The 54834-nt window shown below is 32.7% G+C and overlaps 2 protein-coding genes and 1 long non-coding RNA gene across 5 annotated transcripts; all 3 read left to right on the forward strand.

Moving 5' to 3' along the window:
- The first annotated feature begins 6503 nt into the window (after positions 1–6503).
- LOC127728674 (peptidylprolyl isomerase domain and WD repeat-containing protein 1-like) lies at positions 6504–50366 on the forward strand. Of its 3 annotated transcripts, none has more exons than XM_052236285.1 (17): positions 6504–6630; positions 10412–10514; positions 11564–11667; positions 12933–13028; positions 30108–30195; positions 30778–30883; positions 32369–32512; positions 33525–33599; positions 34716–34796; positions 35906–35999; positions 36887–36940; positions 42103–42346; positions 43124–43190; positions 44848–44930; positions 45291–45403; positions 45680–45831; positions 50193–50366. In XM_052236285.1, exons 1-17 carry the CDS (start codon positions 6513–6515, stop codon positions 50334–50336), a joined length of 1866 nt encoding a protein of 621 aa, XP_052092245.1. In that variant the 5' UTR covers positions 6504–6512; the 3' UTR covers positions 50337–50366. The 3 variants fall into 3 exon arrangements, with proteins under 3 accessions (XP_052092245.1, XP_052092252.1, XP_052092260.1); XM_052236292.1 differs by lacking the exon at positions 6504–6630 and adding an exon at positions 6746–6770; XM_052236300.1 differs by lacking the exons at positions 6504–6630; positions 10412–10514 and having other exon boundaries at positions 11564–11679.
- On the forward strand, positions 14078–21651 carry LOC127728818 (uncharacterized). The gene is made up of 2 exons (XM_052236427.1): positions 14078–14429; positions 20471–21651. Exons 1-2 carry the CDS (start codon positions 14345–14347, stop codon positions 20983–20985), a joined length of 600 nt encoding a protein of 199 aa, XP_052092387.1. The 5' UTR covers positions 14078–14344; the 3' UTR covers positions 20986–21651.
- Positions 23436–28128, forward strand: LOC127728883 (uncharacterized). The gene is made up of 2 exons (XR_007994402.1): positions 23436–27134; positions 27637–28128. It is a non-coding gene; the product is annotated as an uncharacterized LOC127728883 (long non-coding RNA).
- Positions 50367–54834: the final 4468 nt, after the last annotated feature.

Raw genomic sequence — 54834 nt, forward strand, 5'->3', positions numbered from 1 at the left:
TCAGACCAAAACTAAATTATCTTTAAACACCTTGTGACCAAAACACATCAGAAGTTTCAGATATATTAGAGCAAGTATAAAGAAGAGCTGTACAATATGCTTTCATCAGATATCACGATACCGGCAGTTTGCTACATGACAGGGACTTTACAAGAACGAAGATTAAACTTCAAATGTTTCTTAAAATTGCTAACCAAGAAATTGCCATAATATCGCAACATGCCCATACTAACTAAAAGCCAATCGAAAACAAGACCAAATCATCAACAAACCTACAGACAACAATAATGTAACAAAAGTTTCAAATTTTCATTATTTTGCCTAACCATCAAAGATTATTTGTTTTTATCTGACTATAGAAAATGGACATACAAATTTGTAAAGCAGTTTTAAAGTTTATTAATAATAAGAAAAAATATTAACGTAGAAATTGCAAATTTTAAGAAACCTCACACAAGCATGTGCCAGAAAGTAGTTGTCAAAAAGTTGAGGGAAAATACTGTACAAGACCAATTTGAACTATACGTCGCATGAATACATAAGTGGAAGGTCTTTTATGGATATTTCTTTTTTTCCTTTCTAATTTGACGTTACCTTACTTCTTGTCAATCAGGTGGCGTCATTGTGAACGTTGTGGTTAAGGTTCCTCTGAATACTATAAGAAACGTTTTATCTGCCCTGACGGTATACACACTTCAGTTGATTTGATTTTTTGATTATTGGTGTTTTAAAGCCACTTTTAAGCACCGCTTTTGGGCTATTTCGTGGCGGCCAGTTTTTATTGGTGGAGGAAGCCGGAGTGCCCGGAGAAAACCACCGACCTTCGATAGAAAAACTGACAATCCTAGTCAATTAAGATTGGAGTCGAGTGCACCCGCACGAGCGGGGTTCGAACTCACAACCTCAGTGTTGACTGGCTAGTGATTACAGTAGTAACTACTTAGACCACTCGGCCACCGAGGCCCCTCACTTCATTTGAAGCAAATTGTCAGGAATATTAATATTAATGGAAATGTCCAAATATTAACTCGCCTGAGAAAAAAAGTTGCAGAATGCGAAACATAAATATGCTAATCCGTAAGTGATGACGCAGTTAAATTATTGTTTATAGCTTGATACTCCACATTTTGCATACATATGGCTTATAATCGGAAGTTTCCATTTGGCTAAATAAATGTCACCTCTTTTCATGGATCAATGATACACGCCGCGTTTGTTGCTTATGTTAATTTATGGTGTACAATGAATAAGAGGTGAGGTCAAGCATATTTGGTCTATATGGTCTCAATGGTTTGTCCATGCTTCTAAGGGTTTTACGGATAATCTACTAAAACTTCGCGGTCTTTAGCTGTCTTGATGGATCTGTAAACATCCATCTGCAAGCACTCATACGGAAGATTTGAATGCACCAGGGAGGTAATAGTTTTGTTCCTTGAAGAACTCCAGAGTCAACAGTTACTTCTTTCCTCAGATCGTTCTATCCCTACTACATCCCATTAAACCCTTCATTATTCTCTTTATCGAGAACAATTTTAGCCATTTGTTAATTGGTCCTCCGATTCCATATTATGAAATTTTGTTGTGCAGTTTCTTGTGTGGTACTGTGTCGAAAGCCATTGAAAAAATCAAGTATTGTAATGATAGTTTATATAAAACGGCATCAAATGATATTTTTCATGATGTGTCTGCTTATAGTGTGTTTGAAAAAATTGTATTATACAGATGTCAATGGAACTGATCTATAGATTTCTGCAGCATGTTTATCTCCTTTTTTTTTGAGCTCACCTGGCCGAAAGGCCAAGTGAGCTTTTATCATCACTTGTCGTCCGTCATTAACTTTTACAAAAATCTTCTCCTCTGTAACCACTGGGCCAAATTTAACCAGACTTGGCCACAATTATCATTTGGGTATTTAGTTTTAAAAATGTGTCTGATGACCCCGCCTGCCAAACAAGATGGCCGATATGCCGTTGATTAAAATAGAACATAGGGGTAAAATACAAGTCATGTGTGTCTATTATTTTGAAAACCGCTATAAGAAGAGAAATTCTGAGAGCAGGAAAAATGTTCAGCATGTTGTGCTCTTACTGTTGTCCATATAAGTCAAAACTGTCAGACGACTTCTTATAGGAGTTATTGCCTTTAAATGACGATTTTTACGATTTTTAAAATGTTTCCATATTATCTTGAAAATTAGAATAAATAGATAGAAACTTTTAAAAGCAAATCGAGATCTACAAACAAGTCAAACATGACCAAAATTGTAAGTCGACTCCTTATTGAAGTTATTGCCCTTTAATGTCGATTTTTGCATTTTTTGCCTGTCATCTTGAAAACTATAATAGATAAACAGAAACTTTATTAAGGAAAAATAATAGCAGGATAAGATCTACAAATATGTCAACATGACTGAAATTGTCAGTTAAATGTTAATAGAGTTATACCCCTTTAATGATGATTTTTACCAAAAGGTTGCCTTTAAGAGCCTCTAGTTTTAACCCCCCATGAGATGTTTGCCTTCGGTCATAGTAAAAGTATAGCCAAAGCCGGATAAGGGTGATATTCCCATTGTGATTTGCATTGGTGTTCACTTTAATTCCAGTTTACATCTATACTGCAATGAAGACCCATTGGTGGCCTTCGGCTGTTGTCTGCTCTATGGTCGGGTCGTTGTCTCTTTGACACATTCCCCATTTCCATTCTCAATTTTATAGTCAAAGTCAGTAAAACAAATGCTCTAATTGTGTATTATCGCACTATGGCCCTGCAGGGTGTGACAACAAATGTGTGACAACAAATGTGCAAGAAAATAAAATCAGTCTAAATGTGCGATTATGGGAAACTGCAGCTCAGTACCCTCGCATGAAAGCATCTAGTGAGGTACTATCCACCAAAAATAGTGAAAGGCTGTTTTATATACGTATACTGTCTGGGATGAAGGAATTTTTTAATTCTATATGTTGATGTTCTGGTATATGGGACAAGGAATCGTGTGGTATGTCCTGTAGCTACTGGTAATGTTGTATGCAGCTCTAGTATTGGTATTGATACGAAGCCATGTACAATTTTGTACATTATCATGTCTTCCTCTCAGCTATTGGTTGTCACCGTAGAGTGTTTAGCATTGATCCTACACTACTGGTATGTTGGTAGTCGTTCATTACAAACCGGGCTGATCATCTATGCATACTTTCTAATTTCTGCACGTGTATGTTGGTCTCAAATTGTACATGCATACTGAAGTAGTGGTCTTACTTGAGTTCTGTAGCATACAGCTTTTGTTTGTTGTGGACAGTGGTGCAGGTTTCTTTGGATAAAGCCCCCTCCCCCGTTGAATTACCCTTTTTAGTTATGTTCTCTATATGTGCGTGTTCCAATTTATAGTTTTATAGATTGGTACAAATAGGTATTTAGCCGAGTCAACCATTTCTAATGTATGCCCAACGGTATGTCATAACTTGCGGGATATGGTTAACGCGTGTTGGTCATGGCGTAAAAGTTGTCAGTTGCTGTGATGGAATTCCATTTGCCAGTCAGATTCCATCCGAGCAAGTTGTTCAGGTCTTCCTGGAGTAATTTTTAGTTTGCATCATTCTTGTATCCTTCTGCACAGTACGCAAATAAACTGTTGATGAATGTGCGTAGTATGGCAAGTCGTTGATGAATGTGCGTAGTATGGCAAGTCGTTGATGAATGTGCGTAGTATGGCAAGTCGTTGATAAAAGGAGAAACGTGAGTGGCACAAGTGCACTGGTGCAGTTTGTGATGTTTTGCCTTGTTTCTGAGGCTCAGAAAATACCTTATACACTGAAGTGTCGATCCGATGATACCTTTGCAGAATTATATCTCATGAGGGAATTTATCGGATGCCTTCGAAAAATCGAGCAAGATAAGGGGGTATCAATCGTATTCAATCGATACTATCGTACCATAGTTGATCAACTTAATCGTTTCTATTACTTTCTTAATTGAAAGGAAATAGAATGAAATAGTTGAGTCGTTTTTTTCTTTCTGTTTCTGTACTGATTTGAAGAGTTGGATGCTAAGAATAGCCTTTCATATCAAACTGAAGAGTTAATTGAATCGACAGCTGATGATCACTTTTTAGCTCACCTGGCCAGAAGGGCCAAGTGAGCTTTTCTCATCACTTGGCGTCCGTCGTCCGTCGTCGTCGTCAACTTTTTACATTTTGAACTTCTTCTAGAGAACCACTGAATGGAATGAAACCAAACATGGCATGAGTGTTCCTTATGAGGTGTTGACCAAGTGTTGTTACTTTGTAGCTGATCCATCATCCAAGATGGCCGCCAGCGGGGGACTTCGTTTAACATAGGACCCTAAGGACAATACATACAAATGTCTTCTTTTAGAGAACCACTGAATGGAATGACACCAAACATAGTATGAATGTTCCTTATGAGGTGCTGACCAAGTGCTGTAACTTTGCAGGTGATCCATCCTCCAAGATGGCCGCCAGCGGGGGACTTAGTTTAACATAGGAACCTACGGACAATACATACAAATGTCTTCTTTTAGAGAACCATTGAATGGAATCAAACCAAACATGGCATGAATGTTCCTTATGAGGTGCTGACCAAGTGTTGTTACAATGAAGCCGATCCGTCATCCAAGATGGCCACCAGAGAGGGACATAGTTTAACATAAGACCCTATGGACAATACGTACAAATGTATTCCTTTAGAGAACCACTGAATGGAATGAAACCAAACATGGTATGAATGTTCCTTATGAGGTGCTGACCAAGTGTAGTTACTCTGAAGCCGATCCATCATCCAAGATGGCCGCCAGCAGGGAACTTCGTTTAACATAGGACCCTATTGACAATACATACAAATGTCTTCTTTTAGAGAACCACTGAATGGAATGAAACCAAACATGGCATGAATGTTCCTAATGTGGTGCTGACTAAGTGTTGTTACTTTGTAGCCAATCAATCATCCAAGATGGCTGCCAGAGGGGAACTTAGTTTAACAAAGGACCAGATGTGAAATACATACAAAAGTCTTCTTCTGAAAAACACTGAATGGAATGAAACCAAACATGGCATGAATGTTTCTTATGAGGTGCTGACCAAGTGTTGTTACTTTGTAGCAAATCCATCAACCAAGATGGCTGCCAACGGGGGACTTAGTTTAACAAAGGACCCTATGGGAAATATATACAAATATCTTCTTCTAGAAAACCGCTTAATGGATTGAAACCAAACATGGCATGAATGTTTCTTTTGACGTGCTGACCAAGTTTTGTTACTTTGTAGCAGATTTGTCATTGTCCTTATAAAGTCATTTTCTACAGTTTCAATGAATTTATTGGTAATTTCGGTAAACTTTACAAAAGTCTTCTGCTTTTGATTAAATTACGGGGCCAATATTAAACCAAATTTGGCCTCAATCATTATTAGGGTATCTGTTATGATTTTAATCTATTTTTACATGATTTCCAAAACCAAAGTAGAATCAGGTGAGCGACACAGGCTCTTGTGAGCCTCTAGTTTTCGATTCTGTCGATTGTAATTATCGTGCTTTTCGTATTAATTTGAGTTGATTGAATCGACAGCCGATGTTCAATTGTGACAGGCACTTGTCTCTGAAAACAAATTCCTATAGTATATAGGATTTTTTTTAAAGGGACAAGTACCTGTGTCAATTGTGATAAATCTTATTGATTGTTACGATCGTGCCTTCCATGTTATTTTGAATAGTTGATTGAATCGACAGCTAATGCTCAATTATAATCAAATGTGTCTCCATTTCAACTTAGATGAGTTGATTGAATAGACAGCTAATATTCAATCGTTACAATCGATTCCCCCTTAATCATTTTGATGGATTGATTGATTCAGTAGCAGATGTTCGTTGTCATCGACCGTGTCCGCATTCGTGATGATTATGATTTCCAAGTTCAAATTTTGATGAATTGACGATTTGATCGAATAGACAACAGGACTTCAACTATTGTCGAATCAATCGATTTTCGACTACTGTACCATCATGATGTGGACTCCATCCTCTTTATTGGGAATGATATAAGTATCCTCGCTGCTGTTAAATACTGAGGAAAATTGGTCGTTTAAAATATTAACCTTGCTCGCTCTCTATTCAATATTAATAAAGTATGTAAGTCGGGTAAACTGTCCATCTAAACTTGTATAGCGAAAACTACAACAGATTCACATTTTTTTTTCATGTTAATACATCCCCATAATCCTTAAGGATTTGCAGATAACTTTGGATTAATAATGTCGACGTTAACCATCTTACCATTTTTTTCTGTGTTTCGAGCTTTTCAGTCAAAGAAGGCAGTGCAATTGTCCATATAATGGGAAAGAGTGCCAACATTGTATGCCCAAAAAAAATCATTGGTTTTCTTATCAAAAATGGGAAGCGTAACGTGACTTTAATTGCTCCCAAATTGGCAACCGAGTAGACCGTAAACACACTCAGAATATACCGTATACGATTTGTATTTATAATCGCCTCAATTTGTAAACAATGGCGGAAACTTTGGAAAGTGGAAAACGTGATTCCACAACTGCAGATCTTAACGATGAGGACGACGAATGGATAGGACCACTGCCGGCAGAAGCAGTAAAGACAAAAAAGAGAAAAGGTGTATACAGCTTTACAGTCATGATATGTTATAAGCTCAGGTTGTAAGATCCATAAATCTATTCAGTGATCGGTTGCCGCTCTTTACCTGCTGTACGATACAGATAGTATGTAAATACCTGTTGTATGTTATGCTGTTAGGTTGGTACCAAATGTGTAAGCTTAATATGATTAGAGTCGACATGGCTTACAAAACCAAGACAAAACATAACTCCGGTCTAATTGCCTTCTCAGTCACCGCTTTAATATTAGGCAGTGTCTGCGCGTACCCGCATGCGGGTACGAATAGTCAAATTGCCATTCATAGGCTACGCGTACCCACATCCGGTTTTATAATAAAATGCTATCGGATCGGGAATGAAACGTAAAATATATACGGAAATTATCGATAATATGGGGATTTCGTGTAGAACGAGTGAAGAGTATGAAAAATAATATTTTCAAAGTGTATTTATTAGATAATGATACATAATAAACATTGCAAATTAAATGCACACTGACGGAAAATGAAACTGTACAGTCCCTGTAAAAGGAGAACATGATAAAAATTAATACTATTATAAAATGTAAAATAAAATGCAAATTTAAAGAATAAAATTTTACTGATTTTGAAAAATACCCATATGAGATTTAAAAATAATCTTTTAGTAAAATGTAAAACAGAAACTGAAATTTTAAAATATCTTAAACGACTAAAATTAAAGCTTGGATGTCTATATAAAAATTAGAGAAGCAAGTAATAATGTCAAATTAAACCAATTAACATAAAAGATTCATGTAGCTAATTAAGATTTGGAACAAATTTTACGTATCCAATATGATTGTTTTGGCACATATTTCAACCCTGCACATTTCAAATGTTGCCAGTCCAAACAACAATCACAGGCCAAAGAGTCCTGATCGTGTAGGTTTTTTTTTGACATTTGATACATATTTATTCGCATGATTCTCTTCTTTCGTTGATCCGAATTTTAAGTTGCTTCCACGATTCAAAGGTAAAATATTTTTTGATGCGCTGAAGGTTTACATTTTCGTCAAATATTTTGTTATTTATTAACGAAGCATCTAGAAGATTATTGGCATCGGCCTTTGTTTTATCAGAATAGTTTTTGTGTTTCCAGTTCTTCTTTTCTCTGCAGCTGCAATTGACTCCGAGTTTCTTTTATACAATTGTATAAAATTAATCGACTGATAGTTCTGAACAAATTGTTCTAATTCGTGATAACTTTGAAATGTCTTCCCCACATGTATATCACTCTCTTACATTTTAACAAGGATTTGTATAGTGAGACTATACAAATCCTTGATTTTAAGAATATTTATTAACTGATAAAAACTGTTCACTTACCTATATATAAATATTCATAAAAATTCTGAGTAGTTTTAATCAATTTATTCACTAATTGCGACAAATTCCGTATATATTTCACGTTTCATTCCCTATCCGATGGCATTTTATTATAAAACTGGATGTGGGTACGCGTAGCCTATGAATGGCAATTTGACTATTCGTACCCGCATGCGGGTACGCACAGACACTGCCTTAATATTATAAAGACCATAGGGATTCTATATTGAGATTTGAGGGTTTTCTGGCTTCAGGAACAAACACTGGTGAGCCCACAACTAGTAAAGAGAGGAAAAAGATACTTAATGGATATTAAAACTCATAAATAGAAGACAAACCTACAATACAATGGCTATAAAACATTGAAAGCACAACATAGAAAACTAAAGACTGAGTTACAAATCCCACAAAAAAAACAGGGGTGATCTTGAAGGGTAAAAAGATCCTGCTCCAAATGCTGCACCCACCCTGTTGCAGGTATAAGAACAAATTCGGTGATGTGACCTACGAGGGAAAGATGATAATAAAGACAATTGGAACATATATCTGTTGTCATAACATGACGGTCAACCAACTTGTGATGGCGTCATTTAAATTATCAAAATGAATTATTTCAACTTCGCCACTTGGAACCTTTGGTACCTTTGATTTAAAAGCCTCAATGTAAGAAGCAACCCTCTATCTAGGAAATCATGATAGAACATGTAGGAAATGCAAGCTCTAAAATATTGTAATGGGGGTCTCATTGGGGGGTTCTGATCCCGGATCCCGCTTACTGTTTTGTCAGATTCCTGTATCCTGCTTACACTATGTACGTAAGCAATTCTCATTTTTTGTAATTTCCCGTGTCCCGCTGGACTTCATTTCCCGTTTTCGCGGCACAATAATTTGACTTTCACGGGTCACGCTTAGACCCCAATGAGACCCACTGTAATAGGAGATATATACCCAATATGCAGTCGCTGCTGAAATGTTGCTACATGAAAATGGGAACTTCGCAATCATCTCTCTTGTTGTCAGGTTTTTTTTAAACCCACCTCAGTGTCAATTTCTAGATTTTAGTCAATATATTAGGCAGTCTTAACTGTATCTGTTGTTATTTCAACTTTTCGAGTTTGATAGTATATACACATTCAACATAGTCACTAAACATTGAATTATTCAGTGAGAGGACATCATCTATATAGCGGATGGTGAAGTTAAAGGATGATGCTAGTTTCTTTTCATTCTTCTCAAGAATTTCCTGTATGAAGTCAGTCTGACTCTCATATGAATAAAGGAACATGTCAGCAAGAAGAGGAGCACAGTTGGTTTCCATGGGAAAAAATTGGGAATGCCTATTGTTTGTTGAAAAACATGTCCTCCAAAAAAAACTAATATGTTGCCAAACAAGAAATCAAGCATTTTGATAAGATCAGTTTCAGAGAATTTTGTCTATGAATCAGAGTGGATTTTTACAAAGTATGATTTATCCCTCCTCAAAACAAGATATTTGTATCTATGTTGGCCATTGACTAGAATATATATGCATCTTCTGTTTTGAATAACTCAATGTAAGTGTTCTGCGAAGATTCATCATTATAAACTAGGGATGGCAACGAGTATTTTAGTACTCGCTCTGAAGGACGAGTACTTAAGTACAGTTTTAGTACACAGATACTTGTTTGCCTTTTAAAAATCTTGAGACATTTCCCCTCACTTTATTTCCATTTGACATATCGCTTTCGTAATGCTAATTAATATCTATTAACAACGTTCACCTGAAATCTTACGTCTGACATTTAAATTCAGTACGTTAAAAATGCCTCCTCTGAAATCAGCCGTATGGACTTATCTCAAAAGATCATTCAATCGAAATACCGTAAAATGCACTCTTTGTGACACATAGTTAACATATTGTGGTGGTTCATCAAATATGATTAATCATATTAGACTTAAACATCTGGCTGAGAGCCCTGCAGAATCTCCAGTGAAACCATCTTCACTCCACAGTTTTTAATTTCTCAAAGAATAATCAATTTTGCAAATAAAAGAAATAATCACAACAGCGATTGTCAAAATGGACGTAAAGGATTACTTTCCGTTAAGTTTTATTGAAGTTGATTTTATGAACATTGTCACACTTGAGTACAAGGTTCCAACTCGTAATACGATCAAATCCTGTATCACAAAATTATATGTGGAACAGAAAATGTGTCTCATTTTATTTTGAGTACTTGCGAGTATCGTGACCAAGTACATGTACTTAAGTATTAAATTTCATTAACTATTAATTATAAGGAGGGTGAGGGCTCGATAATAACTTTTTATTATACACATGTACATGAATATACCACTGTCACACTTAGTAGGGTGGCATTGCCTATCCTGATTCACTATCACTGACAATTTCAAGATATTTAATGAAATAATCATTGAAAATATTCTATTTCAGTTTTGGAGTTTGAAAAAGTCTACCTCGATAACTTACCAAGTGCTCAGTATTATGAAAAAAGTTTCATGCATAGAGATGTTATAACACATTTAGCAGTATCAAAGTAAGTAAAAAGGTTGTCAGAAGTAAGTTCATGTGTCAATATGGATTCAGAGGGAACATTTCTTAAATGAAAAAATTCCCAAATTAAGACTTTAATGAAAAAAAGGTGTGGATGCACTTACCATACAAGTAGCTTGATAAGGGAAAATAGCTTTGAAAAACACATTGTTAGATTTTCATGTAAAGTGAAAAAGAGGCAACTTTAATTTGGCAGATACCCTCTCCATATGGAATATCAAAACTTCTCTTATCATGTCAAGTTTGGATCCTGAAGAGATGAAATACATTTTTGATGTTCTCAACTCCCTTATTAAAGATCAATGAATTTCTATTTCAATCACTTTGTTTTTTATTACTACTGTTTTTGTCCTGTCCATGACTGTGTTTGTAACTATATATATATAGCTAGCAGTTTGAAAATGATATGAAATGATTGTATTTGCAAATGTAACATATTAGATATGCACAAAATGTCCAACTGTTCTTCCTGAAACTGTAATTTACATCAAATTTGAAAGTCAGTGAGTTTAGTTGTCATTGCCTTTTTTTTAAAGTATTTTATGGAGCTGGGATCATCTAATTTTGTTTTATTCTCCAATAAAGAGTTGGAAGACACCAAAGGCAGAATCAAAACTCATAAAGTTGAAGAGACCAATTCAACAAAATCATGGAAAAACATAAAAATGACAAAAAGACAAAAAAAAGTCTACAAAACAATACATAAAAAGTTAAAGACTAAGCAAGATGTTTTAAGAAAACTACCCATGGTATCATCCCGAATAAAGAAAAATTCTTTATATTTATGAATAGGATACATATATGGATTGTGAATGCAGCTTTTCCTACAGGATGTTCAACAAAGCCTATTTCAGATTGAAATGTTGTTTTTCACTATTTGTTGGAGTGCATTTCATAGTATTTCAATTATTGAGAGTTTGATGATACATTTTGTATTTATAATATATTAATTGAAATTTATATACTGTGTCCAAATTTTCAGTGATTGAATAAAATTTTATCTTTAAAAAAACATCCATCTTTAATTTTCAGGAGTGATTTTATAGTGACTGCTAGTTGTGATGGCCATGTTAAGTTCTGGAAGAAAAAAGAAGAAGAAGGAATTGAATTTGTCAAACACTTCAGAAGCCATTTAGGTAAATGATGAGGTATACATGTATATCATTTGATTGGTAGTTCTTAGATTGATATGAAATTTAGCTTGTTTTTAATAGCTACACACAAGTGCAAATAGTTGTTGCTTATCATTGTTGCAATGAATAATACCTGTCTATAATTATAGAAGAATTTCAGAAAAAAAACATTAATGGTGTCACACGACATGCATGCACCGCCATACACGAGGCTTTCATAGTTTACGAAGTATATGCCATCATTACTGTTTTTGAGGTTACTATATCAAAGGCCAAGTTCAAGTTACTAAAAATAGACCAAAATTTGTACAGAAGAGCAGTCTCAGGATTCTAAATCAAATATTATATAAAATTGCAACCATACTTGGATATATTGTCACATTAAATGAGAGGAAGATCCTTATTGATTTTTAGGTCAATACCTTAAAGATCAAGGTCAAAGTTACTAAAAAAAAAGGATCACTGTTTGTGCAGAAAAGTGGTTTCCTTATGTTTAATCAAATACTACATATGGAATGGAAACCTTACATGGATATATAGTCACATATAATGAGAAGAAAATTCAGATTGATTTTGAGGTCACAATATCTAAGGTCAAGTTCATTGTTTCTAAAGATAGATTTATGTAAGACAATTTTACTGTCTAAAATCATAACAGAAAAGAATCATACCTTAAAGTAAACAGAAAAAAAACTATGGTTCTTTAAAGACTGTGTCCTCTACAAAAGCTAGGTTAAGAGCCATAAAATTTACTCACAGTAGTTTTTTTTTAATGTTCTAACATTATCTTAGTAAACAAAAGTACACTTTATAGTGTTGTTTAATGGTGATATCAAGGAGCTCAAAGTTGAAAAATTGACCAAAAGAAGTACATTATCCTGCAGTGTCTATAAACAAAATAACTATTGAGAACTCTACTCTTGCAGGATAAAAAGAAATGACAAGATGATTTAAAACAATCTAATTGGGGCTTCACCAGAATGAAGATATAATTTATTTTGGAGGATCAAGACATATTAGATAAAATTTGATAAATTGTTGATGTTTCTGAAGGTCAGACATAGAGAACAGGTCAATGCAAATACTAAATATGTTTGCATGAAATTTAAAGGGTCTTTCAATTCCCAATCTGCCATCACTACTCTTCTTCCCAATCTAGACATTTATTTCTAGAACATCCTTCATAGTTTAAAAGTTTTCATCCTTGGTAGTTGAATTTAGATGTATTCTTTTGTTAAAAAAATCCTACTTTATTTTCTGTATTTTAGGAAATATCCAAGATCTTGGCATGAGTCCTAATGGTGAATTTTGTTGTACCATCTCTGATGACAAGTCTGCTAAAGTATTTGATGTTGTTAACTTTGGTAAGTTCAGTTCTTGAATATATAAATTGGTTCACCTCCAGGTAAGAAGAAGAAAACAAAAACAAAATATTTAATGTTTGTTGCTACTATTTCTGCTGGTAATTCTGAAATACTTGAATCAAACAATTGTAATTGATGTATATACATTTGAATTAAAATGCCAAAGAGGAAAGGCTTCTGCCAACCTCAGGTTTTTGCATAAATGTAAAAGTCATAGATTTAAACAAACAGTTTGTCAACAATTTATTAATACGAATGATCAGGAGTAATTAAAACAAACTTAAGAATGGTACGATTACAATGAAAATCATTTAAAGATAAGAAAACAAAAGAAATGATAAAAAAAGACAACCCAGCTACCACAATTAAAATAAGAAGATATTTGATGTTTAGAACAAGTAATTGAAATAATTAATTTTATTTTATATGACTATAAATTTTATATTTTCTCATTGGCTAAAAGCAGAGGAATTCCTCTTTGATAAAACATATTCACCGCGGCAAAAATCACGAGAGGTTAATATAAGATTCGGAACAGCGTCCGTGTACCTAAATATAGATATTTCAAGGCAACGTCAATGACATATGTTTATGACGTCATGTAATTTTTCAGTTTTTAAAGGCAGTGCTTTAATGCCTTTCTAGTTGCCGGGTTAATCCTTCCTTCCGCAATATCCATCTTATCTACGTGGGGGGTCGTTAAGCTCCAAGTAGATCCGGAAATGTTGAATTCTCTCCTCTTCTTATTGCGATATCAAATGTTTTTTGTTTCATTTCATTTACATTGGGAAATAGAGAAACGATCATTGTGTTTTGTTAGTTTTAAAAACTTTAAATATATTTGTATTTTGCATTATAAGCAGTCAACCGATTGACAAACTAGAATTATTTGAATTCCGTGTGGAAAGAGCTCGGGTTAATTTCGAGTGTTATCTGCAATCTATATGTTTATAAATCATTTCAGTCGTTGATATAATAATTAAAGGTCGACTGAACATGAATTATATTATACAATTTAAAGCGCATTTCTGTTTATGCACGTGAAACCGTCTAACGTTATTGTTATTTCGCAGTTATATAAAGTAGCAAATTATCGTTCCTGAATAGGTGGCGCCGTGGTAGCCGATCCTGTTCCTCAATTTCCGGTTTCTGCACTGTGCAACTATTTCAGTTACATTTTTAATTAACGATGCCAAGTACTTGTTGTTGTGTACCTGGGTGTCATTTAAGAGGAGGACATGCATTTCCAAATGACTTAAAAAGAAGGAAAAGTTGGATCAACGCCATGGCCCATACGCAGATTGGACGAGAACACGATGAAATCGTGGAGTCCATCTCAATCAGCTGTTGTTTGCAAGGCACATTTTACTGAAAAAGACTACGTGCAGGAAACTATTCATGGTAAAACTCTATTTTCTTTTTGAAATATATAGTTATATATGTAATCGCCATGCGAATAAACCAAAGTCTGTTTACAACCGCAATTATCGTTTTAGAATAAAAGGGGGTGGTTAATTCAAGACGTCATAATTTTTTGGATTACGATTCAATATGATCTGTTTGAGATTTTTTGGTGATTGCTACAATTATAATGATTTCTTACAAGAGGTATACATGTATCATACTGAGAATTATTTTAGCAGTAAGGCTTAAATTAAAATATTGTTTGTTTGCAGTTTACCGACCGACCTTCGAAAATCCGCCCAACTGTGAACATTTTATTGCTTTTAATTTGAAGAAATTATTTTTAATACTTCAACTGACTCGATCCGGAATTTCTGGTCGTTTCCGGAATTGATTTCGAGTCTAGGTCAATTACATGTTTGAAGTTCGGTTTTTCTTCCCTTCCTGTCAAGCGTTCATCAGACCCTTTAATGGTAAAGCACATGGAGATTGTTTACAGGTATCCACGAAGTCATGGAGGAGTACTTTATTCTGTCGTCTTCTGTCAATTTCAAGACAAATAATACACAGAAAAGTTTCAGAGTAAACTGTTTATACTGATTCAGGCAGAATTGCACACGGAATGATGTCTTCGATGATATCATTGACGATGATGCAGCGGATATTCATAAAACCGACACGATAACCATTTCTGTCTTAAACAAATCGGATACAGAATCTTTTGAGACTGACTTTATGGAACCAATATCAGTGGTTCAACAATTCGACACCAGCCTGAAGTATGCCATATTTTCTTTAAATCGTCGTGAAGACGACAAAGAGGAAACAGACTCCTCCGTGACTTCATGGATAACTGTAAATACGCCTGTACGGTGGAAGGACGCATTTGAAATGTTAAATCAATAAGAAGCCACACAAAATACACAAAGATATAGAGAAAATGAATGGTTGGCTTGAGAAATAAATATATTCTTTCTGTATCAAATCTATCTTCGATTGCAATGAGTATGCTCCTTTAGGATAAGGGGGGGCTGTCCCACTCATTGCAATTATTCTCTCTCTTACAATATTAAATATACCCAAACTGTGAATTGAATTGAAATATGTCCTTAGCTAGGAGCTATGCTGCTATTTTTAAGTAGTTAAGCTGCTTTATGCGAGCACCCTAGATTTGTGTTCTACCCAATAAATGCTGAAATATGTGCCATTGTTATTATCTGGCTGGCTATTATGTTATTTATAACTAATTGAACACTTTTTTCATACTTTTAATTCTGGAATTCAAAAAATATGACCAGAAAAACCTTAAATGATCGTCGAACCACCCAAAAGTTTTGAAGTTGCACATAGGAAGTAGTGCTCAATAGAAATCCTTATGTAGTTTATTATCCCCTGTGCTTTTGGCCAAGATGTCAAAGAACAATTGCATGAATTATTTCATCGCCGAAAATCTCTAATTACAAGTCGTTTACAGTTGCCAAATGGCACAAAGCGCAGGAATATTGTATAACGGCTGTGACTAATATGACACGGAGTTGAAGTCTCAGTTGGCGGTAATTTTAACTTCGTCGACAAAACGTAAATCAAGGACGTTTTAAATTTGGTGATTTCTGATAATAATCATTTTGTTCAACCGCTAGCTTTATAACGAAAATCGCCAACATGTTATGTGTAAATCCGAGTAAATCGTATCTGACTGACAAAAACAACATTGAAAAACAATGGATGCCATAAACCGGAAATGAAGACAATTATAATACCGGATCTAATTCTGGGGGCGGATAAGGGTAATTCCGGGTTTGCCGATCAAATACAATAAAAATATAATAATTCCAGGCATGAGACAAAATACATCTATCATGATGAAATATAAACTCTAGAATTGAAAACCAAAGATATATTGAAAAGAAAGAAAAAGCAGGAAATATTTTATACAGAAACTCAAAATGACTTTTAGTTCACAAATTTTCATGTCAAAAACCAATAAAATGTGACAGTATTTTCCTTATCATTAATAATATTGATATTACATGTAGATGTTTTTATTGTTTAAACATATTACTACAATTCCATGAGGTAATTTCTTCTCAATTTTGAAGGGCCTATAAAAATCTGGAAGTTTCTTACTTTATTTTCACAGAGGAACTAGCTAATATAATATATAGTGCAACTAGATATGATACACTTAAACAGTTTTGAATTTGAACTGTTTAATATAATGGTATAATTAGTAATAAATAATCAATTGTTGAGACAACACACCCACCCACAGTGATACCCTCAGCCTCCCTCAGCCTTCCTAATACAAAAAAAAAAGATTATTTGAATTCATAAATTAATATACAAGACAATTACATTTATTATTAAACATGTTAAACGACAGTGACACTGACAATGAAACAAGCTAACTTAACACCAAAAGCACATTAAAGTATCTTACTGAGTTATGAACTATTTCAAGTAAAAGCAGGACCTGGAATTTAGGTTGTGGACCTTTCAGTTTGGAGTGTCAAAGGTCCTGGACTGTCCAGTACCAAATGTTAATTTTAACCCCTGCATTCACAGTAAAGCGATTTTGACGTGACATTGCAATTCCAAGTAGAATTTACTTTTGGACATTAAACGTTTCGAATGCGTATTAAACTAATTCAGATCAGTTAATAATGTGAATCGAATTCGAATTATGTGTGAACGCAGCATTGATATATCTAAGAAATGAAGAATATTAAAAAAAGATGGACAAAATATTTGTATTAAATTTGTTGCAATTTTTGTCTTGCCTTGACAGAGTCAAAAAGTGAGACATATATATATATATATATATATAGGCATGCTGTTTTGGCGGAATCAACAATGTATTAGTTTGTGATTTTGTGATAAGGTCTGGTTTCTGGTAGGTAAATGACATTTTGTAAGTAGTTGTGTTAGCATAGGCGCATCTCATTACCATAGAGAACATTTGGCCCCACCCCCTTAGTCATGGTCTATTGACTTTGAAACTTTGCATAGTTTACATGTATATGTTTGTGATTAGGTCAGTTTGGGGGGAACCACTAGTGGTAGGTCAATGATATTTGGTGTGCAGTTGTATAAACTTTTTCATTTCTAATTTCCATTGAGATTATTTGGCCCCGCCCCCTCAATCATGCTCTTTTTACTTGGAAACTTATGTTACTTTGAAATTTCATTTATTAGTTTTCGATTAGGTTAGTATTAGGGAAACCAATAGTGGTAGGTCAATGATAATTGGCATGTAGGTGTAGAAGCATTAGTACGTCTCATTTCCATAGAGGATATTTGGTCCTCACCCCTCAGTCATATGCATGATCTATTGACTTTGAAACTTTTACTTAGTTTACATGAATGAGTTTGTGATTATTATGATTATGTCAGTTTAAAATTACCAGCAATCTTAAGTCAAAGCTATTTGGTATGCGAACGTATTGGTATTCAAAAGTTTCATTTCCATGGATATTATATAACCCCACCCCCTCATTATGGTTCATTGACTTAGAAATTGAATTTGTGTTAAGGTTTGTTTAAAGGGAACGACTTATGAAAAGTCAATGGTATTTGGTTTGCAGTTGAACAAGCATTGGCACCTTTCATTTCCATAGAGATTGTTTAGCCTTGTACCTTCAGTCATGGTTCATTGACTTTGAATATCACTTACATGTTAAAGTATTACTATTTTAAGTGTAACATTTGCATTATCAAAATAACAAATAGGCAAAACATTACCTTGTGTTAATAGCTTATTATAGATTAGACATGTGTAATTATTTTAAAAATAAGGAGATGTGGTATGATTGCCAATGAGACAACTATCCACCAAAATTCAAATGAAGTGGATGTAAGCAATTACAGGCAACCGTACAGCCTTCAAAAATATATGTTGCATCATTGCTAGACCATTATAACAACATCAGCATTTCTTGTAATACTAGTATACAAGAAAATTACACCATTTCAGATAGTTTCAGGTATGATTTGATAATTGTGCATAGTGGCACCAGCTGATCCAACTAAAAGCGCTAATATGGCATATTCAAACTCTAGTACATAGTGGAATTAAACCATACACCACTGTTGGACACCATAATTGAAATTATTATTCTGAAAAGAATATTCCTCCATGCAGCCTGCAACAATTAGCAAAACCTATACTGCATAGTAAGATATAAACGACCACGAAATGACAAATGTAAAACAATAAAACTAAAGCAGCCTGATTTATGTACAAAACAATTATGAACAATAAATATGATATACAGCAACAATCAACAATCACCAAATTACTGGGTCCTCACTATGGACAGGTACATACAGAATGTGGCGGGTTAAACATGTTAGCTGGCACAAAACTCTCCCCTAACATGGGACAGTGAATGTGCATAATCTCAGACATTAAATCTTTAAAAAATAAATTGGAAATAACTTTTGAAAGTGGTAGGATTGGATAGCAGAAACATTACGGTACAAACATTATTTGATACTTGAGAAATAGCTGAGATATATAGATTCTACCACTGCATCGAGTGTGATACGATATTTATCCACTCGAGACAGTTAAATTTTCAAATTTAAAACGCGAGGCTCGCCGAGCGTTTTAAATATTTAAAATTTAACTGTCGAGAGTGGATAAATATCGTATTACACGAGATTTGGTGGTGGAATCTGTTTCTCTAATGATTTTCAAACAATATGCAGGCAAACTTATTCCGTCTTTTCGAATGATCTGTAAAAAGATGTGTTCTTTCTATGTGACGTCATCAGGCATGGTCGCCTTTTTTCAGGCCGTCACAATAGGAAATTCAGAGGAAAGCAAGTAAATTCGACGTCATAATCGGATTTTAACCAATGAAGAACTGAGATCAAACGAACCACACGTTGATTAAATTTTTTTTATACAATGGGTGCAGAAAGGGATAAATTGACGAAGAATTAGAGAAAAATATTTTCATCCATTCTTCCACTATATTCATCTTAACTTCTGCCAAGTTTACCTTTGATTTTTTTAATTAACTGCCTATAGCGCCTTTGGTGCTTTGATTTTTTATGCAGTCAAAACATTTCAGTACAGACCATTAACTTTTAATGGGGTGCTATGGATTTCACCCCAAAGCTAGACTTTAGATTTTTGTTTGTTTTAATTAAAGCCTGGCATCAACATATCTTTCCAAATATAACCTTTATGTCAGATGTCTAATATCTTTTTTTTAAGTTGTCTTTTTTTTCAATTGAGGAAGATTCAATGGTTGATTTTTTTTAACACACTCCTAAATTGTCTTTTGAATCTTTAATATCTACATTTTTCTGATGCAAATACCCTACTCATGAAAACATTCTAGTAAAGATGCATATATGTCAGTGAATATGTTTCTTTACAACAATTCTAGTCATTCCTTGTTTATAAGTGTTCCAGTATTTCATAATACCATAAATTTATGTCATAAATTGTATAATGACACTATGTTAAAGTTCAGTTTTGGCTAAAAAGGTGTTTACCTGGAAATGCCTGTTCATTTCATGTTGGTTTTCAGTGTTTGTTGTTTTAAAATGTTTTTTCTTCACGAGAAACTTGGTTTGTGTTAAAATACTTGTTTAAACTTTATTCTGGTTGATAAAATAAAATATTTTTCCTACCTACCGACCCTGCAGTCTGAAGGTACAGTTGGAAAACTGCAAACAAACATATTTTTAAGGTTGGCCTAATTATGCTAATGTAGTAATGACAGGAATGCTTAAGCTATGCCTCATAGACTTTCTTGAAAAATATCAATGACAATGTTAACAGGAACAAAACAATATTATCTATACTATAATTATTTAGGTATAAACAATGTACGTTTGTTGCATAAGTCTCTCATTGTTTGTCCTTTGGATTTACATAACATACATTGAATCAGGCAAACATAGTTTTATCCAGATTGTAATGAATAAATCTAGTTAATATTTCGCCAGGTAATACAAAGTATACATTGCTAATGGAAGTTCATTTAATTATCAAAAAACTAATGTTTTATAACCTTTTTCAGGGCGCAAACCCACCATTCAGAGACTTAAGTCTACTGCCATTCCCAGCCTATTTTCCTGGACCAAGCAAGAGACTGAATCATCCGCAAAAAGAAAAATCAGGGCAGTTTCCTGTGAAAACAAAAGAACCAAACTTGATGAATATTGTAGTAGAAATCTAGAGGAAAGTTTTGATTGTAAAGTTGGTTTTCCTGAAGAAGTCATTCATACTGCAGAAAGGATTTATGACTGTCCACCACCAACTGCCGAGCTAATGTTGAGCTTCACAGATGGAATTATGCAAACACCATCAATGCCTATGTTTTCAGCAGAGAATTTTGAAATGAAGACATGTGACACAGCCATGCATTTTTATACCGGTTTAGAGTTGTATACTAAATTTTTATTTGTTTTGACCACACTTGGTCCAGCAGCACATTGTTTGAGATACATATATTTTCAAATTGATAGGGTGTCAGTTGAAAATCATTTTTTTTATGACTTTGATGAAATTGAGGCATTATACAACCAACTTTGAACTTTCTAGATTCTAGATTGAATCTAGTGTTAAGAATATTGTGTATACATGGATTGTTTTTATGTCTAAACAGTGGTGTGAGGCTAACACTTGGCCATCTAGTGGTTTAGTCAGGTATTTTCACCATCCAACTTCAAATTAAAGTTTCCTACGACTTGGATTATTATTGACAGAACAGAATATCCCGTGATAAAACCTAAAGCTCCTAGAGCTCAGGCAACCTTTTCATCATATAAAAACAGAAACACTGAAAATACTTGTATGTTCGACACCTGGTGGTTTAGTCAACGATGTCTCTAATGCATATGTTGGTTCTACCAGTGACTATGAAATAGTTGAAAGATGTAGAATAGTTCAATTATGTGATCCAGGTGACAGTGTGATGGCAGACAAAGGTTTAAATGTGCAAGATTTGTTTGCTACATTTTTTCAAAAAAAGAAACAGAATTAGTTCCAAAACTCTTATACGGGATAGAAAAGTCTCCAATTAACATGTGCACATAGAGCGAATTATTGGACTTGGCAAAACATACAAAATTCTAATAAATCCTATGAATGGAACTGAAACAAAACTTTCATCTGAAATAACATTTAGTTGTACTATGTTGTGTAATTTTAGAACTTGTATTGTGCCAAAGGATGCATAAATAAAAGTGACGCAATGAATTTTGTTCTGATATATATATATTTATAATTACATGCACATGTAAATTGTAATGCATTTAAAAGTAAGGAGATGTGGTATGATATTCAGTGAGTTTATCGAACTAAAGTGCATAAGAAATGGGTTTAAGTAGTTACAGGTGTTACTGTCACCGTACAATCTCCCAACAATGAGAAAAACTTGTACCATGTAAAACATTTCAGAGATCTTACCACTAAGTTTTGTTGTCTCACCTTGACTTTGGTAAATTGTTTATATCTGTTGATGTAAATATAAAAATGAAGATGTGGTATGATTGCCAATGAGACAACTCTCCACAAGAGACCAAATGACACAGAAATTAACAGCTATAGATCACAGTACGGCCTTCAACAATGAACAAAGCCCATACCGCACAGTCAGCTATAAAAGGCCCCGAAATGACAATGTAAAACAATTTAAACAAGAAAACTAACGGCCTAATTTATGTACAAAAAATGAACGAATATAACAAATATGCAACACATAAACAAACAACAACCACTAAATTACAGGCTCCTGACTTGGGACAGGCACGCCACATACATGTACATACAGAATGTGTCGGGGTTAAACATGTTAGCGGGATCCCAACCCTCCCCCTAACCTGGGACAGTGGTGTAACAGTACAATATAAGAACGAACTATAAAAATCAGTTGAAAGAGGCTTAACTCATCAGATGGATAAATACAAATACAAGTGGACGTGGTCGGGTAGTTGTAAATCCAAACAACAAAAAGACACTAAGTACAGATCTGAGAGTACTCAAAGTTACTGACAGCTAGTTCAAAGCCACTAACAACTGATAAAAAAATCTTGCATCTAAGACTAAATTATCAATCTGTAAGCTCCCTTTAGAATTTTATAAATTTTAGATTTTACATTTCTGAGTTATGGGGTTTTATTCATTAAAAAAGGGGGGATTTTCCAGTTTTTGTCGAGCCTGCAACTTTTGTCTCAGAAAGCTCGACATAGGGATAGTGATGTGGCGGCGGCGTTAGCTAACTTCTTAAAAGCTTTATATTTTAGAAGGTGGAAGACCTAGATGCTTCATACTTTGTATATGGATGCCTCATGTTACGAAGTTTCCGTCAGCCACATGTCCAATGTCCTTGACCTCATTTTCATGGTTCAGTGACTACTTGAAAAAAAAGTTAACATTTTTTGTAATGTTAAATTCTCTCTTATTATAAGTAGTAGGATAACTATATTTGGTATGTGCGTACCTTGCAAGGTCCTCATGCCCGTCAGACAGTTTTCACTTGACCTCGACCTCATTTCATGGATCAGTGAACAAGGTTAAGTTTTGGTGGTCAAGTCCATATCTCAGATACTATAAGCAATAGGTCAAGTATATATTTGGTGTATGGAAGGACTGTAAGGCGTACATGTCCAACTGGCAGGTGTCATCTGACCTTGACCTCATTTTCATGGTTCAGTGGTTATAGTTAAGTTTTTGTGTTTTGGTCTGTTTTCTTATACTGTATGCAATAGGTCTACTATATTTGGTGTATGGAATGATTGTAAGGTGTACATGTCTAGCTGGCAGGTCTCATTTGACCTTGACCTCATTTTCATGGTTCAGTGGTCAAAGTTAAGATTTTGAGTTTTGGTCTTTTTTTCTAATACTATATGCAATAGGTCAACTATATTTGGTGTATGGAAATATTTTATGATCTATATGTCAGTCGCGCAGGTTTTATTTGACCTTGACCTCATTTTCACAGTTCATTGCTCAGTGTTAAGTTTTTGTGTTTTGGTCTGTTTTTTAGCTCACCTGACCTGAAAGGTCAAGTGAGCTTTTCTCATCACTTTGCGTCCGTCGTCCGTAAACTTTTACAAAAATCTTCTCCTCTGAAACTACTGGGTCAAATTTAACCAAACTTGGTCACAATCATCATTGGGGTATCTAGTTTAAAAAATGTGTCTGGTGATCCGGTCAACCAACCAAGATGGCCGCCATGGCTAAAAATAGAACGTAGGGGTAAAATGTAGATTTTGGCTTATATCTCTGAAACCAAAGCATTTAGAGCAAATCTGACATGGGGTAAAATTGTTTATCAGGTCAAGATCTATCTGCCCTGAAATTTTTGGATGAATCTGACAACCCGTTGTTGGGTTGCTGCCCCTGAATTGGTAATTTTAAGGAAATTTTGCCGTTTTTATACGACCGCAAAAAAATTTTGTGGTCGTATATTGGTATGACGTTGGCGTCGTCGGCGTCGTCGTCGTCGGCGTCGTCGTCCGGCGTCGTCGTCCGAATACATATTGGTTTTTCGCACTCTAACTTTCGTTTAAGTGAATGGATCTTTTTGAAATTTGACCATAAGGTTAAATACCACAAAAGGAAGGTTGGGATTGATTTTGGGGGTTATGGTACCAACAGTTAAGGAATTAGGGGCCAAAAAGGGGCCAAAAATGAGCATTTTCTAGTTTCCAGACAATAACTGTGGAACGGTGTATGGATCTCTCTGAAATTATACTACAAGTTTCCATACCACAAAGGGATGGTTAGGATTTGCTTTGGGGGGTTATGGCTCAAACCGTTTAGGAATTAGGGGCAAAAAAGGGGGAAAAACAAGGTTGTCCTGGTTAATGGACAAATACTTTAGTACAAAACATAATTTAAAGCAGTGTAAGGGAGATAAATCAAATACATCATTGAAATTATCTCCCTTACACTGCTTTTAAATTATGTATAAAGTAATGGTTAATGAACAATAAAGATAATCTAAAACAGTGTAAGGGAGGTAATCCAAATACAACGTTTTGGTTACTTCCCTTACACTGCTTTTAAATTATGTTTAAAGAAATGCATATTTATAAAGGAAGACCAGTAAAAATATCTGCAAATGTTTTCATCTTTTTTTTTTACAAAAAAATCCATATGAAAGATTTGACACTATATTTTTATTAATTCTATTATAAAATAGATTAAGTTAGCACTATGGTAAATTTAAATGGGTAATTATGGTTGCCAACTCCATTGGAAATTTGAATTGAGATTATGACCATATCTTGAGGGAAAGAATTTTTTTGGGGGAAAAAGGGGGGGGGGATAAAAAGAAATTGTGGGGGCCAATTTTTTCTCATTTCAGATTTCAGAAATTAAAAAGAATTATTCTTCAAATATTATTTTTTTTTCAAATTTCAAATATTGAAAAATTTCAAGAAGTAATCTTTAATTGCACAGTATGGCGCATTAGATTTGTAAAATCTTTGATCACATTTATTTATTTGTTATGCCGAATCTAACAGTGTATTTAGATTTTTAATTTTGGGTCCAGTTTTCAAATTGGTCTACATTAATGTCCAAAGGGTCCAAAATTAAACTTTGTTTGATTTTAGCAAAAATTGAATATATGAGGTTCTTTGATATGCTGAATCTAAACATGTATTTAGATTTTTGATTTTTGGCCCAGTTTTCAAGTTGGTCCAAATTGGGGTCCAAAATTAAACTTTGTTTGATTTCAACAAAAATTGAATATATGGGGTTCTTTGATATGCTGAATCTAACCATGTATTTAGATTTTTTATTTGTGGACCCCGTTATCTAATTGGTTCATATTGAGGTCAAAAGGGTCCAAAATTAAACTTTGTTTGATTTCATCTAAAATTGAATTATTGGGGTTCTTTGATATTCCAAATCTAACAGTGTATTTAGGTTTTTAATTTTGGGTCCTGTTTTTTTAAATTGGTCTACATTGAGGTCCAAAGGGTCCAAAATTAAACTTAGTTTGATTTTGACAAAAATTGAATTCTTGGGGTTCTTTGATTTGCTGAATCTAAACATGTGTTTAGATTTTTGATTATGGGCCCAGTTTTCAAGTTGGTCCAAGTTAGGGTCCAGTATTTAAACTTTGTTTGATTTCAACAAAAATTGAATATATGGGGTTCTTTGATATGCTGAATCTAAACATGTATTTAGATTTTTGATTATGGGCCCAGTTTTCAAGTTGGTTCAAATTGGGGTCCAAAATTAAACTTTGTTTGATTTCAACAAAAATTGAATATATGAGGTTCTTTGATATGCTGAATCTAACCATGTATTTAGATTTTTTATTTGTAGGCCCCGCTATCAAATTGGTTCATATTGAGGTCAAAAGGGTCCAAAATTAAACTTTGTTTGATTTCATCAAAAATTGAATTATTGGGGTTCTTTGATATGCCAAATCTAACCGTGTTTTTAGATTTTTAATTTGGGTCCCGTTTTTTAAATTGGTCTTCATTGAGGTCCAAAGGGTCCAAAATTAAACTTAGTTTGATTTTAACAAAAATTGAATTCTTGGGGTTCTTTGATATGCTGAATCTAAACATGTGTTTAGATTTTTGATTATGGGCCCAGTTTTCAAGTTGGTCCAAGTTGGGGTCCAAAATTAAACTTTTTTTGATTTCAACAAAAATTGAATATATGGGGTTCTTTGATATGCTGAATCTAACCATGAATTTAGATTTTTTATTTGTGGGCCCCGCTATCAAATTGGTTCATATTGAGGTCAAAAGGGTCCAAAATTAAACTTTGTTTGATTTCATCAAAAATTGAATTATTGGGGTTCTTTGATATTCCAAATCTAACCGTGTATTTAGATTTTTAATTTTAAGTACCGTTTTTTAAATTGGTCTACATTAAGGTCCAAAGGGTCCAAAATTAAACTTAGTTTGATTTTAGCAAAAATTGAATTCTTGGGGTTCTTTGATATGCTGAATCTAAACATGTGTTTAGATTTTTGATTATGGGCCCAGTTTTCAAGTTTGTCCAAGTTGGGGTCCAAAATTAAACTTTGTTTGATTTTAACAAAAATTGAATATATGGGGTTCTTTGATATGCTGAATCTAACCATGTATTTTGATTTTGGACATTGGACCATAATAGGTAAATTAAAAAAATTCAAGTTCTTAGACCACATTCTTTCTGTGTCAGAAACCTATGCTGTGTCAAATATTTAATAACAATCCAAATTCAGAGCTGTATCAAGCTTGAATGTTGTGTCCATACTTGCCCCAACTGTTCAGGGTTCGACCTCTGCGGTCGTATCAAGCTGCGCCCCAGCGAAGCATTTTATTGGTTATTATCTTGAATATTATTATAGATAGAGATAAACTGTAAACAGCAATAATGTTCAGCAGAGTAAGATCTACAATTAAGTCAACTTGACCAAAATGGTCAGTTGACCCCTTAAGGAGTTATTGCCCTTTATAATCAATTTTTAACCATTTTTCGTAAATTTTTGTAATCTTTTACAAAAATCTTCTCCTCTGAAACTTCTAAGACAAATTTAACCAACCTTTTACACAATCATCATTAGGGTATATAGTTTAAAAAATGTGTCCGATGACCCCGCCCACGAACTAAGATGGCCAACATGGCTTAAAAATAGTACATAGGGTAAAATGCAGTTTTTGGCTCATATCTCTGAAACCAAAGCATTTAGAGCAAATCTGACATGGGGTAAAATTGTTTATCAGGTCAAGATCTATCTGCCCTGTAATTTTCAGACCAATCAGGCAAATCGTTGTTTGGGTGCTGCCCCTGAATTGGTAATTTTAATGAAATTTTGTCGTTTTTGGTTATTATCTTGAATATTATTATAGATAGAGATAAACTGTAAACAGCAATAATGTTCAGCAAAGTAAGATCTACAATTAAGTCAACTTGACCAAAATGGTCAGTTTACCCTTTAAGGAGTTATTGCCCTTTATAATCAATTTTTAACCATTTTTCCTAAATTTTTGTAATCTTTTACAAAAATCTTCTCCTCTGAAACTACGAAGACAAATTTAACCAAACTTTTACACAATCATCATTAGGGTATATAGTTTAAAAAATGTGTCCGATGATCCCGCCCGCGAACCAAGATGGCAGACATGGCTAAAAATAGAACATAGGGGTAAAATGTAGATTTTGGCTTATATCTCTGAAACCAAAGCATTTAGAGTAAATCTGACATTGGGTAAAACTGATTATCAGGTCAAGATCTATCTGCCCTGAAATTTTCAGACCAATCAGGCAACACGTTGTTGGGTTGCTGCCCCTGAATTGGTAATTTTAAGAAAATTTTGCAGCTTTTGGTTATTATCTTGAATATTATTATAGATAGAGATAAACTGTAAACAGCAATAATGTACAGCAAAGTAAGATCTACAAATAAGTCAACATGACCAAAATTGTCAATTGACCCCTTAAGGAGTTATTGCCCTTTATAGTCAATTTTTTACAATTTTTTCATAAATTTTGTAAATTTTTGTAAATTTTTACAAAATATTTTCCACTATAACTACTGGGCCAAGTTCATTATAGATAGAGATAATTGTAAGCAGCAAGAATGTTCAGTAAAGTAAGATCTACAAACACATCACCATCACCAAAACACAATTTTGTCATGAATCCATCTTTGTCCTTTGTTTAATATGCACATATACCAAGGTGAGCGACACAGGCTCTTTAGAGCCTCTAGTCTTAAACTATAAGCAATAGGTCAACTATATTTGTTGTATGGAAGAATTGTTAGCTGTACATGTCTGCCTGGCATGGTTCATCTGACCTTGACCTCATTTTCATGGTTCATTGGTCAATGTTTAGTTTTCTTGGTTAATGTTAAGTTTATGTGACAGTTGTAATAAAGCTTTATATTAAGGACTATCAACATGATATCAGTGATTAGTAAAGAAGGCGAGACATTTCAGCGTGTGCACTCTTGTTGGACAACAACTCAAAAATGCTTTAAGCAGTTCGCATGAAACTTTGGTAAATTATTTATAGCTATTGATGTAATCTCCCTATAGATTTTCATAAATTTCAAATATGACATTGAGAAGAAATTGAACTTTATTTGTTTATAGTCTGGCAACAGATTTATTAAGTATTGCGCAACAGCACAGTGTATTGCACAACAGCAAGAAATCTTTAATTGAATATAAATTCAATTCATATAACCGATTTCAAGTTCTTTGACTACATTTATTCAGAAACTATAATATGTCAAATATTTAATTACAATCCAAATTCAGACCTGTATCAAGCTTGAATATTGTGTCCATTTTTGCCCCAACTGTTCAGGGTTGGACCTCTGCGGGTGTATCCAGCTGCGCTCAGCGAATCAGTTTATTTCTTAATTAAGAACTCTTTTTTTCATTCATAAATTACTTTAAACTTGGAAATATAATTTTGCTTGGAGTTATAGTTTCTTAAAAAAGTATTGTCATTGAAAGAGTTGACATGTTGCAATGTACATTTATTCTACATAGTTCTATGGTACCAAATCAAAAGTTTATATAAAAGAAAGAAGTCAAAGGTTTCCCATCATAGTTAAGTTACATACATTTTTTTTGTACCTGAGGTCGTTGAATATAGATCATTATATAAATAAGGAGATGTGTTATGATTGCCAATGAAGCAACTATCATCCATACTTAACAGTAACAAACCACATTTGCAGAGTTGAATAAAATACAGTTGATAACATTTTCTTATTACTAAAAAGAAAATGCCTAACTATTTTAAACAGTATTTGAATATCAATTATATGGTCATTTTTATAAACTTCCTGTTACAAAACTTTGAATTTTTCGAAAAACTAAGGATTTTCTTATCCAAGAATAGATTACCTTAGCCGTATTTGGCACAACTTTTTGGAATTTTGGGTCCTCAATGCTCTTCAACTTTGTACTTGTTTGGTTTTATAACCATTTTGATCTGAGCGTCACTGATGAGTCTTATGTAGACGAAACGCGCGTCTGGCGTATTAAATTATAATCCTGGTACCTTTGATAACTAATTTGACTATAAACATAGATAAAAAAAGGTACAAACTGGACATAATGCACTAGTTCATAAACAAGTGAGAACAATCACCTTCATATAGTGCTCAGAATATGACATTCATATAACTTGTTCAATATCATTAGAGAACTCTAAATCTTAAATACTGAAAGCCACCTCTGATAAGTACACTGTACTATGCAAGATAATGATATAACTGGACTAAAAATACACACAACCTGTAATTAACTGCCTTTACAGCGCTTTCGCGCTTTGATTTCTTTTTCTTCTTGTTTTTGGTGTATTTTTCCTCTTCTTCTTTTCTGTGGTTTTTTTTAGTAAACTTTATTGAATATTTCAACTTATGAAAATTAGCAACTGCAAAAGCAGATGATATATTTAGTATAAAAACAAGGAGCAATTTTAAAAGTATCTTGAGCAAATACTAGAAAATTGGAGAAGGATAAAAAGTTATATAAAAAAACAATTGTTGACTTTTGATTTCAGTTGATACAATGATTTATAAACCCCAGAGATATGACATTCACCCTCGGTCATTGTCCTCGGTGAATATCATATCTCTGGGGTTGATAAATCATTGTATCAACCTCATCATAAGTCAATAATTGTATACTATTTACCAGTGCACATGATGCTATGCTGTCTGTTTTTTTTTTTAGATATGATCAATATGATGAAATTAACATATAATCCTTTGTGTTGTGGCTGGCTGTTTAAGGCAGGTGATCCACTCGCAGCTTTAGCAATGTAAGTAGACATTTTTTGGCTAGTAAATATGTTGGTACATATAGAAACAGATATGCACAGTGGTGGAATAATGGGGGATGGGAGGGGTACCTCCCCCCTTTGATCAGAAAAAATAATCATTCTTGACATAGAATTGTGTTTCAGGTTGAGATGATTGAAGCTTTCAATTTCAGAAAAAGAAACTAAAATTAGGCATACATTTAAGTAAAAAAAGATATAAGAATTTATGTTAATTCCTGATATTGAAAAAGTAGGTTAAGTAGTGATTTGGTCCAGTTCAAAAAGGTCATAAACAGTTTATTAATATTCCAAGTGTATTAGATTGAATTATATGAGTTCTGCTTTACATGACAATGTGTAAATTACCTAGAACCTGTCAAAACTGTCCTGTCTTGGAATCTTCAAAATGATTGTATTTCTTTATTGTGGTATATTGATGACTATCAACAACAACAAAAAAAGTTAACAGAAAATAATGATTTACTAATACAGAATGTCATGTTATTTATCATGTTAGTTTTCCCTTAGTCTGTGTATGAAATCATGATCTGCTTTCTAATTCATTACACGTAAATATTACAGATCAGATAAAGACAGTGGCTGTATTTACATTTATGATGGACGAGGGGGAAATGATCCAATACATAAAATAGAGAAATTACATTATAAACCTGTGATTATTATTAAGGTAAGAGGACAGTATTTCATTTGATTGGATTGTGTAATAAAGAATCTTGTTGATAAACATACATTAGAATGTCTCATCTAGGGAAATATTAAATTAACCAATTTATGATTCAGTTTATACTTTCATCAGTCATAATTTTAAGTACAGTTTACACCAGGTATTATCAGATTACATGACTATGATTTGAGAATCTTGGTCCACAATTAAAACTATAAAATCTTCAATTTATGAATATTTGTATCAAAAGAAAACAGAATGAAATTCCATGTTGACATGCTGATGACATATCTTAGTTGATTTCATAATGACCTCTAAATCTTTATTTACATTTAATTGAAGATGATATTGAGTTTTTTTTGTTTTTTAAATCAGTCTAAGAGAGAATTTGTTATTCATTTAGATGTTTGAAATTGCAAGAATCTAATGAAATAATGTTGTTCATTAAGATTTTATTTTCCAATATGAATTTAGATAGCCATTTACACCTTATTAAAGTATTGTGTGTTATGAATTTATATGGCTGTTTACACCTTATTTTAGAGATAACTGTATTGTATTTGAAGCTTTGCGGACGTCCATCGGTATTTTTACTATCGCAAATTTAGTTTACCTGGCGACGCATAGCGGAGACAGGTAAACGGGTATTTGCGACAGTAAAACTACCGATGGACATCCGCAAAGCTTCAAATACAATACTGTTATCTCTATTCTAATGCAAAATAGACAAATCATTCAATTTTAGTCATTATTTCTGTGTTAAATTTTCATTAAACGAAAATTCCGCGAAATGATGTTATCTTCTTTGGCGCCTAAACTAGGTGACATCATAGGTGTGCTTCCGGCATCAAACGTAAACACCGGGCGTTTTCTGGGTTCTTGTCCGCTTCAAAATGTAATAAAATTTGGTGAAAAGAAGATTTGTAGGTCCAAATGTGAGTTTTTGTGCTTATTATTGGAGAAATTACATGTCAATATATTCTGGAATTCAAAATGTCGGCTTCCTTAGTTACAGACAGGGAGATTGAGAATTTTACGCTTGTCGTCATCCAATCAGAGCCATTGATACAAACTAGTTGCATTAGAATTAAGGATTGTGTGTTATGAATTTAGATAGCCATTTACACCTTATTTAAGGATTGATTGTTATGAATTTAGATAGCCATTTACACCTTATTTAAGGATTGATTGTTATGAATTTAGATAGCCATTTACACCTTATTTAAGGATTGTGTGTTATGAATTTAGATAGCCATTTACACCTTATTTAAGGATTGATTGTTATGAATTTAGATAGCCATTTACACCTTATTTAAGGATTGATTGTTATGAATTTAGATAGCCATTTACACCTTATTTAAGGATTGTGTGTTATGAATTTAGATAGCCATTTACACCTTATTTAAGGATTGTGTGTTATGAATTTAGATAGCCATTTACACCTTATTTAAGGATTATGTATTATGAATGATTTTCTTTGTTTTACAGTACAATATACAGTATAATGTTACAGTATCTGTAGATAAGAGTGGAATGTTAGAATATTGGACAGGACCAAAGCGGGACTATTCATTTCCTAAAAATGTAGACTGGGAACATAAAACTGATACTGACCTGTATGAGTTTGCAAAGGTTGCTATTATTTAGTAGACAAAGGTGTTATTTGAATTTGATAATTAAAAAGTTGACCTGTATAACCAACACATACATTAACATTTTACTACAAAGTTAAATCATGTATTTAATGGGTTTGGTTTCACATTTGTATTGTAATTTTTGCAAATTTTAGATATGTTGTAGATCAAAATGAGATCAATGAAAAACACAAAATATAAGATAGGTTAGTGTGCTTGTTTTTTTTTTAAAGAAAAATTAGGCTCAAAGTTAGGAATTTATTTAATTATTGAAACTTTCTGACAACTTCAAGATTTCCTAAAACTGGTATATTCAGCAATAAGATAGCCAACTATCAGGAAAAATAAAATTACATGTCATCAGTTTTGTTTCATTTCAAATTGTTGGAAGTTGTAGACCTTTATTGAGCAGTTTACAAGATTCTTTTATTAATATTTTCCTAATATTTTTGTATGATTTGGGTTTAATTATGCTTTTTGAAGAAAAAAATAATGAAAAGTATGTGTTATCTATATATTTTAGAGAAAAAATTGTTCCTGAAAATTTATTTCCCAATTGTTGCCTCATATTTTGTGGGAAATCACTTTACAAAGTTCAGAAAAAATAACAACATCCCAAGTCAAATACCAAATTCCGAACAAATTTGAGCAATGCAGTTGACGAAGTAAATATATTTGTCTTCTGTCTCATTTGCTTTACGATTCATTTGATTGGTGATTTTATACAGTACTTTATTTTTCAGATTTTTAGTCCTATGATTAGATTCTTTTACTGTGCCATTATCATAAACAAAACTTTCACTAATGAGACATTTTCAAATGTTAATTATGGTTTCGAAATTTATCTTGTCTGAAAATTGATTGACTTTCGTTAAGAGGGTATGCATTTACCACTAAGAAGAAGATAATGATTTAAAAATTATACAGAAATAAGATAATTATGTTTTTTGTCCCTTCAGATGATTCAGCTGAAAGGTTCATTTTTTAATTGAATTCTTATGTATTTACAGCTTCAGATCTCAGTCTTTGACATATGTTTCTCACCTGATGGGAAATTATTTGCAACTGTATCCTCTGATAGAAAGGTAAAGTAAAACATAGATCATTGTTAAGTAACTTTATACCCATATGTTAAAAGACAGTTATATAGATCTTATTCTAATACAAAAGTACTGGATGGCAGAACAAATCAGTAACTACATATACAATGTAAGGAAACATTTTCCTAACAAAAAATGAAAATTAAGAAAAATTGACAAGGAAAATTCAAATAAACTTAATCATTCAATATGTTAATAAAACAGAAACGATACTAAATATTTCATCATGTCCAAGTTGTATTTATCAGTAATAAGAGCAGCATTCATGCTTAAGACTTATAATAAACAAGAGGCTTCAAGGAGCCTGTATCAATGACATGGTGTCTATGTATATTATTGACTAGTGTTCTTGTACATTTTAAAAATTTTAACAAGAAAAGATATATTGTTCCAAATTGTAAGGAGCCAGAAGGCTGTTTTCATCAATCACATTAAGTTTCAGAACATTTCATTTCTTACCATGTTGTTTCATAAAAAAATATTTTTTGGAAATTGACAATCAGAACAAATGTTTTCTCTGGTGGTCATTTTTTTTCATTAGACCAATGCTGATCATAAGTAGAGAACGCTCTATCCATCGTCCTTGCCATTACGGGATAAAATTGTTGACACAATTTCAAAGAAGAGAAAACACATTTGATTTTCAATCAGGTTTCAATGGGAACTATGTACCACCAATGCCTCCATGTTTGCCACATGATAAACATTAAATGAGGATTGTTTGTAGTGAGTCTTCCAATCATCAATCCTTTCAAGTCATAAAACAATATGCCTTGTAGTTTCAGAGGAGATTCAGAAAAATTGGCCAATCAGATACCCATGTTTATAATCCAATAAGATCCAAATGAGGATAATTTATAGAGAACTTTTCATACATATTTTCTGCAAAGTTTGCTTTAAATTGATCAAGAGGATTCATAGAAGATGAAAAAGTAATTTTCCATTGGATATCAGTTGAAACTCTGTGCAACCTTGATCAACATTAAATATGATTGTTTGTAGACTGTGCTCTAAATAGCAAACCCCATAAGTTTCAAAACATTTATAGCTGTCTTCATATACAAAATGTTAGTAATCATAATCAGTTTTTTGTTTTTACAGGTCAGAGTATTTAAATTTTTGACTGGGAAGTTGTCCAAAGTTTTAGATGAATCTCTCCAACAGTTCACAGAATTGCAGCAGGTATAAATTTTGTGTGTGATTATTTTCCATCTCTAGTGACTCAACTGAGAATGTTTTTTTTTAGTTGAGTAGAGTGGGAAATTATGACATCATAAGTCGAAATCATGTCTGGGAAAATAGCAATAAACAGATTATCTATGGTCTTTCAACTCTAGGAAGTTGCACAGAATCTTATCTCAGGGCTTTCTCCCTTTGATGAGATTATAGCTGAGAGAATCCCTCTCATTTTCTAAACTATAGATAACCTATAGGTATTGTAAATTTAGAAATTTTTGCGATGTTTTATTTTTGCGAAAAATTGTTATAAGATTGGTTTCACAAAAATAGGAAGTTGCATGTTAATAAATGATTGCATAATATTTATGCAGAATTTTTTATCCATTGTTTAACAATTGCAATAATAAATGCACACACACATTTTTGTTTTGGAATTAAGGTCATGAAAAAACTTGTACAAGTATAGAAACTTTCAAGTCATCTAAAAATGACTGAAATTGTGTGAAAAAAATTCTGAAATCCTTGCTTCATATAAAGATAAGTAGATATGGTATGAATGCCAATGAGACAACTATCCACCAAAGTCCATATGAAATGGATATAAGCAATTATAGGCAACTGTACAGCCTTCAACAATGAGAAAAACCCATATCGTATAGTCGGCTATAAAAGGCACAGACATGAAAAATATGAAACAATTCAATTGAGAAAAGTCTGGTTTTCACACGTTGTAAAGGAATTTGACTGTCAGATGAATATATACTCCATATCTAGGAGATAAAGATCAATTGAGATAACTGATAAGCAGTACAAATTTTAAAATTCTTGATATTTTGAATGTGGAACCCTCAAAGATTTGTTGCAAGGGTTCTTAATGTGCACTCTCTCCACATAAGGCATTGGATTAAATGTCCCCATTCTGACTGGGTAGTAGTATAAAAAGTCACACACTGGCAGTTTTACATCTACAATGGATATTATTAATGAATCAGTTTGAATTAGCTTTATTTGACAACAATATGTGGATGAGCATATATTATCAATTAATAGTTATGTTTTGTAATGATTTAGATAATATAAGTACTTAAAAACTTTGTATGTGTTGATTACAGATGAAACAGCAGTTACCAAATATGGAGTTTGGGAGGAGATTAGCAGCAGAAAGAGATCTAGAAAAGTCTGAAGCATTTCATTTATGTAACATTAGTAAGTGAGTGTTATAAGTTGGAAAAAGAAAATATTTTTCATCCATGTTAGTCTTTTAATTCAATAGAACTATATCTACTTTGTTTCTTACCTATTTCATACCTATGCATATTACTTAATTTACTCTGCAATACTTGGATATGTTTGGTTAGGGTAATGCACAGTTTATCAAGTCCCAATATTTGGAAAGTGCCATATTATATGAATGTAAAAGAACCTCTGTAATAACAATCATATGGTCTGTAGATGGCCTGTTATAGGACAAACCTTCAAATTTATTCCAAAATGACAATGTTTTACCAGTACCAATCAAGATTCTCAAATAGTTCTTAACTGCTGCTCATTTTATTTTTAAGAACCTATAGATTGGTTTATTGTATAATTTATATACCTCCTTTAAGATGCCAACGCTTTTTTTGGTGCACGATAATAACAAGACAATCAAGCCTCAAAATGATCACAACAATATTTAAAGTGGAAACTGATCTGTTCTACACCAGTAAAAACCCAGAAGAATAACAAGTAGACTTTTTGACTATATCACTGTAATTCAGGCCTGGATTTTGTTCCAAATATGGAAAATAGTAATGGTTGGCATCTATGCATCATGAATATGCAGAGTAGGCTTGTAGTTGAATAATTTGTCTGTGAAGGGTGATATTTCTTCCCGCAGAATATTACATTGGGAAACTAAAACATAAAAAATGAACTGAGTATGGTAGTCTAGTTTAAATCTGGATGTATTATATCTCACTGACATTTTTATGTCCAATAAATGCATGTTAAATTTGAAACTGGCTGTTAAGTAGCAATCTAGCAATCCATCAATCAACTATAGTTGGAAGATAGAAAGAACCCTTTTATACTGTTTAGTTTCTGTTTTTCAGTATTTGATGAAAGTGGGAACTTTATTTTGTATGGAACCATGCTTGGAATAAAAGGTAATGTATTTAATGTATTTCTTCTTCTAAAAGTAACCATTTATATCTGGTCTGTGACCAATCTGATTAAAATCAGATCCTTCACTTTGCTTGTCACTTATGTAACATCTCAAACCACCCAATAAGGGGTCGTGTTCTGATGACCTTTTATGCAAATCTTTAATCAACCAATCATTTTGTGTGACATGCTTGCACTTTAAGGTAGATTCATGGTATACCACCATCTTGTACAATCGCAGTACACAATCGGTCTAGATCTTTGTCCAAATCTGCAAAATTGGAGACATATAGGCAATTCATAGGTTAGACTGTTTATTTAATGAAAGAAAACTTGGTGATTTACTGTATTATACAAAAGGTTTAAATAAATACCAAATAATTGTGTTTTTATAATCATTTTTTCAACTTGGCCATTTAAGGGGAGATAACTCTTTGAGTACAAAATTTATACTGGACTGATAGGGAAATTTTAATTTTTTACTTGTAGCAAGAAAACAAGTTCGGTGACACCATTTTTTGGAAAATGACGCTATCAGCTGCATGTTTCCGATACCATTGACCAGAACTAACGGAAGTTGATTATGCCTCCGCCTACCGCACTCGGTTTCATATTTACTATTTTACATACTATTACTAACTGGAATCTGCTTGTATTACGCTACACTCGAACAAAGTGTTGTAGTCGGACGGGAACCAGTTTACATACGTTATTTTATTTACCAAAAAGATATCTTGACCTGTCCATATGTTTTTTGTTATTAAATGGTATTTGGAGCTATCCCTTTGTTATATTTTTCATATTTATTCGAGCTTTCACTTTTATGCACATGTCTTACAATCGTAAACAATCGGTATGTATACATGATAAATAGATCCGTTTTGTTATGGTGTTGGACTTTTTACCCTCCAATGATCAGCAATCGCTAGACAAAATAGTTCTCCTAAATAATGTCAGCCTTTCGTGCCATTTCTACTTTACAATCATTAAAAAAGTAATAGCCGGAATCATTTTGATATACATTGGATAGAAACTGGTCTTTATCCAGATTTACGAAGATTTTAATAATCGGAAATTAGTAATACGGTTACACCCACGCGGTGCGTATGAATCTTTGTTTACAAAGTTATAGCAGCAGAGTCTGTAACTGTATCATTATTAATTAACTACACTGTTATTGAACTTAATATGATGAAAACTGCATATGCAATATAAGATGTCAACTCGGCCAATACAGATTTTTTTCCGTATTGGCCGAGTTCTGATCCGGCCAAAACAGGATTTCGGAACATCTCTAGTTTTTAGATCGTAAGTCAGGATAAACTCAAACTGAAAGTAAACAGTTGTTTGTACGACGCAGTTTTTATTTACTCACCATAAACAAGCTGAAACGTTCAGTATGGCATATATTTTAGGTTAAAGACGGTCCCATTCATTTGAAAAGCATTTTGAAAGTAGACGATGGAATTATTTCAGGTTTGGAGAACGAGTAAATTATCACAAAGTTCATTTCTTGACGACCTCATAATTTCATCATGTCGATGGTACAAATCGATATTTACTGTTCACTTTCGCTTCTCATGTTTTGTAAACGGTCTTTTATTTTTAAACCCGAACCAGGCATATGCATTCTGTAATTGCGCAAATCTTCGTTCTTTGGTCAATTGGCTTATGGATAGTTGTATCAATTTCAACTCTTACATTATTTTTTTAAAAATATATTTGCATTACACATGCAATGGCAGTACCTTTCCAATTACTATTTATGTGTTGTGTCTAAATTAAAGTTGTAACACTTTATAGTGACTGGAAAGGGTAGATAAATTCATCAGATGAGAACAGGCTGAAGATACATGGAAACGGCACCAAATCATTAGATATTGCATCTTATAAAAAGAAACTGAGATTTGGATAGTTCCACTTCAAGGTAAAAATGTTTATCTCTTGTGAAATGGAATAAAAAAAATATTGTAACACTGTAGTTAATTAATAAAGATACTATTACATGTATTTCTGTATTGGCCTTATTGTTGGTCCTCGGCATGCAGTACACCAAGACATGACCCAATAACAAAGACAATACAGAAATACTTACGTAATAATATTATAGAATGACAGTATGGTTCAATAGCGGGAATCAGCCCCTCAACTACTTTTTACATAAATATTAACTTCTGGCTTCAACTCCTTGTTCGTCTTGTCTGGAGATCTTGTTGTAGTTCCAGTTAGGCAAGCATTTTAGAGACGTATCCGATCCATCCTCTCTTGACTTGTAATTTCTGGTGATAGATTTTGCCGCTTGACGTTGTATCCTTTCAAGCTTGTTTTTTTTGTTACCGTGTAGGGATCCCATACTATGGCTCCATATTAAATTGTAAGATCCATTCCTAAAGGTCTAGATCATTGTTCTAATCTGACACAAATTTCAATAACTGGAATGCTACCCAAGTTGAATATATGGTGACCTACTAGAACAGCATTATAACTATTGAAATTGTGTTTAATACCATGATTGTTCAATGTCATTAACTTAAATGGAGACAGACATTTGACCCGAAAGGTGGTGTGGGAGTGCAAAATCAAAAACTAACTAACTATGATATATGGTTAAAGAATGAATATCAATTACATGGGTCAACATGGTCAAGGGCAGAGTTGTTATGAAATAACAATATGGCAGAGAAGTGGTTTCAAGTTTCATATAAAGCGACCTGACTGACATGAAATAAAAAATCAAAGGAGTATCCCTATTTGTCTAATCTTCAAGGTGAAATAAAACTAGTAAAACAATATTATACTATTGTCTAAATCTACAGAAATATTATTTGCTTCAAGTAACAGAAATAACTAGGTCACTAGTAACTTATTTAATGAGTACATGTATGTGGGGTATAAGAGCTTGATAACAACAGGCTCTTCATAATCATTTGGTTTGAAAAGGATACTAGTAGTCTATATTCTTGATTTAGAAAAATGTAATTGCAAGACAAAAATCACATTACTTGGAATACTTTAGATCATTCAGGTAGTCTTTATTTATATGTACAAAAGAACAGCCAGTAGTCATTGGATAGTGTAGATCATTCAAATAGTCTTAACCTATTTATTAGTACAAAAGAACAGCCAGTAGTCATTGGATATTGTAGATCATTATGGTAGTCTTGACCTATTTATTTATAGAAAAAAACAGCCAGTAGTCATTGGATACTGTAGATCATTCCGGTAGTCTTGACCTATACATTTGTACTAAAAAAACAGCCAGTTGTCATCTTCACATAACACACACATATACGAATATCAATTATATGCTTACGAGACATGTTGGAATGTTAAACTAATTACGGTATGTGAAAATCAAGACTTGCATAAAAAATATCACAATATTAGAGACAATGGCGTCATTTTTCCTCAGAGCTTTCAGCTCTTTGATTCTTTTTATTTTCTTTAAGCATATTATAAAACCTATCTTCTCATATTTTATTTCAAAATTTTATCTCATAGATTTCTTTTTATGCACAAAAATGTGTTTTTTCATGAACAATCTAAGCAAATTTGTGCAATTTCGTATGACCCGTAGCTTAAAAAATAGCACGGTGACCCATACTTTTTATTATATTTTTGGAAAAAGCATAGAAAAATCTTTATTTTGGCAAAGTATAAAAAAATTCTATCTGAGGAAATATATACCTATGATCTACCTTAATTTTCCTGCAAACATAGATTACACAATTGGATAAAAATTTAAACATTATAATGATTAAATGTTACAACTTATTATTCATAATACATAAAATGAATAAAAAAAGCAACCTGGCTGCAGACAATAGTGGATTATGAATAAAGAGAGACCCACACACTTTATATTTTAACAACATTTTTAAAGATTTTTCAATTGAAGCCAAGAGCTACCCATTTTTGTTCCAAAACAAGTTCTATGTAGTGTAGAGCATGTTTATTTCCATCAAATAGCACGTAAGAAGGAGATGACTGGACTCAAATGTAAAAATTCAAATGCATTGTGAAAATTGAAATCAATACAATTCTTTGATCACATTTAATCTACAATCAATTAATTATGAGATAATTTTATAAAGACTCTTGACAGTTACCTGTCAAAAACATTTATCTACACCTTCTTAAAAAGCTTCTTTCATCTTATTTATGTACAAGTTCAATACTTGGATACTATGTAATCTACAATCATTTAACTTGTAATGATGATATAACTAGTAGAATCTGTTTGCTTCTTATCAAAATTAGGTCATCTGATAATACCTTATGTGTTATTGACAAAATTTTATTCTACCTCATGTACTATAGTGAATGCCTCAATAATGACTGTTTAGAAGACCACCTTAAAGGAGATTATCTATAATGTTTAAAATCATATATGACATTTACCAAGCAAATATTGTACTTAAATATATTATATGATAGAGATATCAAAATCATGATAAACGTTTTATGAAGTAAAAATGACGAGAATGATATTTATAGGTTTCATAACGAGTGAGAATTGGATATCGCTTCATATCAACTCTCTTTATTTAATTTCAATATAATAATAAACGAGCCTTTGGCGAGTTTATTATTAATATTTAAATTAAATAACGAGGGTTGATATCAAGCGATATCCAATGCTCACAAGTTGTTAAACCTATTTCTCTTATGGTCAACACTCTTGTTGTGTTTAATTAAAAATTCCACGAAAAGTTGATCTAGTCTTTTGCACATACAAGTATGACGTCATATGTCCTGTTCCGGTGTCAAACTTTAACATCGGACATTTTAAAACTTTTTGTACGCTTCAGAATGTAATAAAATTTGACAAAAAGAAGATTTTTAGGTGAAAAGTGTGAGTGTTTTGTATATTATTGAAGAAATCACATATGTCTGTTGCCATGGACAAAATGTACATCCTCTTAACCTTTGAAAGTGATAAATGACCTAACGAATAGCCAATGGAAATGTCATAATATCGTCTCATGATGCTGGATAGCCCAATCAAATTAACACAGATTTTCGTATCACATTTTCGTATAACACTCCGTGCAGTGTGATAGGAGAAATATCTCTTTATGCAAGAAATAGATAGTAGGCCGCAACCATAAGAGAATTATATTTGGAGCGTGAACAGACCTGTAAATTTTATTTAATATTTCAGTGATTAATCTACATACAAACAGATGTGTACGTATGATAGGGAAGCCAGAAAACATCAGAAGTTTATCAATAAGTTTATTCCAAGGTACAGGGAAGAAAAAAAAGGCTGCAATAGATGTAGAAACTGCAGCATCAGACAATCCAACATTACAGAATGTTTTCTTTGATCCATTGTTGTTCTGTACAGCTTTTAAGAAAAACAGATTTTATATTTACTCACGCAGGGAACCAGAAGATACAAAAAGGTACTAGAGATTAAAAAATTTTGAAATTTTTAGCAAAGGACAGGCATCCATGTCATGTGACAAACTTCAAATGTCATTGAGTTAGAACAAGTGTAAATAGAATCAACAGACAAACAAAAATCTCACAAAATGCTTGACAGTCAAATACCATGTTCTTTTATATAGATTTTCTGTTGGCAGCAACCAATGAATTAATGTGAACAAATTAAGATATAATATAACAAAAAAACAAAGGATATGGAGTATCCATCCATGACGCAAAATCAGTGCAGCAAAAAAACACACATAAAAGCAAAGGAACAGCACTTTTATTGCTGTTCTTCATCTCAGAGTCACAGTGAGGCCTTCAACACGGAACAACAAAACTCTCACCTCACTGCAAGTTTAAGATGGCCCCTACGCATAGGTGTAAATATCAAACTATGTAGAATATATTTTAGTAATTAAGGTATCAAATGAAAGGTGAAGGACTGGTGATCCTTGTAGAACACATATTGACTGATAAGTTTGAATGATACAAAAATGTATGAATTAATTCTAAAATTATATCTTTATTTTCTGATGAAACAAAACACTTGGTTTATTTGCCATTGAGATTTCGTAATATTTTACAAGAAGGTGTAAAAGAACAAGCTTTGTCACTTGAATATTTGATATTGAATAATCTTTTTATAAGAATTATATAGATCAAGCTGCCTTTACCATAAACTGTAGATTTAATAAATGTGAAACTTTTTATCCTAAACTGGTTCAAATAATTGACTTTGTTAATTTCAGTATTGATTCAGAAAGAGATGTGTTCAATGAAAAACCATCAAAAGAAGAAATTGTATCTTCTGCACAGGTATGTTGACTATCAGTGATGTTGTAATTAAGATAAAGGCTGTAATGACTAAATAATAAAGTTAAGAAAATAACAGATATTCACAGTTTTTGTCGAGCCTGTGACTTTTGTCGCAGAAAGCTCGACATAGGGATAGTGATCCGGCGGCGGCGGCGTTAGCTAACTTCTTAAAAGCTTAATATTTCAGAAGGTAGATTACCTGGATCCTTCATACTTTGTATATAGATGCCTTATGTTATGAAGTTTCCGTCTGTCATATGTCCATCGACCTTGACCTCATTTTCATGGTTAAGTGACTACTTGAAAAAAAAAGTTAAAATTTTTAGTATTCTTAATTTCTCTCTTATTATGAGTAATAGGATAACTATATTTGGTAGGTGCGTACCTTGCAAGGTCCTCATGCCCATCAGACAGTTTTCACTTGACCTCGACCTCATTTCATGGATCAGTGAACAAGGTTAAGTTTTGGTGGTCGTCCATATCTCAGATACTATAAGCAATAGGTCTACTATATTTGGTGTATGGAATGATTGTAAGGTGTACATGTCCAACTGGTAGGTGTCATCTGACCTTGACCTCATTTTCATGGTTCAGTGGTTATAGTTAAGTTTTTGTGTTTTGGTCTGTTTTTGTTATACTGTATAAAATAAATCGACTATATTTGGTGTATGAAAATATTTTACGATGTACATGTCAGTCTGGCATGTTTTATTTGACCTTGACCTCATTTTCACGGTTCATTGCTCAATGTTTAGTTTTTGTTTTTGGTCTATTTTTCTAATACTTTCAGCAATAGGTCAACTATATTTGGATTATGGAATGATTGTAAGGTGTACATGTCCAACTGGCAGGTGTCATCTGACCTTGACCTCATTTTCATGGTTCAGTGGTCAAAGTTAAGTTTTTGTGTTTTGGTCCTTTTTTCATATACTATATGCAATAGGTGAACTATATTTGGTGTATGGAAATATTTTAGGATGTACATGTCTGTCTCGCAGGTTTTATCTGACCTTGACCTGATTTTCACGGTTCATTGCTCAGTGTTAAAATTTGGTGTTTTGGTCTATTTTTGTTCAACTATAAGCAATAGGTGATAACTTTATAATTTTCAAACTGACATAATTATGTTTTATGTGTTAAGTGTATTAATGACATTAAATAAAAGTAAAGAGATATGGCGTGATTGACAATGAAACAACTATCCACCAGAGACAAAAAGAAGGATGAAAACAAATATATAGCCTTCAACAATGAGCAAAACCCATACAGTTTAAATAGTATTTATAATTCACTTTTTCAACATTTTACAGAAAATCAGAAAATATGTTGATTTAACAAATAGTTAATTTCATGCTTTGTAGTCTTAACTTATTGCCAAACATATTTTAACATGCCTTACAGTTGTTAGAGCATTACCTGTAACAAAAAAAATAATCAAGGTTAGATGCATAAGAAATGAATAACTTGTGGCAAAAAGACAAAGCTGAGTTTTTAAGGGTAAAAAATCCATTTTATCAGAGAAAAAAATTAAACAAATTAATTGTAAGGTGTTAGATTTAGTGCAAAGTCTCTTTCATAATCTGATGCAGTGTTTAGCAATCACCAATCAATCAATCAATCTTTCATAATCATTTTCTTTTTTTAAATAAACTTGTAGGATGCTTCATACACAAGAGTAGCTGAATCTTGTATTATGTATACAACTATGGGTGATATTCATCTCAAATTATTTGCAAAAGAGTGAGTACAAGTATATACTTAGAAATTGTAACCTTTCACATTTTTTCTTGTGTGAAAGATTTCTTGTCTTACTAATATTTCACTTACCAGATTTTCTTACTTTGCATTATCACTGGTCTTAGATTCGTAGCAGAAACCTTTACAAAATAGTTAAAACTGTCTTCCAACCTTTTTTTTTACTTTAAGGTTAGCATTATTTTACAAATCATATTGAAAATATCTATGCTTTTTCTTTCACTTACTTCAATTTAATGTTTTACTTGTTATATACTTTAGAGTTTCCCTATTATTTCTTGACTGCATTTGTTGTTGATATATAATGAAAAACATAGTTATATGTCTTTTCTTTTTCTGTTGTAGATGTCCAAAGACTGTAGAGAATTTCTGTGTACATTCTAGGGATGGATACTATAATGGACATATATTTCATAGGGTCATCAAAAACTTTATGATTCAGACAGGGGATCCACAAGGTATTATTTTCAAATATTTTACAGAATATTATTTTCAAATATTGCTCGTGTTTCTTTTATACATGAATAGTGTAGAGAACTTGTATAGCTTTTGATCCCTTATAAGAATATAATTTAAATTTTCATAAATTTTATCAAAATATAAACTTTGGCTAATAAAAGACAATTTGCTAAACAGTCCAAAAAAAGTCTTGCCTGATAAAATACTTCTTATTAAATGTACATTCTCTTAAGACTGTAGCAGCAGTAACAACAGAAAACATGATATTTTTACAGGAAATGGTACTGGTGGAGAATCTATCTGGGGTGGAGAATTTGAAGATGAGTTCCATCCCTCATTAAGACATGACAGACCATATACACTCAGTATGGCTAATGCTGGACCAAATACCAATGGATCTCAGTTCTTCATAACTCTTGTGCCTACAGTGAGTTTATTGAATCTTTAAAGTATTTTTATACGACCGCAAAAAAATTTTGCGGTCGTATATTGGTATGACGGCGTTATCCGGCGTCGTCGTAGTCCGAAGACACATTGGTTTTCGCACAATAACTTTAGTTGAAGTGAATGGATCTCTATGAAATTTTACCATAAGGTTCAATACCACAAAGGGAAGGTTGGGATTGATTTTGGGGGTTATGGTTAAGGAATTAGGGGCCAAAAAGGGTCCAAAAATATGCATTTTTGTAACTTCCAGACAATAACTTGTGTGTTAGTGTATGGATCTCTCTGACATTGTACCACAAGGTTCCATATCACAAAGGGAATGCTGTGATTGATTTTGGGGGTAATTGCCTCAAAATTTTAGGAATTAGGGGCCAAAAAAGGGGCAAAAAACAAGCATTTTTACAGTTTCCAGACAATAACTTGTGTTCAAATGTATAAATCTCTCTGAAATTGTACTTCAAGGTACCATCCACAGCCTTTTTCTTGTTTCAAGACAATAACTTGTGTGTAAGTGTATGGATCTTTATGAAATTGTACTACAAGGTTCCATATCACAAAGGGAAAGCCTGGTTTGAGTTTGGGGGTAATTGCCCTAAACGTTTAGGAATTTGGGGCCAAAAAAGGGCCAAAAAAAAAGCATTTTTACAGTTTCCAGACAATAACTTGTGTTCAAATGTATAAATCTCTCTGAAATTGTACTTCAAGGTACCATCCACAAAGGGAAGGCTGGGATTGAGTTTGGGGTGATGAATCATAAGGGGGTTAAAAAAATTTGGGGGGGGGGGATTTTTTTTTCCTTTTTTTCCTTTTTTTTTTCTTTTAAATTTTCCATTTTAAGTTAGTTATTTTTATACGACCGCAAAAATTAAAAATTTTTTGGTCGTATATTGGTATCACGTTGTCGTCGTCGTCGTTGTCAGCGTCGTCCGAAGACAGATGGTTTCCTGATAATAACTGTAGTATAAGTAAATAGAAATCAATAAAATTTTAACACAAGGTTTATAACCACTAAAGGAAGGTTGGGATCGAATTTGGGGCTAATGGTCCCAACTGTTTAGGAATTAGGGGCCAAAAAAGGGGCCCAAATAAGCATTTTTGTAGTTTCCAGACAATAACTTGTGTTGAAGTGTATGAATCTCTCTGAAATTATACCACAAACTTCCATACAACAAAGGGAAGGTTAGGATTGGCTTTGGGGGTCATGGCTCAAACCATTTAGTAATTAGGGGCAAAAAAAGGGGAAAAAAAGGATTTTTCTGGTTAAAGGACAATTGAGACAATTTAAAAGCAGTGTAAGGGAGGTAATCCAATTCAAATTAAAGAACACTGTTTGATTACCTCCCTTACACTGCTTGTAAATTATGTATTAAGAAATGATGATTGTCTTGAGGTGATTAGCTGTCAATTTATTTTTAGCAGTTACTATTAATTAATATTAATTTTAGCCACGACTATGTAAGTCATTTCATATTTTAAAACTTTTATGATGTATTTAAATGGTTAATTTTGGTTGCAAACTGCATTAGAAATTTGAATTGAGATACTGACCATATCTTGAGGGAAAGAATTTTTTTGGGGAATAAGGGAAAGGGGGGAGGTGAAAAAAATTGGAAGGGGGGACAATTTTTCTCATTTCAGATTTCAGAAATTAAAAGAAAATTTCTTCAAATATTTTTTTAGGGGGGTTAATATTCAACAGCATAGTGTATTGCACAAAAGCAAAAAACCGGGGTAAAATAATTTTTTTTTGGTAGGGAAGGGGGGGGGGGGGGGACAATTCACAACAGCATAGTGTATTGCACAAAAAGCAATAAATGAATATAAATTCAAATCATATAACCAATTTGAAGTTCTTTGACTACAGTTATTCTGTGTCAGAAACCTATTATGTGTCAAAAATTTAGTTACAATCCAAATTCAGACCTGTATCAAGCGTGAATATTGTGTCCATTTTGGCCCAACTTTTCAGGGTTGGACATCTGCGGTCGTATCCAGCTGCGCTCAGCGAAGCAATTTATTTATTTATATATTAAAGCAAATAATAATGATATGGTTTGATTTCATCAAAAATTGAAATATTGGGGTTCTTTGATATGCTGAATTTAACCGTGTATTTAAATTCTTATTTTTTGGTCCCGTTTTCAAATTGGTCTACATTAAGGTCCAAAGGGTCCAAAATCAAACTTAGTTTGATTTTAACAAAAATTGAATTCTTGGGGTTCTTTGATATGCTGAATCTAACCGTGTATGTATTTAGATTTTGGATATTGGACCATAATAGGTAAATTAAAATTTTTTTAGTTCTTAGACCACATTCATTCTGTGTCAGAAACCTATGCTGTGTCAAATATTTAATCACAATCCAAATTCAGAGCTGTATCAAGCTTAAATTTTGTGTCCATACTTGCCCTAACTGTTCAGGGTTCAACCTCTGCGGTCGTATCAAGCTGCGTCAGCATTTTATTAGTTTCTAAATACAGTTTTATTTAGCCATCTTTCCTGATAAATTTAAACAGGGTTTTTCATGGAAGTTTTCATTTTTGACAGCATTTTTAGAAAAAAGCTGAATTTTTAGGTAGTTGATACATGTATTTTACATTTATTTATCTTTTTTCACAAATAATTATCAACTTAAAAGTCATCTTTTATTTTTGCTAAATGAGTTAATGACAGTCAAATACCATTACATGATTATGTCAAATATATTTGTGTTTCAATTTTCAATATATAAGTCCACATAAAATGACTATTATCTTATTTCATACTGACAGGAAATTCCCTATGCTGCCAACACTGTCTGTATGATGGAAAGGCTATTATCTTGAGGAGGTTGTCTTTCTTTATTAAAATATTTTATCAATTCACTTTAGGTTGAATTGTTTGCAGTATTTTGCTGGATCAGTTCATGTTCCTTACCTTTCAATATGGTTTATTACTATTTTACTTCTTGAAGGAGTTTCAAGTAATTATTTGGTCTGTTGTTTATGTATTTTACATGAACTTGCAATGCAAATTTGAGGTGATTCAGTATTACAAGAAATCTAAACAAAGGGGTTGTTGAATTTTAATTTCTTTTTGTTACATCCTATATCGAACACTACACCAGAGGTATTTACTTTGGATAGTTAAAAAAAGAGGGGGAGAGAGATAAGTGGAAATAAATATTAAAACTATAAACCCAAGAAAAATAGGCAACATCATGGCAAAAAAAAATATACATTGACAAACAAGTCCACAATAACACTACAATGAGCAACACAAACCTCACTAAAACAGAGTGCTGAAAATTGGTAAAAACCCAAGAAAAACAATTAAACAGTAAAAAATGGAGTTTACGGGCCTTGGAAATGAAAACTATGGAAAATTGCATTATTAGCACTCTCATGTCTACATTTCTTGTCAGATTTTTTTTAAGAGTTTGAAAAAACTGAATGCTAGAATACAAAGGACATAGGGTATCCATCCATGACACAAAATCAGTACATGCACAGCAAAAAACACACAAAAAGTAAAGGAGTAACCTTTTAATGCTGTTCTTTTTCATGATTGTCATTGTACTGCAATACTATATTTTCAATTATATTTTGGTTGAAATTTTATTGTTTCTTTGTATTCAATACTGAACAAAAAGCTGTTAAACAACCTGGTCATTCGATTCTATGGACTATTGTTTTATTGTCTTGCCTGCGACGAAAGTGGCGGAAAGCGAGACATAGGGATTGCTTTTCCGGCGATGACGTAAACAATTGTTAAGTTTTCTGCTTAAGTTAGTTTGATAGGAACTACTTGTGATAGATCATTGATATTTAATATAAAGTTGCATTACTATCAGTACATATCAGTTTGATGACTATTTCGAGGCCCTGCCCCCTAGATTATGGTCCAGCGACTTTGAATTAATTAGCAATTTTCAATGTTAAGTTTTCTGCTTAAGTTAGTTTGATAGAAACTACTTGTGATAGATCATTGATATTTAACAAAAAGTTGTATTTCTATCAGTACATATCAGTTTGATGACTATTTCGATGCCCTTCCCCCTAGATAATGGTCTAGCAACTGAATTAATAAACCATGTTGCTGTCCATCAGATTGTCTTTTTCTGATCTTTTTGCCGACAGACGAGACATATCTCTGTGTCAACAGTTTATTAAATGAATAACTGCAAATTCAGAAAATGAGGTATTCTCCACGGCAGATCTATATTTTCATATTAGAAACTATCAACTGTCTATCAAAAATAGAATTTTAGAGCCTTTTGTTCCTTATAGAAAGAAAGAGTGACATGATTTTATGAACATTTGAATGTTTAACGTTAATGTTTTGATTTGTTTTTGTTTTCAGCCTTGGTTAGACAATAAACACACAGTTTTGGGAAGAGTGACAAGAGGCATGGATGTGGTGCAAAACCTGGGAAATGTGAAAACAAATAGTAAAACAGACAAACCATTAGACGATATCAGAATAATAAATATAGCTATTAAATGATGCTTCTGTCAATAAAATATATATTTGTAATGCTAAACTCATTTCTTACCATAAAAAGTATAGTTTTTAGTTCTCTCCTTTATATCTTAACACTTTAAATTTGTTTGCACATTTAGCTATCATTGTCCAAGTGTCAGTATGAGCTTTTCTCATCACTGTGTGTAAATCTTCATTAACTTTTTTTTGCTTGAAAATATGGGACCAAAACTATTTGCAATCATCCCTATGGTGTTTAGTTTAAAAATTGCATCTACTCACTATTGTTTAAAGGCAAAATGAGACATCCTTGATGGCTTTCTATGTAAATAGTTAACAGATTTTTATTGTCTAACAGTATGTATAAAGCAGCCATGGTTTTCTGGTATTGTGATCACCTCGAGTACTGGAGGTTGTGGGTTCAAACCCTGGCTGGGTCTAACCAAAGACTGTAAAATTTGTATTTGCTGCTTCTTCGCTTTGCATGCAATATTAAGGAGTAAGAGCAAAGATTAGTGGACTTGAAGTCTTACGTTTTCTTATGTGTTGTCAAACTTCATTGCAGATATTGAGCTGATATTTGGTACATAATTCTATAATTAGAAGTTACAGAACTTTTGATTTTAATAATAGCAATTGGATGATTTAACAAACACAACAGTTTTCTGTTCAATTTTCAGCTATACCTCTGACTATTGTGCTGATGTGTTGTATCTTAATTGTAGCATGAGCTATGACAGAATTCATTTGAACTAGGTTCCAGTTCCTTTTGAATTCATATGGCCATTGAACTTTTACAGTTAAATTAAATTATGGTTTTTCTGTTGCCTTATAATTATTTTAAGCAGATAGTTATCCGATTTTGTTTATATTTTATAATGAACCGTAAGAGATCCTATATGTAACAATATTTTTTTTAAATTCTTTAAGGTTAAAAAAAATCTTTTCAATTGTCTGTGAATCACATCAACCTTACAGCACCACCTGATCAAAGTGTTGCAGGGTTTTCAGAAATATAACAGTAAACGACTATTGTTTTACATTTCAAAACTTTACTGAATAAAATGTATACAAATGAAAGAAGGGTGGCCACCCTTTTGCTGGAATAATTACATATGGAATATAGCTGCTGACTACCAAATTATTTGTCTATTTGTCTTTTTATTTTTGGCCATGACCTTGTCAGTTTGTTTTCGATCTATGAGTTTGACTGTCCCTCTGGTATCTTTCGTCCCTCTTTTACATGAATGTAAAACACTTAGAAGTGAGATCAGACCTAAAACCAATGACAATGGAATATTATGTACTAAGGAAAAAGGTTTACTTTCTTTTGGTAGATAGCAGATTTTTCCATTGTTCCACAATCACAATAATAAATGCATATTAAATATTCTGAATATTAAAAATTCTGAATTTTTAATAGAAACAACTGAGAAAAACAAAAACTTCGAAATTTTATACCAATTGAATAGATGGAAAGAGGTATTATATTTGGGTGTATTTGTAACCGTTTATCTTTTCCTACAGTGAAGCTTTTCCTTTTGGAAGAAATAAAGTAGTTTGAATAATCATTGAAGGGATTTTCCTAGTGTGTCATTTCTTTTGCAAGTGAATAGAAATACTTTAGGGCATTTTATGTACAAGAAATTTTATCCACTGACATTAAACTTTGCTTATTGATTCAACTGTTACATTCTGTTTTTACTCCTATCCATTATCCAAGATGACCTTTCCCCTGTTAAACAAGAACAAAAAAAATTAACCAAACTCGGCCACAATCATCAATGGAGTATGTAGTTTAAAAAAATATGTCTGATGACCCTGTCTGCAAACCAACATGGCCACCATGGCTAAAAGTAGAACATAGGAGAAAAATGCAGTTTTTTGTCTATTATCTTGAAAACCACTATAGAGAGAGAAAATTAGATAGAGGCAGAAAAGAATGTTGAGATCTACCTATTGTATATTTAAATCAAAACTGTCAGACGACTTCTTATAGGAGTTATTACCCTTAAATGACGATTTTTTTCCCCCATTTTTTGTGCATTTTTGCCTTATATCTTAAAAATTATAAAAGATAGAGAGAAAACTTTAAAAAGCAATAATGATCAGCAAGACAAGATCTACAATTAAAAATACATTGCTGAAATTGTCAGACGACCCTTATTGGATTTTTGCCCTTTAATGACGATTTTTATTAATTTTTGGGGTTTTCACCTTATATCTTAAATTATTTTAGATAAGCAGAAACTTAATTAAGCGATGTTAGCTATTTGTATAAAGCTTTATATTTCAGAAGGTAGAAGACCCGGATTCTTCAGATCTTGTATGTAGATACCTTATGTTACAAAGTTTCCGTCTGTCATATGTCCATGTCCTTGACCTCATTTCCATGGTTCAGCAACTTCTTGAAAAAAGATTTGAGTTTTTTTGTCATGTGAATTTCTCACTTATCAGTAATAGGATAATTATATTTGGTATATGGGTTCCTAGCAACTTCTACATGACCGTCAGACAGGGTTCACTTGACCTCGACCTTATTTCATTTATCAGTGATCAAGGTTAAAGTTACGTGATGAGGTCCATTTCTCAAATACTATAAGCAGAAGGTCAACTATATGTGGTACATGGAATGACTGTAATGGGTACATGTCAGTCTGGCAGATTTCATCTGACCTTGACCTCATTTTCATGGTTCATTGGTTAATGTTAGGTTAATGTTAAGTTTTTGTGTTTTGGTCTGTTTTTCAATTACCATAAGCAAAAGGTCAACTATATTTGGTGAATAAAATAATTGTAAGGTGTATATGTCTGTCTGACAGGATTTATCTGACCTTGACCTCATTGTCATAGATCACTTAAAATTTTAAGTTTCTGTGATACTTTTAGTAAAACCTTTATCTTTAAGACTTTCAACATAAAATCAATGGTCAGTAAAGCAGGCAAGACATTTCAGCATGTGCACTCTTTTCAAGATTAGATTGAATTGTTGAAAGTGATATTAAAAGATTGAAGAAATGATAGAACTTTTTTTCAGCGTAGAAGTATTCATAAAAACTTGTGGGAATCAGCCAAAGTCTACTGCAATACCATAAGCCTATAGCTTTAGACCTAAAAGAAAAAAGGATGGAACACTGATAAGAATTAGAACAGCTCCATGCATGGCAGAAATGAAAACCTATAAGTTACATCTATAAAATAATGCTGATACTGGCTAAAAAATCATGATGATCACCAAGGTTTTACATAGTATTAACTTTAGAAAAGTCTGATATTGAATTCATAGTCAGGCTGTTGTGCACTGTTTGTCCATACCAATACTTGTTTTTGTGTCATTGGGTTTCTGACTCATTGTCTCATTATATGAGAAAATTTGAAGCAAAAATATTATTGAAAAGCATCAGTTTACTCACTTCCACAGCTCCAGATTTAATTTTTTGTAGTTGCGAGTCAGATTGCTGATTATAATATCTTATTAGACTATTTTTAAAAACACTATTATTTAAGTAGGCTAAATAAAATATTTAAAGTACTTAAACTTGATACAAAAGATTAATTGACAGATAATAGTGTTTTTAAAATTGTATAATTATTATAGGAGACTTACTTAAGGGTAGAAAACCAGCATTTTGAGTTTTCTTGCGGTAATTCTTGATCTGCAGTAAGCGCACTATTTCATATTCTATCTCTATTTAATTTAAGTAAGTCTCATATAATAATTATACATTAAACATAATGAGAAATTCAAAATTAAACTCCTGTTACATTCAAGTCTACTTAGCCATATATTTGATGACTGTCTTTTGACCCCAAGAATAGATTTCAACATCTTGTGTTGTAATTTATCAATAGGTAGATTGTCAAAATTTTTAAATTTATGTTATAATCTGATAATCATATTTCACTACCATATATGTCAAAATAGGTTTAATTAGACTATCAAAAGTTTAAGACAGGTTTTCAATGGTACCTCTTGGAAGTTATTTAAAATTTACTTTTAACAGAGAAAAAGGCTATTAGAACTTTATTATAGAGATCATCTGGCGCATGTTTAAGATTACCATTGAAATAAAATACAATGCCTAAATATTTGTATCTTTCCACAATTTAAGTTTGTTAAGACAATGTTGGAAACCTTCTTTATTTTCTGATAAAAGTAAATATTAGATGATTGATTTTATGATTTCCCAGAACTTATGGATAGGATTTGTCTTTGTCATCAAAACATTTACCTAAATCTTTAAATAATGTAGGGCTAAGACGGTAACCTTATTTGACACCTTTATCATTTTTAATTGGATTGGTTATAAAAAAAAAAAAAATTTTATACAGAAAAATGTGTTAACTAGAATACATATTTTTTTTAACATTAAAGATATTCCCTGTTATTCCAATTTCTCTTAATTTGAAATACATAGATTCTCTCCAAACTGAATCAAATGCCTTACAAAAGTCAACAAAACATACAAATTAAGGTTGTTTGAGCTTGTGTAAGTATTTATTTAACAGTGTTTTCAAAATA

The sequence above is a fragment of the Mytilus californianus genome, unplaced genomic scaffold (assembly GCF_021869535.1).
Source record: "Mytilus californianus isolate M0D057914Y unplaced genomic scaffold, xbMytCali1.0.p SCAF_1, whole genome shotgun sequence".
Lineage (NCBI taxonomy): Eukaryota > Metazoa > Mollusca > Bivalvia > Mytilida > Mytilidae > Mytilus > Mytilus californianus.

Excerpts from the sequence above, each read along its gene's own strand:
- LOC127728674 (XM_052236285.1), top strand. The coding sequence starts at position 6,513 with ATGGCGGAAACTTTGGAAAGTGGAAAACGTGATTCCACAACTGCAGAT. Across the intron at positions 33,600-34,715 it reads CTGTATCCTCTGATAGAAAG|GTCAGAGTATTTAAATTTTT; the intron begins GTAAAGTAAAAC and ends TTGTTTTTACAG. Across the intron at positions 44,931-45,290 it reads CTCAAATTATTTGCAAAAGA|ATGTCCAAAGACTGTAGAGA; the intron begins GTGAGTACAAGT and ends TTTCTGTTGTAG.
- LOC127728818 (XM_052236427.1), top strand. The coding sequence starts at position 14,345 with ATGAAATCGTGGAGTCCATCTCAATCAGCTGTTGTTTGCAAGGCACAT. Across the intron at positions 14,430-20,470 it reads CGTGCAGGAAACTATTCATG|GGCGCAAACCCACCATTCAG; the intron begins GTAAAACTCTAT and ends AACCTTTTTCAG.